The sequence below is a fragment of the Poecilia reticulata genome, chromosome 16 (genome assembly GCF_904066995.2).
Source record: "Poecilia reticulata chromosome 16, P_reticulata-male-v2, whole genome shotgun sequence".
NCBI classification, from domain to species: Eukaryota; Metazoa; Chordata; class Actinopteri; order Cyprinodontiformes; family Poeciliidae; genus Poecilia; species Poecilia reticulata.
The window spans coordinates 9824675-9896763 of NC_088845.1; the positions used below are offsets into that span (position 1 = coordinate 9824675).

The 72089-nt window shown below is 38.9% G+C and overlaps 1 protein-coding gene and 1 long non-coding RNA gene across 4 annotated transcripts; one reads left to right on the forward strand and one right to left on the reverse strand.

Moving 5' to 3' along the window:
* Window positions 1–5332: 5332 nt before the first annotated feature.
* Window positions 5333–8960, reverse strand: pou3f1 (POU class 3 homeobox 1). The gene has a single exon (XM_008431089.3). It carries the CDS (start codon window positions 8599–8601, stop codon window positions 7474–7476), a length of 1128 nt encoding a protein of 375 aa, XP_008429311.1. The 5' UTR covers window positions 8602–8960; the 3' UTR covers window positions 5333–7473.
* An 807-nt stretch (window positions 8961–9767) lies between these two features.
* On the forward strand, window positions 9768–53853 carry LOC108166989 (uncharacterized). 3 transcript variants are annotated; one of them, XR_014083926.1, is made up of 5 exons: window positions 9768–10454; window positions 17426–17558; window positions 46564–49822; window positions 51771–51972; window positions 52072–53853. It is a non-coding gene; the product is annotated as an uncharacterized LOC108166989 (long non-coding RNA). The 3 variants fall into 3 exon arrangements; XR_014083925.1 differs by having other exon boundaries at window positions 46564–51972; window positions 52069–53853; XR_001777390.2 differs by having other exon boundaries at window positions 46564–51972.
* The last annotated feature ends 18236 nt before the right edge of the window (window positions 53854–72089 follow it).

A 72089-nucleotide genomic window follows, 5' to 3' on the forward strand; every position in this document is an offset into this window, starting at 1 on the left:
CCAAAAGTCTTCAAAATATGACTTTCTTTTCATTGTAAGACCACCAACAGTAACATCCATGTGCAGCTGCCTGAAGGCAAGTTCCTGAGATATTAGTTCTCCACTCTCAGAACTGTTAGTCACACTGACAGACACCTGAGGCGATATAAAATGTCCCTCAAAGCCATGAAAGAAGGAGACGGGCTACTTCTCTTCTTTTAAAGCTCTGAGTGAGGAGCAAAGAGATACAGTGAGGAGGGGAGAGTTGCTTTCTAAAGCCGCACCCCCACCACTACTCTCTGCATATGGGGGCCATACCTCTGAGCCAACATGAAGGGGGGAACCCATATAGCTACACGGTCCAGTATCATAAATAACACAAGACTTCTCCTCTCCCTTCTCCGTCTCCTTCACTTCACTGCTGGAGTGTTTCATATGGTAACTAGGTGTTCACTGTGTGGCCACATTGTTGCCCACCTTTCAAGTGACTCAGAGGAGGGAAACCTTGAGGTAGAGGAATAGAAGGAATTTTTGATGAAGAAATGCATTATTCCGTTCTTTTTTTTTTTTTTTTTCCCAATCTCAAGTCCGCTCTTTTCGGTGCCACTTACTGCGGGAGAGGAGTATTTATTACATAAATGGTAAGAAAAGGAGAGTTGAGCTCAGTGGGAGGAAGACGTGGTAATAGAGGCAGAGAAAAAGCTCCTGGTTCTTTTACCTGTAGGATTAATGAATAGATGGTAGAAAGTTTTAAGAAATTCTTACTACATGTAGCAATTTTGGAGCGAAAGAAATTGTGTTAATGTTTATTTAGCAATCAGTGTCATAATCTATCAATATCGATCAGAACTTTCTATTTAAGCAGTCTGCATTTTACATCAAAAGTAAAAAAAAAACAAACAAAAAAAAACAGTGTATTTACAGTCAAGAACCCTTAAGGCACTGAGAGGATCGGGATCTTTGATTTCTCCTGTGTTTTCAGCACCATCCAGCCTTCTGAGGAACGAGCTGGAGTTGTCTGGAGTGCACACCACAAGTCCCAGTGGATACTGGAGTACCTCACTGGCCGTCCCATAGTTTATGAGGACACAGGGCCGTGTCTGCAGTACGTGGGACCCACAGGGAATTGTGCTGACATCTTTCCTCTTTACTGTCAACACCGCACACTTCTCCATCTACTCCTCACACTGCCATCTACAGAAGTATTCTGATGACTCTACATAGTCAACCTCATCAAATGTGAGGACGACACAAAGTACAGACAAGACTTTGTAGACTGGTGCCAGCAGAACAAACTCCTAATCAGTTTAGAAGCTGGTGGTTGACTTCCACCTCACCGAGACCCGTGAACATCCAGAGACAACATTTTTTGTGAATTGATTCTACATGTACATACATGCTGAATTAAAACCCGAGCTAAAGTTTATAATAAGTATGAACTTTACACACAAAAAAGATGAAGGTGACCTGTTGGATTGCAAAGAAAACACAAAACACAGATTGACCCGTATTTAAGTTTTGCTCTTGATGGATTTTGAGGCTCAATCTGAGTTTCTGACCACAGCTTTTTGCAGGAAGTCACAACAAACTAGCATACCAATTAGAAGTGGGTATGGGATAACAAGAGAACTATACCATACTGTAAAACCAATAATAAATACATTATATCCTTTTTCATAAATCACATACTTTAGATGACAGAATGACTGCTGTTACTTCTAAATGTGTCATCAGTCTTTCAGCTTACCCATACAAACTACTGTGACTCAGTATTGAGGCTATTTTGACATGAAACTGTTTGAAACAAGTAACTGTTCCAGTGAATAAAACGCAGGTTTGCATTAAAAGTTATGCATATTGAAAATCAATCATGATTTTTTTTAAATTGAGAATTATTTTAAAACTATTTGTATTTCTAAGTTAAACAAAAATGCAGCCTTCTGCTCTCAGCTTTCATATTAAGAGACAAGACAATAACAACAAACAAGCTTGTGAAAGCCCTCATTGTTTGGAAAGTTGGCTCCATAAAGGTGGGATTGAGAGTTTGTTTCAACTACATCCAGCATCTGATGAATCCATCTATAGTTATCTGAAAACAGAGGTCTTGTAGACAAAAAGTAAATTCTGAACTCTGTGTACACTCTAATAAACGTGGCTCGCTTTCAGGTATAAAATCACAGGTAATTGAAAGAAAGGTGCTAGACAATTACAATGGTAAATTATTTAACTACAAAGCTGAAATATTTCTTCTGGATCGATTATTACTGCCCTCTATTGCATCATCACCCATTTCTACACAATGATGAACAGAAATCCAAGAATCCGCCAAGTACGTTTTTCAGCTGCTTCTATTATTTCCATAATTGCCAGCAATGTAGTGCCGTTTGTAATGTAATTAATAACAAGCGTTGCCTTATAATGCGCTTAATGTTATTTATCTGTTGGCAGATAGCTTGATGCTGCTAATCCTCATTCATTTGCTGTGGATCAATGCAAATCCGCTAGTGTGAGTGAAAATTCCCCCTCCCCCTTTGACAGAGCCGATGGTTCCTAATGTATTTTCCCACCATTAACCAGCCATAATCCCTGCTAATCATCACTAATCCACATTCTTCTGTGTGCGACGATACTTCCCTGATGAAGGAGGCACTGGTGCTCACATGCGTCTGGGCACTGCTGAAGCTGGAGCTCCTCCCGAAGAGCTGCCGAGGGCCCCTTCAGTGCAGAAGAACAGGCTGCAGGGATGAGAGCAGAGGGGAGGATGGACGGTTGTGATTTGTGGGTTGCATTTTTGGGGAGCTTTGCTGTCTTGTGACGGGTTCTGCTCATGTATTATTGATTTAATGGTATAATGGAGCTTGTGTACCTCCACAAAGCAAGGGGAAAAAAAACTGCATATCATCAGAAAATAACAGTTAGTGTGTGCAACAACCACTTCTCTTATCTGGTCCACTGTGGACTCTTTTTGCTTAACCGTTTAGTCCACCCTGTTGGATTCAGAGGCTTGCAATGGATTTTAGCTCATTCCTATCGACTCTTAGGTGGTTTAAGACTTTTTTTTTTTTAAAGTGTCTTAGTAATAAAAAAAAACGGCAAATTTCATGCAAGCTTGTTTGAAATTCAATTTAATTTATTAGTGAGCAGGAAGAAGAAATGCTGTACACTTCCAGGTTTGCAGATGACAACAGATTTCCACTGCTGTGCCTACTGGTGATAAAGAACCATGAATACTTTTTAAATATATCTTGGAAATCAAGAAATGGATAAAAAAAGGAAAGGGAAAAATATCCTGTAGTTTAACCAAAAAAGATAGATCAATCATCGGTCTTGAGAGGCTTTGGAGGAAATGCTAATGTAATAATCAACATTTATAAGGACCTATTGTAGTATTTTTAAGTAAACCTATTTTCTATCACTTCTACTGTAACTACAGCAATTCAATTAAAGGACATTTTAAGAACTGTGTCTCGTCCTTACTCGAATTTTGGTATTTCTGCACTGGGTCCTGTGTCTTTTAGGACTGATTTTATAGTTAATTTACTGGGTTTTAAAAATTTAAATACTCTGAGTCTAAAGCCTTTGTCTGATTTCATTTTGACATATCCACCTCTCATATACCTCAAGTGGACAAATTTTATTTTTAACACTTAGGCAACAACCTGTGGTGAGGTGTCTCTGGATCTATTCGGACTGATAACTGTGGACCATTTAACGTTTTATCTAGACATGTCTCTTTTAGTTTTTCTGACTGTTTTGATTTTTTATTTATTATAAATTTACTTTGATAGCTTTTACCCACTATAGAATTTTTCATTGATTACTTATTCATCTATATTTGATATTTTATTTGAAGTAACTGTTTTACCTCTATTGCACAACACTGACTTAATGTGCAAACATTAAGTGCTAACTAAACGTTTAGTTTGACAAACCAAACTTTTGTTTATTTATTTTTTTTATTTTTTGTCATTCATCTTTTCCTCCACTGTTAAAAATATATATTGTCCACTATTACAGTTAGTATAGCAAATAAAAAAGGCGAATGTTAATCATCTAAAATAATGCAATTTAAAATTAAACACAATTAAAGGTCTAAAAAATTACACAATAGTCAAAGATTGAATAGGTGTCGTGAGTAAATGAAATAAGTTTGCTTGTTCAGAAAAAAAAACACGTTGATATTAAACTATGCTTTCTTGCCTAAATGAGTTTACTTATTAACGTTATTGGTAACTGAGAGAAACTCAGAAACACAATAATCTGTGTGGATGTTCCGGTTGGAATATGATCTTTCGAGAACCTGAGATCCAGGTACCATGTTGAACAACCGCAGTTTAACCAGCAGGTGGAGCTTTTGACTCGTTATTGTTTGGCAAATCGATGTCCACCTAAGCGTGTCTTCCTCCAACAGACTGACCACATCTGTCACTTCAAAATATCCCTTTTTTGACACTCACTTTACAGTCACATAAAATGCAGGTTGCCGTTTTATGTTGTCGCAGTAAATATCAGCTGGTTGTTTCAGGTGCGCAAAAGACGCGCAGAAAACCAGGTTTGAATCCAAACAGTACTGGAGCAAATGAACGAAAAAAAAAAAAAGATTCGCGGACTCAGAGTTCGGTTTCATAGACAGACAAATAACTTACATGTAAATAAAACCAGGATGTGAAAGAAGCTTTGTTGAAAAACTTCAAGCAAACTCTTTGTGACGGTTTCGGTTTGGAATTTGGCAACGAAATAATAATAAAACATGAATCGCGAAGCAAAATCTCCAATAACTTTTTGAAAGAAAAAAATATCAGATGGTTTACAAGCTTATTCGTTGTTTCCCCACATTTTTACGGGTTTTTTCGTGGTGTTGTATTTGAATGATTTTTTTCCAAATTGTGGTGGAAGGAAAAATAAACAAGAAGGCCCTGTAGTTTAATTCAGAATTAGGTGCTGTCTTTGGGGGGGAAGATGACAACATCTGGTCACATCCACTTTGGAATGAAAATTTTGAATTAGAAAGCAATATAGGACTTAAACATCGCGCTCTTGCAACATAAAAGTCATTGATTTACTAAGTAATACATTTAAAAATTCTGCAGATTGTAAATCCTTTTTCGTCCATTTAGCAACTCTTGGGCCTTTATGTGTATTTCTCTCTCTCTCTTTATCTTTAGTTGATTTAGCGCCTCCAGGCATTTTTCTCTGCCAGATCAAAGAGTCGTCACAATTCTCCCTTCAAAGCCTAAAACATGTCATCTGATAGTTTATAGAGGGAGGGAAGCTAAATGAAGAACGCCTATCTTGGCCTTTTCTAAACGAATCAGAGTAACAACATAAGAGCACCACAATAAAAAGACAATAATTTCGCATTAATATTGCACAATTTAATTCTGCGTTTACACAAAGACTTGAAGAGCGTCACAGACTGAAGTTAGCAGGGAATGCCTGAGGTAAAATAACTGTTGTCAGTTCCCTTAAACAGCACATGTACACACAGCTTCTGCTTTCAAACGATGCTTTGTTACATAACCAATCACTGCACCTAAAGAAAAAAAAATAGAAAAAGAGAAAAAAAAACACAGTCTGATCTGCCTCAGCTTCATGTTCATGTTCATCCTGTTTGCCTGCTGATGCTCTACAATAAACGGTAACAAAACAGCGATTGCTTTGGATCCAAATGAAGACACAAGACAATTTCTTGTATATATGTTTTATGTAAGTAATAAAATATTACTATAACATAAATATAAATGTGACTTTGCAGTCTACATTTAGCAATCAACAAACAACCAATGTCATAAATGAAAAAAAAGGAAATCCACAACAAAACCATCGACAGAGCTAAACAAACAAAAAGAGCTCCAAACACTTTTAAGAAATAAATATTTATATATATAAATGGTCAGATTCATAAATGAAATCATATTAAAATATCTTCTTGGAATTAGTAAGTGTACAAAACTGCCCGGAAAGAAAAAAAAAAAAGAAAAAAACAAACAAAAACAATATCTCAGAACAAATACAAGTTTACATATTGGACATATTTACAGATCGGAAATAATCCTGGCAACATTTTCTCTAAAACGTTTCTTTTTATTATTTTTTTTTTTTTCTTGAAAAAAAGAACGTATCCCTCATTAGTGTTGAAAAGCACTGCTGTATTATTTATCTTCATTTTTTATTATCACTATTTTTTTTTACTGATCCAACATTGAGAAATGACACAACGCATGGGATTTTCAGATTTCCTTACAAGTCGAAAGAGAACAAAATAAATAGATTTAAAAGAAAAAAATTCGTTGTTTTTTTTTCTTCTTCTTTTTCTCCCAGTACAGCTTTCTAAAATAATACAGTTTTTCTATGGAAAGAAGGTAATTGGTAGAGATGCAATCAGATTCAAACAGCAAATCATGTACAGGCGTGATATATTCTACAGTTACCTGAGTTATTCTTCGGTTTTATTGTTAGACCAAATGTTTTCTTGAAATGTTTTGAGTTTTAGCAGACTAGCAGACAGTTTCGGTGACGGAATCAACACTTTTATAAACAAACAATAAAATAATAATAACAATAATATTAGCGAAAAAAAAATATAAGTGCTCCATGCAAAGAATATACTTTCTAAAAAGAACAAAAAAAAAAAATGCGATTTAAAAAAAAAAAAACATACATTTTAGCGTCTGATGCTGTTTGCACATTTCGACGTGATCAGTTGGAAAACTTTTTATTATTATTATTATTTATTTATTATTTTTAAGGCATGCCCTCAGAACTTTAAACGTTCTGTTGCATTGGACTTTAACTGTAAATGTATCTGACAGATGTATGATTCACGATTTTCCAACACTTATCCACCATCAAGGAAACAGGAAAAACAGCAAACAATAAACAAAAACAAGCTGCTCCGATGAGCAAATGATGAGCAAAATTCAAAACACGTTTTGTAGGTAAAGACACTTAAGTTAAAGTATTTGCAAAAAGACAGAAAAATAATTATATTATAATGAAAGTGTGCACTCATATTCAGAAATCTGGTTGAGCAGTTTGAGACTGAGAAAAAGCACAAAAAAAGTTGATTCAGTGTGAGCCATTAATCTCCAGTGTTAATCATTTTTCAGACGACCACCTCATTCTAGTGATGTCCAAGAGTTCATGGTGCACCAGGAGGAGGAGATCGAGTCTAACATTTCAGTACAGCCAACTTTTACTTTAGATATATTTTTCCTCTGTTTGATTTGGGTAGATAAAAGATATTTGCTTCAATTTGAATGCGCATGGAATCAGTTTTAGCGATTTTTTTTTTTCTGTTTCCCTATTATGTTCCCCTCTGATTTTTATATCCGATTAACTTAATCTCCGAAAACTAAAAGGAAAAACTGATCTTGTGTGGGGTTTTTTTTTCCCTCCCTTTCGGGAGGACAAAAGTTCAACTTAAATACTGTAAAACTCCACTGTCCCTTTCCCATTTTTCTCTCTAAATGCTCGGATTGTTCATGAAAACAGTCACTGCACAGGACTCTGTAGTGTGCGGTGTAGTGGAGGGGTCTCTGCCTGGGAATATACGTCCTCCATATTCGGGTGCGGGACCCCCACCGGTGTCATTCTTTTCTCTTTTTGTCTTCTGTTGCAAAACCAAACGCGGACCACCTCTTTTTCCAGCTGCAGAGTGCCGGCTAAAGTGCTGATTTCGTGAGCGGATGGCTTTGGGCATTTCAAGAAGTGGTTCTCCAGCGCCCCTTTCACCCCAACCTCAATGGAGGTCCTCTTCTTTCGTTTCCTGCCCTGCGCGGCAATCTTGTCCAAATTGGTGGGGCTCCCCGTGTTCGAGTCTGTCTCCTCCAGCCACTTGTTAAGCAGTGGCTTAAGTTTGCACATGTTCTTGAAGCTGAGCTGCAGCGCCTCGAACCTGCAGATAGTGGTCTGAGAAAAGACGTTTCCGTACAGGGTGCCTAAGGCCAAGCCCACGTCCGCCTGCGTAAAGCCCAGCTTGATCCGCCGCTGCTTGAACTGCTTGGCGAACTGCTCCAGGTCGTCGGAGCTGGGCGCGTCCTCGTCCGAGTGGTCCTGGTGATGACTGAAAGCCTGCTGGGGCGACTCCATCTGGTTATCGTGGCTGCCTGTCTCGTCGTGGAGCGGATCCCGCATGCCGTGGTGCAGGGCGCCCGGCTGTGGACTCAACATCGCGTTGAGGTTTGTGTATCCGGGCTGGGAGTAGACGAGCGACTGGTGGCCGTTGGAAGCCGGGGACAGCGGGGACAGGTGGTGCGTAGATGCGGGCGCCCACGAACCGTGGTGCGCGCTCTGCGTCTGCTGGTGCACCAGGTGAGATCTGTGGTGGAAGCCGGTGGTCAAGTCCTCCCTGCTCGCCTGAACGCCGGCTTTGTGCTCCTGCTGACCGATGTGGGTGCCACTGGACCAGTCGGTGTTGGAGGTGGGCAGCCACTGATGGTGCGTCAGGCTCATCGGATGCCCCGTATTGGTGGCCGCGAGCCCCTGCAGGTACTCGTGGTGCATCATTTTTTGCACTTCTCTGTAGGTCGTCCCCTGGTGCATCCTGTCCGAATCCGGATGCATGAGCGGGTTGGACGGTAAGGAGTTATTCCTCGGGATGTACTGAGCTGTTGTCGCCATGGCTCCAACTTGGAAAACTGACGAGCGCTTCGGAGGTCTCCGGGCTTTAGAGCCAAAAACGCAACAACCTGCTCTGGGAGGTCTTCGGGAAGAGCGAAGACACGCCTCCCCTCGGCTTGTATTGGCTCCTCTCCGACTCAAGCCCACTGGAGAGAAACTCAATAGGCGCACGCTTTCAGAGGACGGCGTGCGCGATGGATGGAGGTCCGGTGTTACATATGTTAGAGAAAAAACATATGTTCTACTTATGAAATGTCTCTTTGAGTTTCTGTGCGCACCTGCTCACAGACTCTGCGTGTCTTCTAAATGTTCTCGGTATAGAAGGTGAGCAGGAGCTGCAGCAGCGGGGTCTGATTGGGTTTCCACAGGTTCGGATCGGTTGTTTTGCAAATAACCACGTGGGGGAGTACGGAGATCTTTTTGAAGGGTTGCCCCCCCCCCCCATCCCCCCTCTCCTCACCCCCTCCGTCTTTATCACACACACATACACATCTGCACACACTCACACACACGTGCACCTTTATAATAGGTCACTGATGATTATAGCGCTCCTCGTTTTAAACAGATTATAAGGCGCGATCCTCTCCAGCTCTGCAGCCTCCCACACGACGAGAGGCGCGCAAATAAGCTGATGTGATGCGTCTGTGAGCGCTTTAGAAAGAAGAAAATGTGTGACAAATTTGAGAGCATTTGCTCTGTTTCAAAAGCCTCCACGTCTGTCATTTATTTGTATTGTCTCCAGTAATTTTCAGTGTTGTAAGACCTCATCATCGCCACCCACTTAGTCATGATAGGCCAAGATGCACGCTCTCTGTTTGGGGCTCTTTTCCCTGACTCTCTGCAGCGTGCAGGTGAAATGTTAAACAGGAAGTATTCACATTATTCGGCTCCAGCCCCCATTAAATTTGATGAGCTTATTTGCGAAATATTTGTTACAATGTACATTTAACAGCATAGAGGATAAGGTTTTATAATGTGTGTTTATTTGTCCTTCCGTCTCTGCAAGTTTTGAATGTCACGCCAACTCTAACCTCTCCAAAAATAGGACAGCAATATAATTAAACTCTTGGAATTGTATTATAGATTTTAGTTTTGGTGTGCCACTCAAGGACTATAAGTCTCCCCCCCCCCCCCCGCAGCACCCCCGGTCCGGCCACCGCTTTAAAACTTTCTACACGTGCCCCCAAATTGTAGGACCTTATTTTTAAATTTAGCTGAAATTATTACTTCATTATCTATAACAAGACAATCTAATTTAATTTCAACATAATTCCTGACAAGATGTTCTACTCAACTCGTGTAATGTTTTTCAAATATCATTTATCGTTTGAAGCATTGCAACTTAAAGAGATAAATCTCTTGTTTTTTTTTTTTTTCCTCCTCCTGGCTTACTCTTCTCTTCCTCACCCGGTTGATCTGATTATTTTTCCCTTCACGTTTTGTCCCAATAGCAAATTACCAATTCTATGAATTGCAAAGCAGCCTCAGAGACGCTGAAGGGGTAGAGAGAGGAGGGGGAGGATGTGGTGGTGGTGGGGATGCAAAGATTGAAAGGGATCTTTGCAAACACAATCACGTTCTTAAATGGAAATGCGGGGCTTTAAACAAATCTTACATCTCTCCCCTTCCATTCGCCCAAAACTCTGCAATCAGGCGCATGTTCCGCTCCTTCTAAAACAGGAGCTGCTTTTTGGGGAAGGTCCCATTTTAATCATTCACCTAAAAGCAATGTGGGTTTTTTCCCCCCGTTTTTATCTCAGCCCCATGCGACTGTTATTCTTTTTTTTTTTCTCTCTTTACAGGAGTTACTCGGCTCTGGTGTTCATTTTAATCCGGGGCTTCATGACTAAACGGTAAGTTGTCTCTTTTCTGCTGTAGATGCGTCCTCGCTGTACCCTTGTCTCCTACGCTAACAGTGTAGTGTGCATGTGTGAAAGTGTGTGTGAGGGGGTGTGCGTTTGTGTGCAAAATGTTGGCCGGGTCACAGGTGCTCGTCATCATCTCCGGAAAGGCGTGGTTTTTGCCCACGCGTCCTTTATATATTTATTGGAATAAGTGGGGGACACTCTTCACGCGTCTCCACGCAATTTATCAATAAGTAAATCCAATCTGTTACCTCGTGGCGTATGAATTAATATATTTTTTTAAAGAGAGAAAGCAGTGATCACTCTGCGACACTCGCAAAACACATTAAAAATGCTTAATTGAATGTGTAAATTGACGGGGGGGTTCATGGAATACTGTTTTCTGCGATGAAATCATAAAATAAGGCTTTTAAAAATGCAATCAGTTGTTTCAGAAGAGTACGGAAATATTATTTAAATGAGAAAGCAATATATTATATTGATATTTCGAGATATTCCAAACAGCAAACTTCTTGGAATTTGTACGTAAACCCCCTGAGAGATCCGGCGTGTCGCTTGCTCTGAGGGACCCGAAGCTCCACGCAGCTCACAGTTAATAAAGACGCGTTTGCCATTCAGTCACTCTTGTCTCCTCCAGTCTATAAAAAGCGCTGGTTTCTGTCACACAGACCCAGGCTTGTGCTTTGCCATGCCAGCGACGAGCTGCTGGAAAAGAGAAAAGCTCCAGATGCTTTGGGCCCTTTTTTGCAGGGGGAAGAATACGGCCTTGTTGTTGCGCTGAGGTGCATTTTTGCCAGGACGCACAAGGTTTCCATGGTGCGCCCGATGAAAGGGGATCACACAGAACTCAGCTGTGAAGGGACGGGCCGCTCAGGGAAAAGACGGCTGCAAATGAGCGCGATATGATGGGTTGAAAAGGGAAAAAAAGTGAATAAAGGATGGAATTACAGAGCGATCCGAGTGTGAACCGCGGAGATGAGTGTTGAGGAAGTTGAGTGACCTCCTTTAGGAAAAATAAGTGTTCTTTGTATCTATATGACATCATGATTTTATAATTTATGCTTCACTTTTTTTTTTGCCAGTTTTCCCTATGATACAGATGTGGGAATGCGTTACAGAAAATGAGAAGCGGAACGAGTTCAGACTTGTAATCCAAACTGCATGTTACGTTTTTATGTCCAAATTATAGTTTCGATATATTTTGCATCAATATTTCATTTAGACACGCAACTATTTTCCAGTTTTTGTAATTTAGGAAATTTAGAAAGCATTTATAGCAATCGTCTCTTAACTTATACCTTATTATAAAGCAGTTATTGTCAGGAGACAGGAAGTTCCTCTCTCATTTCCCGTCTGCTTTGGGATATGCAGAGAAACACGATGAAAGCGTCTGAAGAGTTTCTAAAACTGTCTTTGCATTTTCTGAAATTTTCAGATAGACGATAAAAATAACACAGGAAGGTGTCAATCAATTTTAAAATAAAATGCAGCTTCTGAATTTGCGGCTTTTAAACCGGTTCTGACGCGTAAATCTCTTTTAATTCAGACCAGTGGCGTCTCTAAGGGGGGCCGGATCGGCGGGGGCCGGAAGCTTTGGGGCTACAATCTCTCGTACTAACAAGACGTCTTGTTAGAGAAAATATATTCTTTTTTTTATTGATATCATATTTTGATTCTTTTATTTTTAAAAATTCAAGATTTTACATAATAAGTCTCACTTTTTAAGTAAATCACAATAAACAAAGAAGAACATTTAAACCTATTACTCATAATAACCAATAAGACTAGTTTTTGGCATTTGGATACAACAGAAGTTAAAAAAAGTAGAAAAATAAGTAGACATTCAAAGAAAAAATAGGCAGCTGGTCAGAAACTGTTTGCCAGAATACAACCATATAGGTAGACTTTCTAAGACCATAGGACAAAAGGTAACTATAGCCCCCTGGGAACAGAGTATGTTGAGGGTCTGCCAAGAGGCACACTCTGTTTGGTTCCCTTGAGCTCCAGCAAGTTCTAGGTTGTAGAGATTCACTGCAACATCAGAATAAAACTCCTGAATTTTTCGTATGACTTTCAGTTTTGGTGTGCTACCTCAAGATTATAAGTGCCCCCCCCCACATTCGCCCCCCAGATCTGGTCACCCCTTTTCAAAACTTTCTGAAGGGATCCTTGATTTGTACTCAGCCTCACTGCAGATCAATAATCCTTTTTCATATTTCCAGGGGGAACATTTGGGGCAGCAGCAGGAGCGTGTTTAGATGTTAAAATTCATGCGATGTACCTCCTGCAGACAGTGGAATAATATCCACCAAGTCGTTCAATCAGATAATTGTATTTTGTTTTCACTGTTTTTGACAGACATGCGTAATAGGCACTAAATATGCAATCGCCAAAAGAAAAAGCTGCTTGTAGGCCATCCATTTTGAACACTAAATCGTCCTGTTCTTTTCAGGTAACTTTTTTCCTCTTTCTTTTTTGGCTAATGAACTTGGGCTACTCTGCCAGCATCCCCTTGAGAATGCAGCTAAGGAAGGGGGGTGTGTGTATCTCTTGTGGTAAAAGGTGCGAGTTTCTTCCTCTATCTCCCGGCTAATTAGGCGGGGTCTGAACACGCCAGAATGAATATTCATGAAAACCACCAGTGCGCAATTAGTAGAGGAGAGAGTTCCCAACTTCAATCCCAAAACAACGCATGGCTCGCAGAGGAAGCGGGGTAGAGTTCCCCCCTCCTGCTCCATGTGTCTCTGCTGCCGGAACGCTCTTTGAGCCCTCAACTTGTACTCGCAGAGCTTATCAGCTGGTCTCCTACTCCCCCTCTTCCCCCTCCTTTTCAAAGCAGCCACCATCATAAGTGTTTGGACCACTTCATTTGAATCTCCATGTTGGGAATAACAGATAATCCAATTAGATTTGTCAGGAACCTCTGAGGTGGCCTAAACAGAAAGTTTTTTGTGTGATGAAAGCTTTTGGAGATCTTTGGATTCACCTTTTAACACCTAGAATTTATTTAAAATTATTATTTTTAAAGAACATAAAAACTTTACAACAGATCAGTGATTGTGATCAATAACAAAAGCCAGTCCAGATCCTATCGATACCTTATCATTACGGCATTCTCAAGTGAACCTCAGTCAACAGCTGCATCAGAGAGACTTGGGGACAGAACCATGGCACACTGTAAATAGCATCTTGGAAAAAAAGTTATTAGCTTAAAAAGCAAGATAACAACCTATCCGTAAGTTATGTCAACAAACCACAAACTGGAACCCATAGATGCATGTTGTTAGCAAAAAGTCATACCAAAATAGAAAGGAAGCAAACTAAGACAGGCCTAGTATCTAGCAAACGTTTAAGTATGTATGTACAGGCTGTATGGGAAGTCAGCTAGTTCTCAAAATGTCACCAAAACTAAATCTATGTGAAACTGATAAAATGCTCTGGAAATTTTATTTCACAAAAAGGATAGCATCCTGCATATAACACACATGCATTATGCTTTAGTTACAAAATGTACTTCAATAACTTAAACATAAGTTCTTTTGACAAATCTTCATCATTACAAATAGATCCATCTAAGGCCACTACACATTCACAGTAGCATGTTGGATGTTATTTTTCTATATTGTGGATTTTCAAACAGATAGATTTGAAAAACTTTCCAAAACAATAAATAATTAAATATATCCTACTAAACTGGCTCAATTTTTTTATTATTAAATTATTGATATTTTGTATAACAAAATATTTTTTGTAAGACCTATACTATGAAAAGTAACATACAGATACAAATTGTTGTGGAAAAACAGGATAGAATTGCAGAAAAAAAAGCACAACTAGTTCCGTAGGAATGCTGGTGTAAGCAGCTTATTGAAAACAGGCTAAGTGTCAGCCTGGAGTCTGACACTTAGCCTGACACCAGGCTAAGTGTCAGAGAAATTTCTGGAAACCTGTGAGTTTTACTTCTTTCTTTTTCTTTTTTTAATATATTTTTGTGTTGTTGCACACTAAGTTCAATTTGCTTATTTATTCTGGTGTCCAAAGAAATATACATTGTTTGTTGAGGCATGAAAAAGATAAAGTCAAAGTAAAAAAAACAAAAAAACAAAAGAGTGTCTTATGGTCACAAACAAACAATTGTATTCTCCAAGTTTAATTTTCTTTGCTTATGGGATGTAAAAAGAGGTGGATGAATCAAACTTGTCTTGGTTGATAGCTTTCTCCAGTTTTCTTTGAGGTCTGACCAGTTGATTTAATATTTTTCAAGATTTTTTTTTTTCCCACAGAAGAGAAAATTTGTAATCTTTGGCAAACTGATGTGAGCACATTTATTAGAAAACATTTCCTTCTCACTAGTTGTTCTGGAACTTATTTAGAAATCAGATTTGGACATGCAATCTGAAAGTCCACACTTTAGATGTACACTTTTAGGCACTTTCTGACGACAACATGCCCCTATTTCAAATCCTTTGAATTACCAAAGACGCACACATCTGGACTCAGAGCCTATAAAGCCTCAGTCTACCTGTCTGTGTCATGCCAGTGTGAGCTTCAGCCCATGCGCCTTGCTGCCTGTTCGTCTGCCCACCGAGGACCCCCAATCCTCTGCTTTGAATTCAAGGTGATTCTTATCCCCGACCCCCTCCTGGCCCAGCGCGTTTGCCTCTCGCCTCCATAAAGACGTGTTTATGTATGTATGTATGTGCAGAGAAGAGCACGAGGAGGTTTTTCAAGGGTTGGGAGGGAGATAAGCAGAGGAATTTGAGGCCGGTGAATATGGATGGGGTCCCTGCTTTCAGAGAGCGCTGCTGATAGAGAGGTAAACAGCTCCTGGCCAAGAGAAGGAAGGAGAGGGGTAGGAGGTGGAGGGATATGCTTGATGCATGCACCGGCATACATCTGGGGCTCTAACTCCCTTTCTTTCCTTCCCTGTCATTCATTCTTGATCATCAAGAGCTATCTGTCATTATTTCTTTGTCGTACTTCCTTCTGGGCGATCTTGTGGATTTGGCTGATGGGTTTCCACTATCAATGCGCAGGAAGTTGGAGCTTGTAAATCTGACTTATGGCTCAGAACTTGCAAATTTCACACTGTAAAGAATGTGTTTATCCAGATCAGCAGAATCAGTACTGGTAAAGGTGCCAGTTCAGTTGTTTGGAACGATGTATATTTTATTTCTATATGAATCCAAAGAGAGTCAGTAAATGACCGTATGGGTTCCATATCAGAATTTACTTTGGGAACTCTCAACAAGTTCACCACAACTCAACTAAAAGGTCCTACATAAAATCAAAGTTTGATATTTTGAAATGTTGTGCATTACACATTTAATATAATGAGTATTAAAGCTCACATTAGAAAATAAATCAACAAAAGTAGACTATACATTTATTTAGTTATTTCATTGTGGAACTGACTTGGATTATCTGCAGGCACTTCATGGCAGATACACTTCACCATCTTACAACCTCTTGTTCTCACTTCTTGAACTTTTTCTCAATGCAATGACAACAATATATTGTACTGCATTGAGAGTTTAAGTGACAAATAAATGCAAGTATAGTGAATAATTGTGAAGAGAAAAAAATATAATAATGCATAGTTTTTGATTCAAATTATTGATAAATAAATCTGAAAAATGTTTTGCACAAATGTTTTAATTACCATTTACACTAAAACCACTGAAAAAAATCATTTACAACCAATCGGAAGTTACTCAAATAATAGATAGAAACCACATGTATGCAATAAATTTCAGCACAATTACAGCTGTCAGTAAAGGCCTCACATGATTGCTAGACGTCATTAGTGATCAAACAGCTTCATAATGACCAAGGAACTACAGGTGTAAGAAAATATATAGAATTATGAGCCACAGTTTGAATAATAAAAGAAATCTCAAACTTTGAATATCTCAAAGATCACTGTTCAATCTGTCATGTGAATTGTAAAAGGCACATCTAAATCAAAGTATGAAAGGCTGATTGGAGACTAGGGTGGAGGTTCATTTCTCTGTACGACATGACTATGTGTTGGTCTTGTCTTACAAAAATCACAATAACATTAACGGAAATTTATAGTTGTGACAAAACTGAGAAAGTTTAAGGCACATAAATACCTTATGAGATACTGTCTGTAAATACTTATAGCTCTTAAGAGCAGATAGCTGTTAAAATGTCCAATTAACACTTATTCAATAAGCACATTCAAGATCAGTTTTTGTTAATTCCTAAATATGGACATACATGACTTAATGTTACAGGTCATTTAATCAGTTATCAGTCCTGTAGCAGATGTCAGCCTACATGGATTTCCACCCATGCAGGCTAACATTGAAAACATAATACCAAAGTTAACCAAACAAGAAATAAACATGTGTAATGTTTTTAAAAATGTGTTTAGATCTTTGATATTTTAAATATATTCATGATTCATATATTCATGATGCCAAAATGTTATTTTGTATTGTTTTTCACTGGAGAAATACATCAGAATGCATCAAACTAAATTTGAGTGGTTTTACGGATGCTAAAAGGAGAAATATTTCTACTAATTTTCTTTCTTAAATTTCATATTTTTAAACCAATTAACTATGATCTACATCAATAGAGAACATATAAAATACTCCAGTCCACTCAGTGGTCACTACGCCGATAAAACCCCTGAACTCAGAAAATGTTTGCTTTTGTGTGTGGAACTGTAAGTCCTGTGTTTTTTCATAATTTTTTTAAGTGTACTTCTAAGAAAAACTAAGCATTTAAGGGCTAGAAAGCCATTCCCCTTTGCTGTCACCTTCCCTTCAGAAACAATCGAGACGCCTTTCCCCTTGGTGTCGTATGGGTTTAAGGGCTAAGAATGAGGGGAAAGAGGTGAATTGGATTTAGCGCCTTTTCTCTTCTCCCTTTATCATTAAAGTCCAGGACACTGACTACCTTTTTCTGTCTTCTTGTCTCCCTGACAGGCCCCGCAGTGCTGAGCTGCTTGCCAGCATGGAGGCCACGACCCCAAACGGACACTGTAGGAGTGAGTGAATGTATCTTGCACATACTGCCCCAGTTTTTCACTGTATGTGCAAATATTCAAATGTAAACTGGGTAGGTTCTCATCTTCACTCAATTTAATTTGGCGTTCTTATCTTATCAGCTGTAGTCTGCGGGTTTTCCATCTGCTTGATGTCATGATTTTACGTGTTTGAGTTCTTATCCTCTGAGTCACAGTGGTGCAAGTTTTTCCTAACAGTTCTTGTCCTTTATGCTGCACAATTAAACAGTGACTAAACTTAACTTTATTTGAAGAGGAACATCTTTTTTGAGTGCACTCATGTTCCACATGTAGCCCTCTTTGGCCCCGACTTTCCTCTGGGGCGACCGCTTAGGTTTACTCCACTCGATTGCTCTCTTGGCCACTACTCAAACACAGCTTTGCTTTCTCAAACACACACACACACACACACTCCAAACACACACACTCAGGAGAACTTCCACACTAAGGCCCCACCGCAAAGTTATTAATGAGCTGTTTAATTTTAATTAGATAGTAATTCATGTTAATGCCTGCTTAATGGAGCCAAATAATTCCCCTCGGTCACTCGGGGTCTTTATGCTTCATTTACCAGCCCCTGCAGTTATTCTCTGGCTTTTGTTTTTATTTTACATTTTCAAATCTTTTTTTATTTATTTATTTTTTGAAGCCGTGAGTGAAAGATTAAACAGTCAAAACAGGAAACATATGGGGTGAGTGAAGTGTGTGTCTGCTGAGAGTGAGAACCAGCACCCATATGTTTGTGCTCATTTTACTTTAATGGGTGTGTGTCTGTCAAATGTTGAATTTCTCAGACACACAAAGACACGCACGCACGCACGCACGCATACACACTGACCAACAATCCACTACAGTAAATTGCTTAACATCAGCGCTAAGAAAAGGTCAAAGTCGGTTTTGAAGGCTAAGAAGGGTTAAACCCTCAGTTTGAGGTGCAGTTAACCAAGAGAGGTTGTGACCTTTTGTCCATGCCAGACCTCAAGGTAAATCACTCCTGCCTGCTGTTGTCATGCCCGCTTCTACTCCTGCTTCCCAAACGAAACATCCTCTCCACGGGTTCAAAGACAAGGCTGCAAATAAATGACCATAGTAGCTAAAACTTGTTTGAGTGAAAAGGAGTGGCGAGTTTGTTTATTTTGTGTCCAGTGATTTGTGGAGGATTATTTCCTGAACATTACATCTAATAATTTAGATATAGAGGATATAGAGTGGATATGTAAATTTCTTTGCCATAACAGCTGACATAGGTGAACCATTTTTGCTTCTACATTATTTAAATATCACCAAAAGAGCTAAATTTTTGCAATGCCAATTTAAGAAAAATGACTATAACCCTTAAGTCTTCTAATCAATGTAACATAAACATACAAATTATTTGGTGTATTTATTTTTTTAAAGAATATTTTGGCTCTAGGGGCCTTTATTTCACAGTAGATTGACAAATAAGTGGGTTATGGGAGATGGAGAAGACATGGGGCAAAGGTCAGTGGGCCAGGACTCACAGCCATAGTTTAGATGGCTGTGTTGGGAACTGAGGCCTCCGTGCGTATGTCGCTTCCACCGCTGCATCTTTTAAACCCATCCACTGATCTGTAGTCGCTCCATTTTCTACTTGTGCAACAACTTTTTGCCCAAAGTATTTGAAACTCCACATCTTTGAACTGCTACATTTAAACAATCAGATGGGCCTTCCAGATTCGGTGCTTCATAGCTGACAATCCAATCGTACTTGCATTAGTTTGTGTCAAGTACTTTTGATTGTAGTTAAGACATTTTTTGTTGTTGCACTAATCAACTACCGAAAGAGCTTGTAACATTTATATCCAGGCCAGAACTCAAGGTAGATCTCTCCTACTTCTTGTTGTCACATTTGTTTCCACTCCTGTTTACCCAAAAAAGGGATTATTTTTATGCCTTCCCTACGGAGGTTCAGACATAAGGTTGCGTAGGCGTGATCGCAGCAGCAAGACCCTTTTTGTACGCGTGTGTGTGCGTGTGTGTGAGAAGCAGGGTAGTCCATGCCTCTAAGGCTGTCTCAGTTCTGTCTGAGAGACTTGCTTCTAACAGACCACTAAGCTGAGTGGCTGAATTGAGTTAGTGGCTACAGACAGGCTTTTAATTGTTGATTGACCAGTCTGAGTGCTGCCTGGGCTGGGGTCACTGAGGAGAACAGACAGTGAGGTCCCAAGGCCCCAGCTGTAATTTTAGCCACGTCTCCCCAAAGCGATGTGGAGAGGAGAAAAAAAAAATACAACGGAGAAAAAGAGCAGGGCAGTAAGGCCTCAATGAGAGGAACAAACAAGAAGCTAGTAATTGGTAAGAAATTAGTTCTTTTCTGTTAATTTTTCCTACATAAAGTTTGATCACCAGAGAAAAAGTTGGAGTTGCTGCGAGCAGTGTGGGATCTGAGCTCCACAGAGCAGCATCTTCAGTCCCCACCCTCCCACAATACTTCCCCTCCTTCATCTGTTTGATGATTACAAATTTACTTTGTACCCGTTCCATCCACTTCTTTGCTTCTCCCTCTCTCCCCCCTTCTTCCTTTGACCCTCTTTCCTCTAATTCTGCACGGGGGGCAGCAAAAGCCCATTTTGGTGTTTTAGCGGGTTAGCTCGTCTCTCCACTCCTCCCCTCTCCTCCACGTCTCCTCCTCCACTTCTCAGCTCACAGCAGGTGCTCCTCCTCAGCTAACATTTGTTATCTCTAATCCTGCAGGTTCGGCGCACAAAAAGAGCGTAGTAAACTCTCTCTCAGACCTAATCCCACCACTCCTTTTTTGATGGCACTCCCCCTCGCCCTCCTGTCCTCTTTTTCTCCCTTCACTATCGCTTTTTTAGACTGCTGGAGAGGGTGGGGGGACACTCCACTTCTGTGATTGCCACATAGCTTTTTATCACCACGGCCTTCAATTTTGGGGGGCAGCTGTTGGTAGTGGGGGATTTCTTTTTTTTCCCCAGTTCTTTATACCTCTGATTCCAGCTCTCTTTTTCCTTTCTCTCTCCTTTTGGGCCCCCTTCTCCTTCTCTCTCTGTGTATCATTTACAGTCATTTTCTGGCAATTAAAATGGAGCGCTGCTGCAGGATTTTCGCCTGCAGTGCAACACTACAGTGCTGATGAATAATTCTTCACCCTGCAAACTGGAAAGCTAGCCTTTCTTTCATGTCGCCCCTTTGTTGATTTACCATTAAAACTTACTGCACCGTGCTATGAGCGGAGGACCCAGCTCTGCGGGAGCGGGCAAAAAGTAAAAATGAGGATAAAGCAGATACGAGCACATGTGCTCCAGGGTCTTTTTCCCCAGCCTGGAGTGAGGAAGCCTCTCAGTTACATGAGTGTGTTGTCAGTGTTTGTGTTTATAGTTTAGATTTATGTTGCATGGGCCTTCTTTATTTATGTCCACTGTCTTGTCCTGTACTACTTAGGTTTTATGTTAATTTTTCTTATCGGTGGTTTTCATTATGGGGCCTCGCTGCATTGTGTGAGTGATTAGGCAGTCATTCATCTCTGTTTCTTCCTCAAAACACACACACTCACACGTACTCACGCGCACGCACGCACGCACACACACACACCTGCGCACACACAAACACAGTATGAGCAGTGACTGATGTGTGGATGGAGTGAGTGGGGTGCTCCGGGTGCAGAGGCAGAGTGGTGTTGGCAGTATGTTAAATGATGTGGGTCTCCAGGCCAGCAAAGCTCTGGGCTGTGTTCTGTTCTCAGACTCATCACCGTTTTAAAGATTTATTTATTTTTTTTGAATAACTTTTTTGGCCAGACAAAAAGTATAAACCTGATATTTTTAAATATGTCTCAAAAAGTAAAAAGAAATATCAAGTTTGGTGAGCACATCAAAATAGAAATAACAAAAAAAAAAAAGTAAAAAAAAAAACAGCTGAAAATTGATGGGTTTGATTGTAAATCGGTTTGAATAAACTGATTTACAAGTGTATGTCTTTGTAATTTAACTCACAAGTTACAAATCCCTATTTTTCTCCTATTGCCCCAGCTATCAACTAACTACACACACAGCATTAGTTTTAGCCTTTTTGTCTGTTCACTGACAAAAAGGCTATTCCGTTTTAGATATGAATTACAAACTTCTAGCACTCCACGTTATAATTCCCTGCAACTGCAGCAAGAATGAACAAATGTAATGTGCTGAGGCAGTGTTTTCCTCCCATCACTGGCATTGCACGATTAGTAGTAAGTGTAAAATTATTTTCCTACTTTATGTTAAAAAGTTAATTTCTTCCCCTTTTGGTTACAGAGAAAAAGACTAAAAAATGTTTCATTTGCCATTAACTAAACACTAAACACTAAAATATCTACATGTTGTAAACTGAGTAAAAGCAAAATTTGACAGACTAAAATAAAATGAAACAAAGTTTGTAGAGGCAATCTACACATTCAGAGCAAAAGTTGTTCCTTTAGTAGTTTAATTTTAGAAATCATTATTAATCAAACGGAAATCATTCAAAAAAAACTGCTGCTCAAATGTCTCCTTTTCATCACTGGAGTGCTTTATTCTCAAAATGTCTACATTCTATTTTTTCTATGAAACACAATTACCTTGTGAAATAATAGCAATATACAAATGCATAACTTTCTTTTTTTATGAAACATATTTTAAAATTTAAATTTTTTTTTCTAATTTCAGCCAAACTGTGCCCTCTGGGTTAGAACTTCAGAACTGAAAGATATTTTTGTAGCAGTGAAAGTGAGTTTCAGGTTGTTTAAATTAATTCTATCTTTATTCAAAGTAGAAGATATTATATGATCCCTGAAGCTAAAATACAACATAATTGGCTTCATTTCAAACTATAACTCACTTATTACGACACTATTGGTAACCTAGGTGGCTTTTTGGCATGACGTGCTCCTGGTGGTGAATTTAATGAGACATGATATCGATGTTATGAAATGAATTCATAATCAGATTGACTTAATAGTACTATAATATGACCATTGAGCTTAGTACACAATTTGTCCCACTTCTTTTCACGTAGGCCCCAAAACCTTCGCACCGCTGACTGACAACATGTGGCTGGGCCTCCAGGGTTACTGTTGCTAGCTGTTCTTTACACTACTTTGGTGTGGAGTGTTATAGGTATATACAAATGCATAAACAGTAAAAGCATGAGGTGGAAAGTGATGCTTGTTGTGTAGATTTTTTTGAGTAAAACACACAATCAGAAAGGAAAAGGTCAAATCTGTGCTGGAAAACTTTATTAAAAAAGTAAAGCAGTGTAATAAGAGGAACTGTTGTTGTGGTTTATTATTAGTGCACAGCCTTATTTATCTATTAGGGAGTTACTTTAACCAAAAACTCTTTATATGACCCTTCCATACTCAAAAATGACATAAATTTAAATGTTCATAATTAGGTTTTACATAAACTGTGATTATGTTCTTGAGAATGGAGTGGTTTTAGGTCAGCAGGACTTAGTTGTGTATGTGCTGGGTCTTCCAGGAGTATCCGTTAGTGCCATCCTCTGGATTAATACTAGATGAAGATGCGAGGAGAATCTTCTGCTGTAGGTGTGATGCAAACTGCTTAACACCTGTTAACAGGACTGTACCTTAAAAAGATTATGAACTGTCCTTATGATTTATTGACTTGATTTATTCACTTTTGCAAAAGAGAAGAATATTTTCAAAGTTTTTGAACTTTAATAATGACAAAAAATGAATAAGAAGAAACAAAGTTTAAGTAGCATCAAACCTGACAGGAAGGTTTTTTATTTTATTTTTTTTTCTTCTCTGGAGCCTACATGGGAAGAAGTGTCTTCTTGTCATGTAGTTATCCCCCAGTCAGTTATTAGGATTTCAGCACGCTGACCAGCAAATACGAACACACACTCGGTCACATCCGCTGACACACATGCGAACACGCCAACACACACACAAGCATGCAGCAAGTAAACAAACACTATTTTTTCACACTGTCACACTCACATGGACACAGTCATGCACTGAAGAGATAATGGTGGCCAGAGGCGATCTCGGTGCACTCCCTCTCTCTCCCTCCGTGTCTCAGAGGCAGCGAGTGTGCTCCAGTCCTCACTGTCTGTTAGATTTGATCACCATCACCCAACTGCAACGGACAGCATGCAGCTCAGCTCAGCTGACGGCTCATTGCAACACGCACACATGCACCCAAACAGCCACTGTGCCAGAGGATATTACATGTAGTGTCTGACACCTCTAAATAAGTGTTTACTCTTTCTCTGTGTGTGTCAGTGAGAGTGTGTGTATCTGTGCATGTGTATTTGCCTTTTGCATTTTTTCCCCGTCTATAGTTACCTTCCCATCTAGGACTATGAGTTTGTGTTAGTGTTTGTGAGGGAGGAAACAACACGTCAACGAAATGTACCCAAAATGATCATGAGCTATTTCTGGCCTCTACATGACTTTCTCCCTTATCAGCATATAATTATGTGCAACTTTTCATATCAATCAAAAACATTCTCATTGCATATTCAATCAAGTAAAGAACAATCTATCTGTATAATGATCAAGCAAAAAAAATAAATCAATAAATAAAAAAATTTAATCAAATTTTGTTGTGAATGTGTCATTTGTAGAGATTTGAGGTTAGAGTTTATTGTGAAAACAGTTCACATTTGTACTTTTATATTTTATTCTAAATAACATGCATAACTCCAAACTATGAAATTGCACATAACCGTCATCATGACATATTCAGCTTTGACAGATGAGAAGCATTGAGCTGTTTGTGTGCATTTGTGGGTGTGTTTGTACCCACGTGCACGTATCACAGTCTGTCTGCAAAGAGATTTTAATAAGACAGAAAAGAGGGGGTACAGTAAATCCTACATCTGAGCAAGCCCATCTCTGAGACCCGAGGGTGCCGTGCCATGATTGACAGGCCTCCTTTCACCGGCGCTGTCGGACGCGGGATGGATTAGGGCCGTCTCGCCCTAAAGGGCCATTGTGGCTCCACGTCTCCCAGCTGCTTCACTGCTCACCCCACTCCATGGCTGAGGAGGGGCTCCTGCAAGTGTGTGTATTAGGATGAGATGGTTCACATGGCATCGGCTTGCCTGACCTTCTGCTGCAATTCTCTGAGCTGTTAGAAGCGCACGATATAGAGAACTATTCTAAAGTTCTCCTGCCCCTTGAACTTTTTCACTTTTTGTTACTTTACAACCTCCAACATCAGAGTATTTTATTGGGAGTTTGAATGCTAAACCAACATAAAGCTCAATATAACTGAAAAAGGACCATTGCATGATAGCTATAGTTATATGTTTAGAGTAATTGTCCTGCTTGACAGAGACTCTGTCCGGGTTTAAGAGTTTTTGCTGCTTTCAATAGGTTTGTTTCCCCTAATATTTTCTTGTATAAAGCTCCAGCCATTTCTCCTAAACACTGATCAGTTTCGCTGACCCTGCTAAAGAGAGTATTCCCTCAGCACCATGGTATCTCGGTTTGATGTGCAATACTAGCTTTCGTCCACAAAATGTTTTTTGTGCATACCTGATAAAATTAAATCCTGGTTTCATCCAACCAGAGCACTCTCTTCCACATGTTTGCTGTGTTCCTTACTGAATCCATTGTTGAATTCTACTTTGCATTATATTTTCTCATAAATGACAAAACTTGTACAATGCAATGTGTCACTGCAAAGTGAAGAAGTTAAAAAAGTGTTGGTCAAGCAAAAAGGTGGTTGGACAAGCCACTTTGGTTGGACAAGCAAAAAAGTTTTAATTTCTGCATTTCGACTTATACAATAAAAACCTAGATTTGCAAACTTTAACAAACTTCAGAAAGAAACTTTGTTTTCAGTACTCAGTCTAATATTTTTAAGAAGAATTTAAAGGTACTTTTTTCAGGATTTTTACTTGTAGACTCACACCTACCAGGCGAACATATTTCAAATCATTTTTAAATATCAAGTCTAATATGACAGGTAGTAGTAAAACTGCTGTAAATCCCAGGTGTGTTGCTGTGGGTGCCGGCACCTTTGCCTCCTCTCTGGTGAGGATGAAAGGGGCCATAACTCCAGATGGGCTATGCTTAAATCTTAAACTACTGACGTGATTGCCACAGTGATTAATTGCTCCGGTTAAACTGGTTTTGCTGCCTCTTTAAGTCTTTCCTAGGTCATAAAAAATATTTGCTGTCCACTAAAATTTATTTTGGACGTTGGAGATTTGTCATGTATTCCTCTATGTGACATTTTCAACAACATGAATGCACTTCTAATAAAATGTTAGTGTTGAAAATGTAATAAAATCAAATTATCATTAAAGAAACGAAAAGCTTCTGATTTTGGCGTATCAATTTCTTTATTTTGCAAAAAAAAACAACAGCCACATTTAAAGAATATATATTAGCGTTAAAAATGTAATGCAAACTTATAAAAATGAAGGTCAGTCATATCATATGTCAGGAAGAAATGTGGTTTTGCGTATTCAACTGATAAATCAATTAAATTAAGTACAGATGTACAGCATTGACACTGACAGCTGCAAGAATCTTCTTCTACTACTACTTTATGTGTATTTTGTCTCGTGTTGGTGATCTTCATCAACATGTAATAACATCACTTTTTTAAGCCAACAACTGTCAATTGTAACCACTTACAAAAAACTGGGAGTCACTCTGGATCTCACCTCACTTAGAGTGAGCATGTTCAAAACATGACTGACATTAGGCTGAAACAAAAGTTGTATGTCTACTGAGGAATTGCATGTGTCAGAACAGATTACATTTTAATCCTTTTCTGTAAAAACAAAAGATATAGTTAATTTCAGATCTATTTGTCTCCTGCTGAAATGAGGCAAATTGGACAGTAGGCAGATTAGCAGAGTCTACCCATTGGCTGTGCCTGTTTAATATTGATAAAATTTTGCCAATTGCCACCATATGACCTAATGACTGATTCTACTGTAGCATACCTTAAGCAAGCACATAGCAGCAGTGGAGAGGAACCATTCATTTTTAATATGCATAAACCTCTGACAGAAGCAGGCTCAATATGAGAGTCCATCTTTCCCCCAGTTTAGAACACTGAGAAGAAACGCTGCAGCACTTTCTCACTGCAATGGGTAAAGCACATTTTTGCACAAGTACAAACACTTTTTCTCTACTTCAATCAAATAAAATTTTATTTGTATAGCACATTTCAGCAACAAGGCATTTCAACATGCTTTACATTGTAACAAACACAAAAACACAAAGTCATGCAACAAAGTCATGGCACTTGACTTACATTAAGTCAAGTGCCATCATTAAATCCGTAATTGATTACGTTTCAAATGCAACTCACACCGAGAAGTTGCAAGGTAATAAAGAAAGCATGTTAAAAACTGTCTTTGAAATAAAAAAATCAACACTTGAAACATTTGACATTTGTTGGAAAAAAAAAAAAACAACAGCAACACTAGTGCCCTCTACAATGAAATACATGATCTTGTTAGCAGCAGTCATGATATTATGGAAGGAGGCAGCATCGCAGGCTAACATGCACATCTGTGCAGGCAGCGTTAATGCTGAGCTATACATCCAGATTCTGGCTCAACATATGTTCCCATCCAGATTATGCATTTAGGCAAGCTGTTTCTTATTTGATCAAGACAATAGAAAACCTCAAACAGATTCTGCATGTATTACAACAGCATGACTTGATGCTAAACTGGCCTGCTGGGAATCCAAACCTGTCACAAACTAGAATACAGCACATTTCAAGAGAGAAAATTTGACTTTCAAAATTTCCTTTCTCAGATCAACGCTTTCAAAACATACAGTATGCGCAAAATTGTTTACGCTATTTTAATATTATCACAATTTTCCAGCTCATAACTACAAACGTCAATATATTTATAAGAATTTAACTTGACAGTGCAACAGTAGGTAACAGTAAAAGGACAATGACAGCCTACATGGTTTTAGACATTTTATGCTAATAAAAATCTGACAAATCTGGTGTGCATTTGTCTGTCTGAGTTACTTTTTCCCGAAGGTTGATGTCAAAATATTCACTGTATTCTCATTTATATTCAAAATGATTTCCATATATTAGAGAAAAGAGGGGTCAAAAGGAAAATTAAGTGCACCTAACGTGAGTTTCAGTGTGTGTTTGCATGTTAGAACTTGATATCATCCTTTGAGCAGTTATGTGCCATTGACATGACCTTTGCAACCTCTATGCGTCTTCCCTGGGGTTTCCCATCCGTTTCCAGTGAGGCCTTGCAGGGAGTGCCCATCATGGGGCATTGTTTGGGGTTATAAGGCCTCTGGCGTGGATGCTGATTGGGCAAGGCTCCCGCTTCAGCAGTGCTGGCATTGAGTTTTGGCAGGAACGTGGAAGCCAGAAGCATGCCACATTCCTGCTGAGATTCTCCCAGGCAATTAGGCTGCTACAGTGGTGATCTGCCGTCTAAATGGGAAAGCACTGAGCAGGACGGAGGATTAGCAGAGTCTACCAGTTTGTATTGGCACATGACTGAGCTGCTGGGTGTACGCAGGCAAATTGTTTCTGGTTAAAGAGGGTGCACTGGTAACATGCCCTTCCAGCTTTACTTCTTAGTATTTGCTCTCAAAGGGCACACATAGCGATGAGTCCTTGGAAGAGGAGCCTTGATAGGATTTGTGCAAAGGGTGAAAAAAGTTGCCCTCCTTCCACCCATGTCCCTGTCACCCCAGCGGAAAAAGGAGTGGATCACTTTCACTCCCTGTGTCTCTTTTCCTTTCTCCTCTCTCCATCTTTCTGTCTGATAAAAGAGGAACTATGATCACTTCGACAACAAAGGGCCCGGCTGCTTGTGTTTGGATGAGGCTGTCCTTTCTTCTCTCTTCTCTCTTTCCTCTTCCATCTCTATCTATTCCTTCTAACCCCCTCTGATCTCTCTTACTCTCTCCTTGCCCTCCCCTTTCGCTTTCTCCCTTGCTCATCTATCTCTCACTGCCTGATGCCACTCTACAGCACTGCTGCTCCGTTCTTCGTTAGGGCCTCAGCGATACAATCAGGGTATGGAATTAAAAATCAGAAAGTGTCCTTGTCGAGGAGACACCCGGATGGTGCACTTTGATGTCTCCTCAGAAATTTGAAATTCATATGTTGTCACACTTGATTTTAGTCTCCCTCACTCTCACTCACTCTCTCTCTTTTGCTTTTTCGTCATCTTCCTCCACTTCTCCTCCGTCAAGTGCCATCATGTACTATTCAGTTAGAAAGGGCAAATCAAGGGAAACAGAAGAATGTAAAAGCATTGTAAAAGGATTTCCTGAAGCCCTTTCTTTTATTTTTTATGTTTTTACTTAGTCGAGAAGGCGGGAAGACATAATGAATCATTTAATTTCCTTTTTGATTGTAGGTGCTGGGGTGCGTGGGTTTGGAGGTGGAACATGGGGATTAAGGGACCAAGGGATGGGATTGAGATGAGCTGGTGGACCACTTTGATGCCATTTCAGAGCTCTATGCCAAAGTCAAAGACAGAGTGAGCAAAGTGTAGCGGTTGTACATGCACGTTTTTAGATAGACACATAACATTTCTTCTCTACTCCTTCCAGAAAGATTTTTTCACATGATGACCAGTGTCAGTCAGTGGCCGTCTTAACCGTTGAAATTATAGACAGAAGTGTGGATGTTATCATGCTTTGAAATCAATGACTTCCTATCAATTATGTGGACTCCCAATTAACCCACTTCCCTTCTCCTTAGCACCGTCCTTTTTCTTCTTATTATGTACAGATTTAGACAGAAGTTTAGATGGCGTTAATTTTGAACTTTTAATGATTTCTTCAAACTGTTCTTTCTTCTAACTCGCAAACACAGTAGTGGCAAAAATCATAGTCAACTGTGATTGTGTTTAACTATATGACTGTCAACTACTTCAACAGTTCATAGTCATAATCAACTGTTTTGCTACTAGTAGTACTGGTGCAACCCTGCCTCTCGCCCGGAACATTAGCTGGAGATAGGCACCACCTATCAAATGAAGATCAATACCAAAAATAGCAATGACACAAAAACACAAGGAAGATTTGAAATAGAAAACCCAAACTCAAAAAGCTGACGATCATAACAGAGAAGGGGATATGAAGTGGTGAAGTGTGTGACTTGTTCCAGTGTTGATGTCCTTTCTGATGTAATTTGTTGATATTTTTTCATTCTTGTTGACAATTAAGCTACATTTTTAAATAAGCTGTAAATTACAAAAGGGCATAATATCTGGGTTTATGTACAAAATCAACTGCAATAGTCACAATGAGAGGGGATAACAATTTATATAATAACATAAAATCTGTTGCAGGACTTTGCCTTGGCTCACTGCCTCAGTTGTCTTGGTTTGTTACAACAAACCAATGGTTCTAGAGAAAGATCTGGGATATTTTCAGAGTTTGTTGATCCAAATAAAATAATGTAACTTTGTTTAATTAAATATGTTAATGTGAACTATGCCTTCTCTAAAAGTAATTCAAGGAATGAATTTGGGTAGATGCATTTCTTGCTTTTTTCTTTAAGGAAACAAAGGGGTACATCAGTGAGTCTGAACTGCCCCTCCCAAGACAGTTATGAATGGTTACACAGGTGGGGTTGTGAGGACAGAAGGATGGGGTAGAAGGAGGAAGGGGGTAGAAGGAACGAGAATGGAGACAAGGATGGGTTTTCCCATTGGTCCACTATATCCCAGATTCACCATTAATCACTTGAGCTGAGCCCCTCCAACTCTCTCGCCCCTTCTTGCCACCGTTGTCTCCTGGCTTTGTTGCCCCTTTTTCCATTGTGATAGCAACCTATTCTTGCATACCCCCTTTCCAACAGTGAACACCACCCATAAAACTTATCCATCCTCAAATCAACTATTTATTTCATCTGCCACCTCAAAATTGTCATCCCTGTTTGTCTTACTGCTTATAGCTCTCCTTCCCCTTGCTGCCCCTTTCTCCTATCACTCTACACCCATTGAATACTTTTTTTCTCTCCTTGTTTTCTTTCTCTCTCTCTCTCCATGACAAATGGGTTTTAATAAAAGCTGACAGAGCGATGAAATTAAAGGAGTGCATCCCATGGCCAGCTGTAGCTCCAGCCTTACTGTGGCACTGACATATTTAAAACAGGACCTTAATTCAGTAGCTGGCAAGTGCTTTACCAACCCTAGGACACCTCAGTGTTATCAAAATCATTATTACTGCTTGACACAAAGCTGTTGTACAAAAAAGGAGTTTAACACTACACTTAGCACCAAAGGTGATGAGAATTCATCCGTCACTTTGTGTTTATGCCAAGTATAAACCTAATAGAACAGTTTATTCCATTGACCCTATTAGGATATATTAGGGCCCCGTGTCCCATGTCATCTCATTGTAGTTTTGGACCATAAAGAGAGGGGGTTGGGACAGAGTAAATGGTCAAAGACAGAAAGGGAGCGTGCGTCTATTCCGAGGGAATCCTTCCATAAGGAATAACTGACACAGAGGACTTACCCACGCCTCAAGAGCTCTCGCTAGCGTTAGAAAGCATTGTTTTTTTGGATTACAGGGCTAGGAGGGGAAGCTAATCCCATAATTTTTAATCTCTCCTGATTCTACAGGGATGGATGAGAGCCTGGATAAGGGGAAAGGGGGGGAGGGGGTAGGGGAGTAGGGGGTTCCCTGACACAGTTTGGGTAGGTGGGTTGCAGACAGGAGAGGGTGGAGGAGGGGTGAGGGACAGAAAAGGTTTCTTAACAAAGGGAATAATATATTATTGAAAGAACATGATTTGTTTAGCTTGTCAAAGTGAAAAATCTTCAAATGTTTCAAAAGGAGATATTTTCTTTTCTGTATACATTTGGAGGAATCAAGAAATGACCAAATGCAATACAGTACTACGAAAGTTCCCAAAGTCAACATCCATCCATTTTTTTTAGACTCTTTTGTCCTTGCAGTTTCCAGGGAAGTTGATACCTGTCTCCAGCAGTAATTGGGCAAGCGCACCTTTCTGGTTCATTCATGGATGGATGGATTAAAGGAGAATTGAATAATGGAGGGACAGACAAATGAAAGGATACATTAAAAAATTTAATGGGAAATAAAATCAGTTAAAACATTTTTTTTACATGTATCTATACCCAGAAAACACTGAAATGAAATTCCATACTTCCCAAACCTTCCCAGACTTTGCCCTCTAGAAAAAAGAGCAACTCCAATCCTGTTCGCAAGCAAATTCCAAATCATTCTGTGACAGCGATAACGTATCCTCCTCCCAAAACATTTCTGCTTTGTCATTTCATACCCTTACCACCCCATGTTTGGGTGTGTGGATAATTTCTGAGACAGCTTACAGTGACAGGCTTTGGGTACGGAGGGATAAGTTGTCTGGGAGCTCATCCTTATAATCTGTGAAGGATACACAGGGATACCCCAGGCAGAATACAAGGACTGCTCACCTGCAGGTTGTGCTAAATACGATTAGGAGCTAGACTGGAACCCAAACACTTGCTGTAAGCAAAAATATAAATAAAAATACCCATACACAAATTCACATAGGGGATATGTTTGAAGATGTGAAGGTGAGAATGCAGTTACTATGCTTTTCCTTGTGGTTTAAAATCAAGTTAATGAACAAAATGCAGCAATAGCCAAAGGTGGTACATTGGATCTCCAGAAGGCTTCATCTGAATGCCTTTTCCATACATAAAGTGGGCAACAAGGACACAAACAGGGATGGAGATGGAAGGTGGCCTCAGCAAACACAAGAAGTTTAAAATGATTGTGTCCAATCTGGAAGTAACCTTGGGCAGCTTCTAACACGACTGAGGGAGTGAGCGAATGGGCCTTGGAGCTCAGCCAAGGAGAGCCTTTTGTGCCAGCAGCCGCCACATTCCAATCAACTGCCTTTATTTATACCCCCGGCCTAATTGAAAGGTTGGCTTGTGAACCATCTGTATGCAGCCACACTCCATCTCCCCCTTCAATACACACCAACCCTCTTACACACAGAAACACACGCACATGCACTCCCTGATGCTTTATCGTCCCAAACACAGTCAGCTTTGACCCAAGGCGAGAAGGCCAGGCACGCCACATCTTTGACAGTTAAAAACACAGGAGGCTAATAATGTCAGTGACTTATGGCAAAAGCAAAAGTGGAAAGGTTAAAAATAAAAAGTGTGTTTCTGTGCCGTGATATTTACCTCCTGTACGGAGAGGCAAAGAAAAGAAGCTCACTGAGTTAGCCTCTGGCCTACATAATGGCTAAGAGGGTTTTCCTCTGAGGTGGACAAATGTTTGTTCTACAATCAGTTCTTTGCTGGAGCGATAAAAACAGCAAAAAGCAGTGAGGTGATAAAAGAGATAGAGGAACATTCTGTTTTTTATTATTACAGAAGTACAAATAAATCAAAACACAATCTACACAATTACACTGCAACCTGTAGTTGTGTCTAAATTGAACAAAATGCACAATTATATTCAGTTAACTTAGTTACTTCTGCAATGTACTCCGAGTGCAAAGTTGAAAATGTCTGCGCATCTACACCAAGCGATCAGGTGTGTGAATTGTAGTTTGTCAAAATGACAGAAGGCCATAAGATTTATTCATCATCGTTTTAAAAAAAATGGTCAAAGATGGAAAATATTTGGTGTTTGGCGTCAACATGTAACCTCTAGGGGTCACATGTTGCTATATCTTTGTGATTCTTAATGAAGTAGTCAGTTGAGTCAGACACACAGCTGGATGGTTCTCTTTCTCTTATATCTGTCTCAAAATCTCATAATTAGAAATAGATGCATCACATTAACACATTCATAAACAGATGACCTTTGCCCCACACAAGGTGATGCAACAGGTAGAAAGACCTTCATTAAGTACCAGTGAGACACAAGGAACACCTTTTTGGTGATTTTTATCACACTGCCAAAGAGGCAGTCACAAAAATGTCAGTTTTTTTTTTTTACTTAAAAAAAAAAGCTCAAAGCTGAGACTCATTGGATCTAACTTGGCATCAGAAACACTGATTTGGGTCCAATTAATATGCTCCAAGCAGCAAGGCACTTAAGAATATATTCATGAATTTTCTCCTTCACTAATGTTATTCCAATGCTAACTCCACATTTCACAGTAATGCATCTGGTTTTTTATTTTTTATTTATTTATTTGTTTATTTCTTGCTATAATAACGTACTCCTTCTTCTAGCGTACCAAAGTTGGTATTTTTTACAGCTTTAGGATTTTGGTGGTAGAGTCAGTGCTTTGGCAATGTAACAAAATGACCACAAAACAAAACCAAAAGAAAAAAACAAAAAATTTTTTCCAACAAGTTCTGCAACCGGTTTTGTGGAAAAAGCCCTTAAGGAACCCAGCATTTACTGCCTCAAATATCCGTGTTACATGTTGGAGTTTTATAGGGCTGGAAACCACATACACCCATGTCACTGTTCCTGAGCCCCTAGAAGTCCCTATGTTATAACCCCCAAAAATGTAATGTTAAGACCATCTTGGCAAAACTCTCATTAATCACCCTATGTTGTGCTCAAGTAGAAATCAAACTGTTTTTCTCCATGATTAAACTTGGAAAAACTTTTTCCTGCTGAAACCTCTCTTTTACTCTCAATAAAATACCAATCGCAAAAGTCCCAGAAAGCTTGTGTCCAACTCAGTTAGATCAGATGGCACATAATAGCAAACAGGGAGGAGAGGCATGGGAACTTGACTTTTAATCTAGTCGTAATTTTGACAAAGTGAGCGAACAACCCAGTATTAAGAAATACTGTGCAGCTGAAAGGCTCTGGCAGTTGATAAAAAGACTCAGGCACCGGTGTGAGATAAACGACTGGATGATTGATTATCGCCTCTGGCAGAAAAGTGAGCAAAGCACAAAACCAGTCAGAAGTGTTTGTGTCATGAACATTTTCTCACAGTTTGTTCTTTAAGGTCACTGTTGTATTTCAGGTGAGTTTGCAAATAACATTAAAACTAACCATATTTCAATCTGAAATTGTGCACAGGAAACACAGAAAAAAAATAATTGCATCACTGTAATAAAGCAATGGGTTTGGCTGAAGGAACGACTGGAAAGATAAAACAATAAAAAAAATCATGTCTGTTGACATCAATTAAGGATTCACCTAACCTTCAACTTTCAGATCTGTTTAAAATTAGGCGACTAACCACATTGCTCCAAGTGCACCACGTGCTCTAGGGATCTGGTAACAAACCACAGGGATTAATGAACAGTTAGATCTGTGTTTCATCAGTTAACGGGACAGGCTGATGGAGATTGCAGCAATGCTGAAGAGCGTGTTAAGCTCTCGGCAGGTATCCAGCTGGCCCCGCACTGATCTATGGGACATGTCAGGCTTCTTCTGCCAGCTGGCAGTGAAACACACCACCATGTTCATTCATGACTGGCATCTCCAAAACTTGTGAAAAACCTTGTGGTTTTTGAATGCTCCTTCTTTAAGATGCTTTTAAAAGAGGAAGGGAAAGACGAAAAGAAGGAAGGAAAGAAAAAAAAAACTTTTAGGTGTTTTAAGACAAGGACATTCAGGACAGCTTGGTAGTGCTTCTTTTAAATGTGATACTTTCTGTTGTTTTTTGCATTTGCAGACATTTAGAAGAACTCAATAAAAGGTTTTTTTCACACACACCTATGTATGCTGTTGGAGTAGATTCTTGGGGTGTGTTCTTTAATGCCAATTGTATTCCTTCTTGGAAAATGTTTCATTAAACATGAAAACATAACAGAACAATGCATATGTATTATTTTAAAACTTATTGTGATATAATTTGTCTCAAGTTTCATTTTAGAAAAGTTGGTAAGGCTAAAACTAAAATTTTCACCAAATTTAAATAACTGTACCAAAACTGCCTGCATTGCCTGTTAAAAAATAATTGACAGAAACCTGTAAGGAAATCAATCTTTTATTGATTTAATGTTGTTCTTAAAAAAATCCTTCTGTTGAGGGAAAATCCTACAAATAATTCCTGTTTCAAGGCTCACAATCACTTAAACCAATATCTTTAAATGAAGCTAAAGCATTTTTAATGTCTTTCCTTTTTGAAAGAACCTGTTAATGTCAATTAGTGATTTCCTATTCTCACTGGCTATATATTACATGATAAAGAAGAGCAATTCTCTGAACATACAATTGTCCAAAAATATTTTTGTTGACTGAAACATTAGGAGTTCATTTCACTGAAACTAAGGATTCAAACCCAAACGTTGAAAAGGAGCCAAAAGCCATAACCTTCTCTTCACCAAACTTTGGATTTGACAGGATTGAGTCAGAAAAGTATTGTTCCTCTTTCCACTGCCAAGCCCAGACTGGTCTCGTAAATTACAAGACAGGGAAGTATAATTCATCTCTCCAGAGATCACTGCCACTACTGTTCATTGTCAGTATACCTCGCAGCATTGCATTTGGCATTTTACATTGCGTAAGGTCATTTCCTGAATCTGTCTAGATTGTTTTGGCACTAATCTGCAGATCACATGAAGTTTTTTGAGAACTGTAGCTTAACTCTATGCTATTCACTATTTCCCACTATTCATATTTGCTCTCTCGCTATGATACTACGTGTTGAATGTGATGTGGAAATTTAATGAAAAAACTTATTGCACAGGTGGCGCCCTATTACGCTGTGAATTCACTAAGCTACTTCAAGACACTGTTTCTTTTACAGCTGTTATGAAGAAGGAGTTTCATGTCAAAGTGCTGGATTTTATGCACCTCTGACCACAGAGGTGACAGAAATCCTTATATTCAAGGATTTTAAATGGAGACCCCACATTTTAGGAAACATAATTAATGGAACGTTACATAGTTAATACTCTTTTAAAACACACATTTTCTGTAGTCCCATAGCTTTGTGTGCTCATCTGTAATCCGTACACAGACAAAGTACAATGGCACAAGACCTTATGTTAATTAATGTCTGATATATATCACAGGCTTGAGTGCGATTTGATCTAGACAATACTATGCATATTTCTGTAATCTTCAATTGGTCTTTTTTTTTTTTGGAAAGCAGTCAGACTCTTTTAAAATGTGTCAAAGTGGATCTTTAGACACCTTCTAGTTTAACAAAAACCTTTTCAAATGCCATAGAAGAATAGGTCTGGCAATGTTTGGATTATAACATCTGGTTCAGTTAAAGTTAATCTTTCCAGTTATTTATTTTAACCCAATTTAACCTAATCAAAGATCTACCAGACTTCTTAGTGAATCTTCCTTAACTTAAACATGTATTATTGTGTTGCTAGTTTAAAGTTTCATGTGTGTAATAGCATTCTTCAAATTATTAAACATGCATTGCTTTATCAAACCTCAATAGACTTCATATGCAAAATTACAAGTTCAATTTTACTGTAGAATAAAATAGACAGCCTCTGAAATGTCAACAGGAGAGGCAGACAGAAAAACACAAGGGGGATTTTACACATTTTCTCTTTTTATTTTGGGCATGAACGTTACAATCAGCATGTACCATGTAAACTAACATATACACCATTTAGAGGCCCCATTAATGAACTGGAACATAGTGATCCAGCATGTAGACGTTGCTGGCAGCCTTACTGAAACACTGAAATTAGGCATTTTGCATGGAAACAGAATCATCAGCATGCTGCTTGGGGAATGGGGACAGTCAGCCAAATGCAAAATCATCCTCTGTTCTTCTGTGGCTCGTGCGGGTGATAAATCAAACCGCCGAACAACAATTAGCACTCCGTTGACACTCCTTTCACATCCAACAGTTTACACAGGAAGTCGGCCAAGTGATGTAAAAAAAACGGCGCATTGTCTTGCCAAGTGCATCTGCTATTATCGGCAGTGGAAATCCATCCACTTGTTGTACAAGCTTGTGAAAACAGGTCCATGGGTCTCAGTTAAAAGCAGTAAAAACCATCCTGTATAATAAACTAAAGGCATCTCAAATTTGCACTACATACATGCTGCAGGAAAGCACAAGAGACAATTAATCCCCCGACTGCCTCTGTAGCTTCCAAGAAAATGAACTTTTTACATATGCCTTACAGGTCAAACATACAGGAGTGTCGTCCCCTTCTTTACATTCAATGGAAAATTGTTTGCTGAAAGCAATCACACAGACTTCAATAACAACTGAGATAAACAACACACATCCGGTCTAATCTCTCTGCAGACCATCCAGCTCAATTAATTACCTAGGCTCTGTATTTGACTTCAGGGCATTAGCAATCATCTTTAAATATTAATTGTCTTTGTCCAGGGACTGATCCAGGGTCCTTGTTGTTTAGTTGTCGAGTTCCTACAGAGTGAAACTGGATAGAAAAAGGCTTAGATATGCTATTTGTTCCAAAAAGGGACAAGAGTTTCTAGGAACAGTTGCCTGTTTTGTATGAGACTTTTTGTCTAGAATATGATCAGTGAAGTTCTATCGTGTATTTATAAATATTTCGAACCCTTGCGTAGTATTCATACCCCTTGTTTTCCTGCTTAACCATAAAACAACCACAAACCAAGGTGATTGTTGTAGGATTTTATAACCAAGACAAAGTAGAGCAACATTTTGAATCTGAAGGAAAATTAAACATGTTTTTATTGTGATTTTTTTTTATAAATGGAAATCTATAAAATATAATGTGCATTTGTTTTCAGCTATGATCCTATTTTTATGTTTATAAATGGAATGCCTTTGTTTTGCAAGGCACCCTAGGATGACATTTGCTTTGAACTGACACCACATAAGTACATTGAATTGGACTTGTTTGAGCTGATACAACAAAATAAAATCCAGGGCACAAACTACCTCAATTTACTGTTTATCAGTAAATAAAGTCCATCTGTGAGCAATTTATTCCCAGGATAAATGCAGCTTTTCTCTCTAACAGGCTTGTTAGAGAACATATGTGAATGAACAATAACATGAAGTCCACAAAACGAAAACAGTATATAATCTTTTGAACATTGCATTGTTCATCTGAAACTGGACAGATTATGGCACAACTGCAAACCCACCAAGAAAAGACCAAAGGTTACAGACTTTCAAAACAAGCATTATAAACTTTGACTTCAGCCTAACTTGGGTTACATAAACCAATGTTGAAGAACCAAACGTGAATCTCCATATTTGTTGTTTTATAACAATTTGGTATTTATGGAAGTGTGGTAAGAACAAAGTTACAATGGAAAGAAAGCCATACAAAGTCACTTTCACAGTTTGAAACATGTGAATGAAGACAGTCTGACTCAATGGGCATTAAATGAAACTTTCTGCCCAATGCAAAGTGTTTTCACTGTGTGGCAGAAAACAAACACCAAATCATCTTAGATACATGACTGTCATTGTGAAAGATGGTGATGGCAGCATCATGATTGCCTTTCTTTAGCAAGGACATGGAAGCTAGTCAGAGTAGAAGCATATTAATGTGTTAAAAGGGACCAGTCAAAGTCAAACTGCAAATATGAGGCAATACTGATCTTGGACTCACCTATTAGCAAACAAGAATGGTATAAAAAAATCTCAATCTCTAGATGGACTGAGTTTGAGTCCATCAAACACGTTTTTGTGTTTGAGAAACACAAAAACATGTTTTTTGAGGGTTTTTTTTGTTTGCAGGACAGAGGGTAAAAGAAAAACTGAGCCAGCATTATCTGCACATGACTTGTCTGAGTTGACAGAAGAAAGATATAAAGATTTATAGCATATGTCTCCTGACCACCAGCAGGGCAAACAAACAAACAACAACATCCTGAGTTAAGATGAAGCATCTGGAACGAACATGCCTTCAGAGGATGATATCTGTCTTCATTTAGGCTGTCTTTAATAATTAACCCAATGCATTTATTTATTACTCTTCACCAAAGAGATACCCAGGTGAGTTAAGCTTCTCTCGGGATAAATGCTCAGGAGAGAAAATAGAAGATTCTTCTTCTTTTTTTCTTCTTTCCTCTCATGCTTTGCATGAGTGTTTGTAGCCCAGAGCAGAGGAAGCCAAGAAAAAAAATCCTATTTGGCCTCTGTCCACCTTTACCTGCACAATTTCCTATATCAGCATATTTTCTAGTGTACCATGGGGCCAAAAAGCAAAGAACGGGGGAGCTGAAAACGGAGAGACAGGGGAGCTAATTGGCCTGTGTATTCCAAACTACCGAGATGTATTTTCTTTTAAATCTAACATAACATCTACAATAAAAAAAAAAGAAAATGCATTTCTGGTACGTAGCTTTGTTGTTAGATCAAGTCACTACATTCAATGTGTTTAGGAAACAGAAACATTTGTGCAGAATTACACCTGTTCCAAAGAATACATTACAGTAAATAATAGTCATAATAATGTATGTCTAAAAACTATGCCTTACAGATATGTGGTCATATGAAATTTTACTTTTATTTCCCCAAAATCACCTCTTGATCAGATTTTTACTAAAATGAATTTTGCTTTTAAAAAAAACTCTATACCTCTTGAACTTTTTCAAATTTTGTAACATCAGAACCATAAAAGCTATGTATTTTATTGGAATTTTAAAATGATTCTTGACAATACATACAAAAAAGGGTGGCATGCATTCATAGTCAGTGCACTTTACTTTGACACCCAAAGCTAAAAAATAAATAAATAAATAAAACGACGCGTTAAAAATACCATCCCTAGAAATAGGGGATGAACACATGAAAATGTGTTTAAATGATCCAGTCAAAGTCCAAACCTTTGTCCAACTGAAAGAGTGAGGTAAGACCCTGAAATTGATGTTCACAGATACTTTTCATCCAATTTGACAGAGCTGGACCTATTTTCCAAGAAATAGGGCAATAAATTCACTCTCTGAATGCCCATATACCCCACAGGACATGCAGCTGTAACTACAAAAGGTATTTCTATACTTTTATTACTGCATTGGTGAAACCCCTTAAAGCCCGTCTTTTTCCTTCCACTTCACAAATATGCCCTATTTTTAGGTGTCCTACCACAAATCCAAATAAAATCCAAAGCAGTTTGTAATAGTGAAGGGCAAAAGCTTCAAACAGTATGAATACTTTTGCAATGCACCATATTTAAATTTCTGTGTTTTAGGAATATCTGTTGCTCATCTTTAGTTCTGACCACAACTTGACAGCATGCCAAGTCAGGGGCGAAACTTGTGCATATAGGGAGCAGCTTAACAAATTGCCACTCTGCTGCCAAGTCCTGGGAGGGAAGAAATAGCTTAAAGAAGGTGCTAAAATCCTTGCTAAAGAGACCAAGAAACCCCACAGGGTGAAGGGTGAGGGGGAAGAACGAAAGAAAAGTGAAGGTGGGTAGAAGCACATAAAGAGATGAAGCCGAGGGAAGAGAAACATGCAAGATAAAGAGGCAGAGGGAGAAGGGAAGAGTGAGAGGCAGAGCAGGGAGAGGACAAAAATGAGGGAACAGTAGAGGCTTGATATGATTTCAATGGAATGTTTGTTGACAGTGCTCCGTGGCCCCGGGCTCTGGGATAAATGATTGAACACTGCGCCTGTCAAAGCCAGAGGATTTCTGTGGGCATGCGTTTCTCTCCCTGCTCTTTTGCTGGAGGGAAGGTAGCAGTCAACTAATTGACACAGAATTAAGCATGAAATGCACTAAAGCACAGCCCTCTGCTGCCGTGGCTGGCCTCTTCTCCAAAGAAGCAGCTTCCCGCCAGTTAAAAGCTGCAGATAAGACACACATGCTCCTATGTTGAGATTAAATCTCACACTTGCAAATATACAAATGTAAACAGATCTTTAAAGACAAAAAAAAAAATCCAAGCAGATGGCTCACTTCAACATTTGAACACCCCCACAAAAAGCAAGTACATACATGTACATCAATAGAAGCAAAGAGGGATAGGATAGAGGATCTTCACAGAGTAAATGAGTCAACAGTATAGACTTTTTCTGTAACATATTGCTCCACGAGAAAGTTATCCTCTAAGTGTCATTCTCTGCTACACCTGTCATATTATGCTCAGGGGCCGTGATCTCAGGTGCTGAATTCTTGGAAATGGCTTATCAGTGCACTAACTACTTTTACTTTGCTCTGAAAGCAAACAGAAAAAAAAGGATAAAGTGAGAGCTTTTGGAAAAATTGACAAAAAAATAAATAAATAACGAAAATGGAATTAAAACTAAGAAAAATATGAACAGATGATTGTCTTTTAATTTTCCTTCCTTTTATCCATTCATCCATCAAGTCAGATCAAGTTTATTTGTATTGGACATTTCAGCCGCAAGGCACTTCAAAGAGCTTTACGCCATCAAAACATAATTCAGTAACCAATTATGAAACAAGCAAGAAACATTACGTTTTGCCAAATGCTATCATCAAATTTATCAAGCAAATTATTATGAAATACGTTGATTTAGGTTCCAGTTATTAATCAGAGGCATCTCTAAGCATTTGGGTTTTTAGCCTTGATTAAACAAGGTGTGACAAGTTCGTGTTCTATTCGCAAAATTTCACGTGGCCACTAGCCGGTCCTAAAAAACCCTTTTGAAAGAGCTTTAGACAGGATGAGATGTGCTAAAGAAAATGAGGGAGTCTGTGGGTCAAAGAACCAACCTCATCTCTCTGACTACCAGTTGGTCACGTGGTAGCTTTTCCTGTCTTGGATGTAACGGGGAGAATGGGGAAAGCAAGGGGAAAGGAAGGGAGGGTGGGTGTATTGCAAGGCGGATCCCCAGGGTCAATTACCCACAAGAAGGAGGTACTGCAGCCAACACTCTGCATCTCATTTGCAAGGCAGCAGCAAAGGTGCACCTGAGCTCCTCTAGTGAGCATCCTGCCACAGCTCCGAGCCAATTAATGTCTCCTTCTCAGCGACATGTGCTTCTCAGTGTGACAACCAGTGTGGCTGGGCAGCTGTGGGCCGGGCCTGCTGGCTGAGGGAGAAGGCCTCGGCAATGCCGCTTGTCTTCCCACAGAGACTAATTTCAGACAGAGCCTCACCTGTGTTTTTACAACAGCCTGAGTCAGAGGACTTCAGATTCAGGCCCAAATACACATGCACTCATAAATTCAGATAAGCAAGGACATAAAAACGTCCAATATACAACAGCAGAAATGACCAGATAAGCACATTAAGAGAAGATCCAATTCTTTGCCAACAGATGAAACACAAACACCAACGACCATCAGCTGCACATAAAAACATAAAAAATGAGCAACAATAATGGAATGATTTAATACTTTCTGGTTTGTAAAAATTGAATTTAAGAAAAGCTGCCTTTCAGGGAGGTTAATGAGAATAGATATATCCCAAAGTGTTATGTCTCAGTAGATGGATATGTCACACAGTAAAAAAAAAGCTCCAGCAGAATGGGGAAAAAATTTGATGCACAAAGCAAAATTAAAAACTTTCTCAGTTTTGGCCTGAGGCGACACTTGGAGATATACGAGTGACCTGAACAGAGGGAGATTATTTGCCAGAAAGCAAGCTTATGGACAGTCAATATCATGCATATTCCTTATGAAGAGGTGGAATATTTGGTCTAAATGTTGTATATGAAGAAAGGTCAAGCAAAGGTCACTAAACACAATGAGGAGTTATCCCCCTAACAGATAGTTCTATGGCCAAGTGTTGTGGGATATGTAGATGAGAATCAATGAAGGAAAACACACATTTTTTAAAGAATTTATACAACTTTATATCAAAATCATGGTAAAAAAATATTTTCCTTTTTATTTAATAAAAAGTTATGTTTTTATTTTCATGTTGCTTCATGTTCACAGTTGAGAATTCATACAAAGTTATAAAGCATGCAAAAAAACAGCAAAAAATCAAAATGGGGAAATTCAATAAACAGGTTTTAATTTAATTAAAACTGTATTTGAATTGTGATTCAATCACCAATAAACCTGTCAGAAAATAAATAATTTTTTTAAATAATTTTTTTAAACTCTGCTGTAGATCTTGAAACCTAAAGAAACATTTAAAATACAGAGTTGGAAAAACTCACAGTAAAAATATAGAATACAGTAGTGGTTCTTACATGAATGGCTCCCTAGGAGAGGAAATTTATTTTGCATTCTCCTAACCACAAAACAAACACGCTACAACTACGTGGAAGGTTTTTGCAAAAAGTGGAAAACATTTATAATACATCAGGAATATTCTGAAATAAAATCTGATTAAATGCCTTGTGTTTTACAATTCATGTACACACAGTTGCATAACAGTATGCGCACCTGTGGTGCATTTAGATTTAAATAAATATTTTTAATGTCTTAAGATGTTTCCTGTTTGTGCAAGTAATATTGCATTTTTGAAGTGGTACCGCCAGTGTCATGAATTAAATCTATGGACGGAGCTCAAGACTAGGATGACTGCAAGAATTTCTTTAAAACGTCAAAGACTTGAAGATGATTTTACACACAAAATAAATAAAATGGATTTGCATTTACAAGTTGTTCAGATCTTTGACCTTATCGAGACATCGCATCTCTACTTTTACATTAATTTGTGAAACCATGGGCTAATATAAATGTATGGAAAGTTAGTCTAGATGAAAGGAAATCATGAATTTCTTTCTCAAAATGCGGGAATGTGTCCAAATGGCTGACAAGAGTTCAAGTGTCATTGAAAAAGTAACTTTACATTAAAGTCAGCAAAAACTTCACATAATTAATTTGTGCTGCTGTGCAAAACTTGCCTCAGAATAACAACATTTTGGAAGTAGTGTCTTATACTTGCTTCTTGATTAAAAACACAAAATGACGACTATTGAAACAATAGATTATTAATGGTTTCCACGTTATGTATGTATTTTAGTGTATTAACTGATTAACACCTGAGATTTACAAGTAAATGTACAATTGAAAATTAGTGCAAAAAATAATAAAAAACTACAGATACTTAAAAAATTAGCCACGTTGAGGAATTACTGATAAAAATGTGTTCATCTTTACTCTTAGAAAAAATCTGATTTTTTTGGACTGAGAAGTACATAAAATCCAAGGAAAATTGGAGCGTGTGTTACTTATACACACTGGTCAGCGAGTGTGTTACCATGTAATCGACTCACAACCTTGCATGTGACCTCGTTGCCGCAGGGCATTGCAGCCAGCAAGGCTAACGCAAGGCTAATGAGTGTCATTCATTGTACTTGGGTGCAGAGGAACATGCGAGTGCAGGAACACACTTATTTAACAGATCCATCCTTCCGATCACTGCTCCCCGTAGCCCTGGAGCTCACAATGAAAGCCAGTGTCTCCCTCAGCGGGAAGTCTGCGCTCTCCTCCCTGACCATCCCCGCTCATCCGAGACAGAAATAGACATTGCTTTGCCTCTGTGCTCATTCTCATAGTCAACTCATGCTTGACACACGCTGGATGAATGACTCCTTCCTCCTGCTCCCCTCAGCCGACTACCGAGGTAGTTCCGAGTTGTCGAGCTTGCCACTGAAGAACACGGGAAGTTGGATTCGGCTTGCGAGGCAGAAGTGGGGAGCATGTGTGAAACTTCCAGCAGACGGCCTTCTGAACACACACACACACACACAGAGCAAAGCAAGCTGGCTTTTGACAGTGGCAGAATTATTACGGTGAGGTGGATATTACCCCTGTGGGACTTCATTTACCTCCAGCATATTCACTGAGTTGCTCTGTGTTTTACTGCTCCTCATAATCCGAGCCAAGCGCACACACACACACACACCCCCGCGTATATACTGCCGCTCACTCATATCGCCATATCACACACTATTTTTATGTCAGGGTTATTATTGAGATCATTATGGGATGTGGATAGCAGTCAGATGCCCACCTCCAACCACATCCTTTTTGCTGCCCTCCCAATTTCCTTCCATGAAAGGTTGCCAAAGATTTCCTATTTATCAGGAAAGCAAACATGCAAAGACACAAACAGGCACACACACATTCAAAAGCCGGTTTTGTATTATTGCAGTTATTCTCCTAGCATTTAGCTTGTAAAGGTCACTGATGGACTTCTTTTGTTGGGCTTTTTGAGATCTCCTTTGCCCATTGTGTCATCAAATCATTAAAAATTGAGGGGAGAAAGGCAGGGCAGGAGACATTGCATATGTTTGGAGGCATTATTATTATTAAATAATCATGTTTGTCTCCTAAATTGAGAGTGACTCATGCCACAATATCAGTAATTAGATAAATTATTGATGGACTAGCGGGTGGGTACAGGGAGAGTTGGTGGTAGAAATGGAATTGCCAAACCCAATTAATGTCTTTTTCCTAGAGTGGCCCCATTAGGGTTGTCACTTATACTGCCAAATGGTGACACTAATAAAACCACAACTAGCACTTAACTGCTTAATTAATAGTAAAATGATCAATATTTTAATTAGCTTAGATTAAATACAGTGGAGGCTAAGAGAGAGGAGTAAAAAGAGGTTGACGCTGTGTGCCCTTGCTGATTTAAAATGTCAGACAGCGTTTTACTGGAAGCTTTTTCACATTGACAGCCATTTCAGTAGAGAAGCTTGTCAAAACAGATGTAAAATTTACAAAGTACCTATCACACCCATTGACACTGACACTGAAGATAGAGAAAGTCTTAAAGCAAATTTCTGTTTTAAAGTGTAATATCATACTGAAAAATATATTTAAAAAATTATTAGAGATACTAAGAACTTTTAATCTTAGCTTCTCTTTCAAAAGTGAAAGACAAAAGAAAATGTTATTCAAGAGCAGCAGATCATTAGAATCTCAAGAAAACTTCTACTGATATAAACTGTCCTATATCTACAGTGAGAGCAATAATTAAAATGTTTAAAGCCGCATACATTTTAACACATGAGGTTGGAAGTGGATCCAATTTATCTTGTTACTGCTCTCCATTGAATATTATGCATACACAAACTCAGTGCCACACCCCAATTTCTGTCCAAGTGTACGTTCTATAACGCAGCGAGGGAAAGGCCATTGTTTCCGATTGCAACACTGCACAAAAGAAGAGCACCAGTGGAAAGAAGAGAAACCTTCTGACCGTTTGTTTGTCTGGGGAACAGGAAGATATCGACACGGCATCCCTGTTCCACACAGTCTTTATGATAGCTGCTCATACATTGCTTTCTGAGGTTGAAAAAAGGGGTTTTCTCCTCGTCCCTGATGACACAACATTTTGTCTTCTCTGTTCTTCAGTTTACCTGGAGCCTCGGCACTGGGCACAAACGAGTGAGAGATGAAGAGTGTCCTCGCCTGCAGTAATGCCAGTCCAAGATTTATACGCTGCACGACTTCACTGCCCTGCACCACTGAACACACAATTAAACCATTAGCTAAAAAATGACAAAAACAGTCAAATTTACAGAAATTAAAATAGACTGAAGTTATAATATATAATTTAAAACCAAGTTAATAAAAAAATTCTACAACCTAAGCATCACTGACAAACTGCTAATCAGACATCACTCTTTATATTTTTGTTTTCTGTAAAGAACAACAAAAAAAATAAACATTTGCATTGTTCTAAGCTGAAGTAAAAACCTGTTGCCTGTTGCACTGAGGATCAGACCTTCCTCGAGGAAACCTGCAAGCCCAGTATAAAGGGACTATCCTTCTTCCACTAATACCCATCAACCCCCTCTCTCAGGGGGACGCAGTGTCTCCAATCCCCAACATGAATAAAACAAGTTGTTATTCTTTTCTAGACAAACACCCTCCGAATGCCCCCAGATAAAAAAAAAGGGGAAACCATGCCAAGCCTGGGTTTTCCTGCAGCAATGTCAGTAGAGATGGGCTCCCCAGACACTTGGTTGGCTGGGCTCTGTAAAGTGTGTCCTGCACCATGCAAAGTGTCTGCTTTGCCAGGGGGCACCGCATGGAAACTTTAAGCACAAACAAAATAAACAAAATACCTACCGATGTTTGTTCATGGCTATAACAAAGCAAATTATTCATCCACTTTATTAAGTCCTTATGTACATGGCGTTATTAATCGAATTCCCCTGTGACATTTGAGCTGCTGTTTGTTCATTTGAGTCTACAGAAAGACTGTGCTGGTAAGTGAATCATTAGGAGGCATCACTTTGGCCCAGATTTGACAAAGAGGCTGGGAAGGTGTGCATTAGCCGATGGAAAAGGTTAAGCATGGTAAAATGAGAAAGGAAATGTGGCGGACAAATTGGGAAATTAGCAGTGGGCTGGTGGGGAAAGTCTCGGAGGACCCAGTGGTGAGGCGAGGACCTATTATGGCACATGGCACCAGGCAGCTGGGTGGTAATTATCCTTACGTGTTTAGCAAGACACTCTTATGCAGGGCAGCATATATGACTTCTGCCTTAACCACTTAGTTGGCCCATTTAGCTCTGTGCTGAGGTGTGTTAGCGTGAGTAGGGGGGGGTGAGGGAGGGTTTGCAGTTGCACACCTCTTTAGAAGAGCGTTGCATTCACCTCTGTTCGGCTGCAGGTGCTCTAAAGTCAGCCATAGATTGCCCCTTTGGACTCTCGTGCAGGTGTGTGACCCCTAGAATGGAGCCCGGGTGCAACTTCATGTCTTTGGGGAAGGTGACAGAACGACCCCATGAAGACCCAGCTGGGAGCCCCGGGGAGCTGATGGTCTAAATGTGAATGAGTGTGTGTGAGAGTCTTTTAGTGTTTCAATGTGTGCCCACTGCCAGCTTTGTCGAAAACAGCTGGTTGAAACCATCTGCTACTCCTCTTCATTGGCACCACCAGAATGTGAAAGTACTTTATGTGTGATTTTAATGTGCTCATGATCCTTCTTTCTTTCTGCATCATCCACAATGAAGCACATAACGCATAAATGTAACATCAAACTGATTTAAGGAGTTGTGTTGTATATCAAAGCATGCTTTGTAGACACAAAGAAGTCTAATGCTTTCATTTTTTTTTGTTTACTTTGGTTGCAATATTTCTGCACTAGATTAATAAACCACATTGCACAAAATATGTGCAGACACATATTTAAACTCAACAGATCAGAGCAATTTGCAGTCTATGTTCTGTCAGGTTGCAGTTGTACTCTGACACCGAAGTGAAAGAGACAAACAGTAAGGTTTTTACTTTCATAATATTAATTAAATTAGAAGAGAACCCCAGGTACTGAAGAAAGGAAGCATTCATTAATACATCTGACCAGAGCATTCCACCCTTTTAAAACCCTTTCAATTGGATCATTGAATTGATGTTAATATGTGTCAAAATCTATATCTTCAGCATGCAGTCTCTAAAACTACTGTATTAGACTGAAAAAAAACCACAAAACAGTTTAGTTAAGAGTATAAACTCTTGCTTTGGCTGTGATTGATAGAAACATAAAGATTTCACTGCAAGCCTAATACACTCTTTGCATCAATGTACAGAGATGCTCTTTGGTGAAGTGATTTTTTTTGGGGAAGATAATCTCCATCTGGGTTCAGAACAAACAAGGCCAATTTTGCATACATGTTGGACCCACAATATGTTCATAAATTTGCCTCTGTGGTTCCTTGCAAACAGAAAAATGTGGGGTTCTGTCAGTTATTTTGCCACAAAGACAGTTGGTGTGAATTGCATTAAAAGCCGCGCTGTGTTTATGTATGTTGGCTTTTCCCTTTGGTTCTTAATCATTTGCTCCGAGCAAGTCTACTCTTTCAAACACATTTAAGGGAAAATAGAAGGACTGGGATATTAAGAGGTGAGAGGGGGGTTAGCATGGTAAAGCTCTACCCAAAACAAGACACATGAGACATGAGGGTGTAGTGTTAATTAGGGAGCCAATATTAAAAGATAAATCAGAGACGGAGGGAAGGTTTGAGGGAAAAGATGAGGGAGGAGGGACAGAGAAGAAGGAGGAGGAAAAAAAGACTGAAAATAAGAGAAGAGAGTGAGGGCAGAGTGTTGATTTGAGAAGGGCCTGAGGGCAACCTAGAGGGCAGAAAGGGGAATGATAGGCTGGCTAACCAGGAGTTGATCCGGGATGTGCAGTTCTCTTCCCTTTCATCAGTCGTAAAAACTTAAGCAACACAACAAAAACTGTTGTCTGCTCACTCACTTGCTCACTTGCTCGTGTTGTTTGTTTTTTTTTGCAGAGATTAAAAACATTCTTTTTAGTTTTGGTACTCAACAATGACACTTGAAAACATGTGTGCTTGCAGATGTGCTTGCATATTGCCCAGCAAGTAAGCTGCTCAGCGAAGACAGCGATGAAAAATTATGTTTTTTTTCACCTCCCCAAATTTGAAAAGTAGCAGTGGTGGCGAAAGGCATTCAATCTGTAATCGGAGCAACGTGGAGGAGCGTGGTGCCGCCTAATGTGAGTAGACCCTGCTGTTTTCCAAGGAAGACGGTGCTGGAGGGGAGGAAAAAGCCGAAGGAACGGAGAGGCAGAAGGGATAAGCAAGCGGAAGAACCCACACGGAGGCAGTTGGGGGATCGCTTGCTCCAAACATAGCAGAAGGTATGGAGCAAGGCACACTGTGTGGGCCCCATTATTTTCATTCCCCATTCTCTTTTACCCCATCTCTCCTTTTGAAGACGGCGGGATTTTTCTCCTCCTCCCTGACATAAAAGTAAACAACGTTGCCTGCAGGCACAATTTTCCCCAGCAACACAATAAAATGTGCAGTGAATTTATGATGGTCATCCATTAGCTCTTACCAAGGAAACATCACCCGTATCTGTCGTCCATCATTATAATAGAGGGTTAATGCACCAAATTTACATAAAAAAGTCATATTGTCTGCATGAATTATTTACACCCTCAGCTGTTTTTTCCAATTTCTCTTTCTTTTTTTCTGTCTTCGTCCTCTCGATTGTGGCAGAGGGGATTTGGGTCCGGATTCTCATGGAGAAAATCCGGCAGTAAATTCTCCTGTGAGGTGCCCCTGTCATTGCCACCTCTGTGTCCTAATAATCTATATCAGCGTTGAACTCATTTGTTTATTCCTCCCACATTTGAATTTGCTGGGGAGTTAGAACTGAGGACACAGGGACACATGAGTTTCTGGCCTCTTGATTGGTACTGAAAGAGTTAATGAAATACATTTTAGTATTTATTTTTTAAGTGACTGAAAGTTTCTGGCGCACATTATATGGGAGTAAGAACATAAAACAGAGTTTTGCAAATATTTATACATTTACAATTTGTCACATTACAATTACAATTTTTTTTTGTATTTTATTGGGATTTTATTAAAAGATCACTGTGATAATTGTGAAGGGGGAAAAATTTTTTTTAGTGAGAACAAGAGCAGCCGCTTTCTGGATCAGCTGCAACTGCCTGATAGATTTTTTAGGGAAACCTGCGACGACACTGATCATTGAGAAATGTGAAAGGCCTCCTTGTCTCAATACATGTGTTGTGGTATGTCCATGACAGTTTAGCACATCTAGATATAAACACTATTGTCTATCAGATCTCTGGATGCTTCTAATGCTTCAAGGATTGCACCATCATCTCGGTCCCAATGAAGCACACTGTAACAGGATTACATCAGTGGTCATGAAATCCTTTTGGTCAAATCAAGACAAGCCAAGTTTATCTAAATAGTGCATTTCAGCAACAAAGACGTTCATGATCAAAACGCAACACAGCCAAACCAAACATGAAGCAAGCAATGAACATTACATTTTGTCAAATGCCAACATCAAACATGAAATGGCAACAAGTATATAATGTCTTTTGGCGCTACGCTCTTCAGTGATTTATAAACTAACAGAAGTTTTATTTTCTGTGCTGCAAGGAGTCAGCTTAGTACTTTAGAACTGGGGTGATGTGCTCTATCTTCTTGGTTTTAGTGAGAATGAGAGCAGCTGATTTATTTTTTTTAGACAGACCTGTGAAGATACAGTTACAGTAATCAATGCAACTAAGGATAAACGCATGTATGAGTTTCTCTAGAACTTGATGGGACATCACCCATTTAATCCTAAAAATGTACTTCAGGAGATAGAAGGCTGATTTTGTAATAATCTTTATGTGAATTTGAAGGTTCAGATCCTAGCCCATCACTACATTAAGATTTCAGGCCTGATCACTGGTTCCTAGCTCGTTCATTGTTTTTAGAGAATTGTGTTGACGTATCTGGGACATCACGAGCTTGACTTTTTACACCGTCGACCCAGACATCCTCCACCAGAAAATCACAATGCTGGCCTCTACCTGTGAGAGGATCTCCAGCTTTCTGATTGAACTGACTGGCAGCAGCAGGTGAGGATGGGGAGCGTCTTGTTCTGCAAAAGGGCCATCAGCACTAGCACCTCCTAGGGCTGTGGTCTCTCCGCACTCCTCTCTCTGTACACAAATGAATGCACCTCCACAGACTGCTCTGTGAAACTCCAGAAGTTTGCAGATCACACAAATTCATTGATCTAATTCATTCCTCTTTGTCCACTTGTGTGGTCAGAACCACCTGGAGCTTAGCAAGACTGTGGAGATGACGGTGAACTGCCAGAGAACACCATCCACACCGCCTTCATTCACTGTCCTCAGCAACACTTTGTCTACTGTGGATCACCTCTGGTTCTTAGGAATAACCATTTCTCAGAGCCTGAGATGGTTCTCACACACAGACTGCAGAAGCTGCACTTCCTGCAGCAACTCAAGAGGTACAGCCCTGCACAGCGACTGCTGGTCAATTTCTACATTGTCATTCACTCTGTCCTGTGCTCGTTCATCACTCTGTGGTTTTCTCATCTACAAAGCAGAACTGGACCAGAATGGAATGAACAATTAGGTCTGCAGAGAGGATCATCAGGACTGAACCGCCCCGCCATCGAGAACGTGTGCATGCCTGGGATCAGGAAAAGGCAGCTAAGATATCTGCAGACCCCACACATCCTGGTCACAAACTGTTTAGATTTGTAACTTTAAGTCAGCACTAGAGTGTTATTTGCACACACAAAAAAACAGTCACCACAGAGCCAGTTTCTTTTCACAGGTCATCTTTCTGATGCCCCAGCAACTTACAAGTATTCTACTTCTGCAGGCAATTAGTTGCATTAGATTTTATTTAGGAGTATCAGACTAAAGGGTTTTAAATATACATGAATAAAACAATTTGTATGCATTTTTTTAAATGTACAAAGAAAAACTATTATTTTCCATTTCTTTGTTGTTTTTGTCTGTCCATAAAAATAGAAGATATATTAAAACTTGGGTGTAACATCAAAAGGTTCAAGGTCTATGGGTACTTTCTGAAGGTGCTTTAGGAAACTGACTCTGGTTCAATCTTCTTACAAAGTCTATGTTTATGCTGGTCAAATCAATATCATAAATAATGTTACAGTTAAATGATCCCATTTTTTCTGGCCTAATTCAGTGACACACAAAATGCTCAAAGTGTCAGTCGTCCTGCTGTAAGTGAATTAGCCCGGTATCACAACCCTGTAATGAAGGCTTGTACGGCAGCGAACAGTTGCCTCTCAGACCCCGGGGAAAGGCTCAGTGATTGAGCAATTATGACAAGCTCAATTACTGTCATCATATTATCATAGCTAATCCAGCCCCACCATGCTGCGCCTTCCACTGCTCTGATCACAGCCTTTTTCACTGTCACTGAGGTGAGAAAGTGCCGCCACTGACACTGCTTGTGCTCCCATGAACACGCTCAAGTGAATATGTGGCAAATATGTCAATCTACCGCTGCCTGTTTCTGTTTCTATCTTCCTACATGGTGTCCCTGGGATGGATGTCTTAATTTTTTTCTAATTCTGTCTGACAGTGCCACAGGCGCTCTGGCTGAGCTAAATTTGTGACACGCCTTGACAGACTGCAGGTTTTGTGAGTTATCTGCTTCGCTGAAATGGCTAGCACACTTCTAAGAAACTATCACAGCGGCAGGCAGAGTCGAACTGCTGATGCAGTTCATCCAGCTGTGCAGTGAAGCAGGCAGAGGCTGAGAGTAGGCTGAAGGAATTTGCGTAAAGTAAAAGTCATCTTTTACTTCCTTACCTATAGAAATCAATAACCTTATAGCTAAACAGATAATCCTCAGGCAGTGGAAATGACAAAGATGTATATGAAGGGCTCAGTGCTAAAGAGAGTTGGAAATCCAGGACAAGTATTTTGCCAAACAGCTGGAGTTTTTTGATTGTGCACTGCCTTTCCTATGAATATTTGTTGATTCATTTAACGGGTGTATTTGCCCTACAGGGCTAATCTCTGCTTGCCTCAAGGTCCAGTTCCCAGTCAGAGGCCTGGCCACCTTCTAATACACTGATAGTTGCTGACAGGTTTCAGATGATGCTCTATGCCAGGGATGACATGTTGATGTGTGATTGTTGGTTTGTGACCTTGCCTTTCTCATGTTGTCTTTTCTTACCTTTGATGTTTCTGATATCTAACAGAAATACAATGGTTTGAGTCTAAAAAAATTTATTTTAAGAAAAAGTTTGACCTTGAACATAACTTTCAATGACAATTTTATTCTCTGTATCGCCGTATCATGTTTGAACTGTTTTACTGGGATTAAATAGGAGATCTCTAAAGGTGTTGCAGTGTTTTTTTTAACAGATAAACTCAAAACATTGCAGGATAGTCCATGGGAACAACAGACAATGGGAACTGAGAACCAGGAAGCAATGGAAGAATCCAGCAAAGAATGACCGAGTAAGAGGGGGTTTTACACTGAGGAGCTTGATTACTGACAAGGAAGCAGACTGAAGGAGGGAGAGAGATGACACAAGCTGTGTTTCCATTGACCTTATAATTGCACAAATTCAATTATGAAAAAAAAATCTAAATGAATACACACGCAAAAACATTTTTTTATGTTTTTGCACTAGGATAAGTTGATTTTTTAGCTGTTTAAAAATTTGTGTTTTCCACAAAACTGCTATGGAAACACTTTTTTTCGCATCACACGAGTCATGTGATCAACAACCAGATAATACTACTAGCAGAGAAGATGAAGAAGCTGACATGAAGTGGCTGGAGAATGAAGGCACTGCATGATTTTTAATGACGTATTGCATGAACAAAATTATTCCCATCTGATTGAAGAAACACTGCAATTGCAAAACTGTGTTTTCTCAACATTAACAGAATATTTACAAAGTTTTGTTAACATTTCTTATGGAAACACAACTATAGAGAAGCAAAAGCAAGTAACAAATAGGTAAAACAGAATTCGAATGGAATTTCATCATTATTTATCCTTCGATTCAGTCCAAGTTGTCGAAATGAGTCTTATTTGTTTGGCCTGACTCACGTCAGTGGCTCTCCGCAGTGTTCAAACGTAAACTGACATTTCGTCATTTTAAGGTTTTTTACACCTTAATACCTGAGGAATAAATAACGTAAAATAAGAACAGACTGATCTTTTACTGAAAGTAAAACATAAATGAGGCCAATTTAATCAAAATAAGAATAACTAAAGCCAAATACAGTAAACAAATAATCAAAATTGTAAACCCAGAAACAAACCAAAAGTAACAATATTCTGACAATATACTGAATGTGGAAATTAGGTTGTTTTGAAGTTTTATATGCAATACAGAATATGTTGCTAAGATATAAAATGTATACCAAACCATCTTACCTGCAAAGTAAACTAATCTGCTACTTCTAAGCAAATTATAATGACGCTCAAAAGTGTTGAGAAGAACACAAGCAGGTCAGCTTACTGTACAAATAGGGTGGCAAACAAATTTGCATGTCAAAATTAAAAATCAATGTGTTTCACCTCCCCTAATGACCAATCTCCCTGCTGCTGCTGCTTCTGCATTCTGATTAACATTCTGGGAGGTTCAGGAGAAAATGTTAAAGCAAAGCATTAATCTCTCTCAGCAAAAAAAGCTTGTATCCTCTGACAGGTGGGTCAAAGTTGCCGTTTAATCTAGCCCATAATTTCTGAAATGTGCTGACAGAGTGTATTTTGATACATTAAAACGTGGCTGTGTGTTAGAAAGTCCAAAGTGCGACACTTCAGCAGGAAGTCGGTATCACAGGCTTCTAGGTACAGTGTGTCTTATAAATAAAGGGGTGAATCAGAAAAGAACAAGAGTAAGAGTGGTTCTCCAAGCTTGGATTGAAAATCCCAGTCAAGTAAATACCAACTTTTTAAATTCCCTGCATTTTAGCAGACCTTTTGAAACAGTTTCCCAACAAGCCGAAGATCTTTTCAACTCGCTGTCTTATGTCATTTAAAAAACTCAAATGCACATTACAACAATGTCTTTTATTTTCAGTAGATGTACAATAGTAAATATTAATTCAAGGACATGTTGTAAAAATGCATTTGTTTTTTACTAAACTTTAGCATTTGCCAAGTTTGAAGTGGGAAGAATAAACAGATATTTTCTTAAAATTGGGAATTCCAAATAGGAAATTTGGTTGTTCTCAACCTTCACAATGAAATATGCTAACCTTGCATAAAACTAAGGTATAGATCCAATAAAAAAATTGTTTATTTGCACTTCTGATATCTAAATCTTAATAAAACTTCCACACATGCAGCTCTACAACTCCTTGTACAACTGCTTAGGTGGACATGTTACTGCAGTGTGCTGCCTGATATATTATCAGATCAAATTTCTAGCTTTGGGGTTCAAATGAACTCCCTCTAAGAAACTCCCACCAGCTTTGCTCCTGATATACATTCAATTCAGTTTTGAGAAGTTTCTGATAAAGCAGAGATCAGTTTCTTCAAACAATTAATCTTTAAGGCATATTATCCAAGGTATTAACCATGATACTTGTACAACTGCATGTCTCTAACAGTTGCTGTGTGTGATGAATATTATTTTACAACAACTTGAACTCTGACATATTTTAAACATGCCTTCAATTTTATCAAGCCCTCAAAGGCCCTAAACCTGACAAAACTATTTATTTGCTCAATGGCCTGCACTTGACTTTATTGGCCATTGGCACAGAGGTGCCTTGAGAGGTGTCCTGCTTGCCCATTGAAAAATGTGCATCTTACCTCTGGCCCAGCTTAGTGGAAATAATATCACTCACACTGAGGGATCATGGTGTCAGGGTCAATTGTCCTGCAAAAGATGGAGGAGATGGGAGACATGTATTGATTTTTCATTTTGTAGGGGTAAGCAAGCATGTTGCGGCTGGGCGCGGGTGCAATGAGGCGGACAGAATGTGCCAGACTGCTATTCAAGCTTGTCATCTATGAGCTGTGACTTACAGACGCCTTGGAAAAAAGGTTATCAAAAAGCTATGAAACCATTTTTTTTTATCTCTTTAAATTAAAAAGTGATATAATTCCAAGACATAAATGAGAGGGGTAATAACCCATCTGATCACATTATTCAAGGGAGAACGAGCTAATGGGGGAAAATTTGGCTGAGGATCTACCGATGAAACTCTGCCAGCATCACCACAGATAGGGATGAGCATGAACTAGCTGGAGCGGGCATTCATAAACCGTGTCCGGCCTTGCAGTGCGGAAATGCTTTCCAAACGTATTACATTATGCCACAGGTCACAGGCTCATCACAGCTTCCAAGTTCATGCCTAACAGCAACAAGCAATGAATGAATGCCAAAAATCTTACAGCCTCTGTGAACCCTGAAAAATGTGTTCATCTAAAAACATCTGAAGTCGTTCATCACTGCACAGACGATGTGGCTTGATAAAGAATGTAAGTGATTCCTATCAGCTCCTCTGTTTTCTAGCCCTCTCTGACTTTGAAGCTCATCTCAGTTTGGGTCATAACCCTCAATATGTCCTTCTAAAAATCCTGCTGCATCAAAACACAATATGCCCAAATCTTATTCTTGAACATGGCAGAGTCTGAAAGCCCTTCAAACCAGTTCACCCGTGACTTTATGTATTCTGTTTAAAGGGCCTTGTAGACAACTTCATCCACATGTTCTCACTGTCACAGCTCTTGCATTATTTTTGTCACCTGCGTGCCCCTTTTCTTGTTTTTTTTTTTTTTTTTTACAAAGCTACGGTCACAGCAGTGGTTTCCAAGCGTGACAGAAAAGTAGGGTGGAGAGCATAGCAACCATTTAATGGCCTCTCTGTGCTTCAGTCACCTTGATGACCAATGCACACCAAATTTACAGCTCCCAATCATACATATATACTTCAGGTCAGAGTTGAATGGTCATAAAATGAGCTCATAAGTATACCAAAACCACATTCTGTTTGGGTGAAGAAAAAGTCGTGAACAGTGATACAATACAACAATTTTACTAGACATGAAATAAAGGTTTCAGAAAAGTGTGACAAAATGTAAAATTATTCGATCTTCAGAGGCTATATACACAGAAAATAAACCACACAGTGAATGGATTTTATGTGTAGGATCTCAATAGGCCTTTTACAGTTATAATCTGTTTTTTGTTGTTGTTGTTTTCATTTGTCTGTGTTTTGATCATTTCCCTGTTGATCGTTTGTGTTGCTTACCACATTCAGATAATTTCTCCGTATTCATAGTTGTTGGCAAAGTGTTGCCACACTAATTCATTCCTTTGATTCCATTCATCTGTGCTTGGTTTCTTCATTAATAAAGAAACCCCTGCTCTGCCACATTCAGTCTCCACACTCAAATCCTTGAAAAACCACAACAGGACATTTATATTTAATCTTCTATCTTGTACAGCAATACACAAACTAAATATTGCATTTGCTTTCACAGAAATGTAACAAAAAGGTTTTCTTGTTATTTTGACAAGCTGCAATTATTATTATTATTATTATTATTATTATTATTTATTATTATTTATTATTATTATTATTATTATTATATTTTTTTCATTCCAGTCACCATGTTAAAGCATTACTTTTGGGTGGTAAAAAATACTTAGGAAATTCATGAACTTATATTTGAAAACCTTAGCTTGCATGTCCTAATTTTACAAAGACACACAAAGGGAACTCTCCTCTTAGTTTAGCTCTATCCAGACAATAAAGTCTTTGTACTGTTGGCGTTGGCCCACTATAAACGAATTTGGAAAAAAAATATGTGCATCTATGTTTATGTAAAATATAGTCAGAGCAAAAGTCATCGCAAATCTAACTGCATTGAAGGAAAATACCATCTGCTGGAAGCTCATGTTAACTCTGATGCAGGGGAAACAAAAAACAAAAAAACAACCTCCTGCACTGGTGACTAACCAGAAAATCAAGTATGGTATTTTATAGAGTAGACATTTTCTCTCTCCTTTTATAAGGTGTGTCTGGCATTTTTAAACTATCGTCTAATCAAATTAATTGTTGAATGTATGGTTGAAATATTTTTAAACACAGAACACAAACTTCATGATTAAGGAATGTTCCAACAAATGGTTCTCTTGTTCTTTATTATTCTTATGTAATTACATTAGCTATTCTCTTAACCACATTGTAAAACCTTTACAAACTGATACGTTTAAGACATAAATTAGCTTTTTTTTTTTAAATGTCATCAGTTATAGATTCGATTCATTCACATACGCACACACATGCACACACCCACACACACATCCAAATGTACATCTTCAAAACGGCAGAAGATCATACCAACATAGATGCATGTTTCATTATGCAACTTGTCAACTTTGATGCCAGGGGCAACCCTGGTTTAATAAAGTTAAACATGCAATTTGGATGCCATTCCCAGATATCCTTTTTGTAGAGCAGAAAATGCCCTCGCACATTTAGCCAACCAGTTGCTCTATATATGTTTGGAATGCAGAGGCAGGACACTAATAAGAAAAGATTTGATTGATTTTTTGTCAATTAAAATAATAATAAGGTTGAAAACTTGTCTTTTAACACTTTAGTATCTGTTGTTTCTGTGAGAAGTAGACTATTGGAATCCACAGCAATTAAAGGTGCACTTCCTGATGGACATAATGTGTCTAAATGTATTTAATTAAATTTGCTTTGTGAAGCCAGTGAAAAATTAAATACTCGGCACAAGAAAACTTCAGAAATGCTGTGTTCTGTTTGAAAGTGCCCATTAGTAGAATCTTGAAGCCAAAAGGGAGAACATTTACATTTTTGATTTAGTAAGATATGTCCAGAAAGTACAAGCATATGTTCCAACAACTTGCTTCTTTAACTTGGTTCATTAACAGCACACTCAAAAACAATGCAGACTTGGAAATAAAGATAGTTTTATTGATAGTTTGCAATCCATGCTTCATGACCAGGGAGCAGGTAATAATGATTTTCTTACCTGCTCCCTAAATGCTTTAAGCCTAAAATAATGATAGATGAGAAGGCAACACAGGTGGTGAGAAGGGACTTTTTCATTTTACGATTTTTTTTCAAAGACATTACTTCCTGCTGATATAAAACCAACCAATCTAGCAATAAATCAAATTCCAATCACAGCGTATCAAACTTTGAAAGGTCTCCAAGATCAGAAGAGCCTCTTTACACACCTGCTAGGCATGTCAGTGTTTGGGTGAGGCAGGGTATGTTATCGTTGCACACACATGCACACACACACACACACACACGCACTCACGTACACCTGTGGTACTTCCTGCCTTCAACGCTGTAAGTGTTCCAGTTTCTTCCAGACAGAAGGGGTGAGGAAGGTGAGAGGGAGGGCGACCCAGCAGCTGCTTACCTTGGCTGACTCCTACACCTGTTAAAGGAAGAAGCGCATATTACCTTATACTGCAGCATTAAAAGAGCTGCAGTAAATGGCTGATGCAAGCAGGCAGTAACGGGCAATAGACCCTTGGTTTCCAATGCATTTATTCTTTTATTCCAGGAATATTAATTCATCCTTCAATCCAAAGGCAAATGAGACAAAAGAACTGATTTCTCACAAGCGTGTAATACTTGTTCACATCGAGAGCAAATATTCTCCCATAGCAGCAAAAAGGAAAAAAAAATAGTTAAGATTAAGTGTTCAATGAATCAAGGCCTTAGGGCTTTACTTGTATCTATACAATCTGGAGTGGCCAAGACAGAGCCTTGACTGGAGTCTGACATAGAATCTGCAGAGGGAACTAAAGATTAGGTGATGGCAATCAGACTTTCCTATCTCAAAGAGTTAGAGCTCATCAACAAAGATCCTTTCCAAAATGCCTTTGGAAAGGATTTGATAGATTTAACTTTTTTTCATTGATTATTTAGGAATTCTTTTTATATATATAAACAAAAATCAGTACAACTAAACTATTATTGAAGTATTTTTATACTAATACTAATTTTAGGTTAGGTATTTTGAGAAATGCTGCTCATTTTATCAGAAAATAGCTTGTCCAATGAATTTTTAAAGTTTAAATCAGTTGGACAGGTTATACTATATATTTACATGTTATTTAGTAATCTCTTCACATCTTTGTGTTTTGTCTTTTATTTAGTGTGGCATAAAAAGGAGGATGAATAGACACATAAGTCACACTTCAAAAAAGAAATTGAGAAGCAAGCATCCCTTTCTTTCTATTTCTGTATTTATGCTGGGTTTTGGAAAATGTTAACATACAGGGAAGCGGTTTTTGATTGCTGCGTCACAGAATTAGAAAAGTAAAAGATGTGTTAATACTTGAGCAGGGTGCTGTAAATTTCCACTGTATGAAGGAAAAAATCTGCATTTTGCTGCGCATGAAATCACATGAACCAGTAGGTTGAGCCATAATTTGTGCACAGATGTTTGATTAGTGTACCTCAAAAACAGCAATGTGTGCTTTCTGTTAGCGTCAGAGTCAATGACCACAGAATATTGTCCACATTTTTTGTCTGCATGAATTTCTGAATAAGTTCTAATTGTGTCTGCCCTCTGTCACCAGGTCAGTAATGTTAACAAATACTGCAGCGTGTGTGCGTCTGTGTGTAAGTGCGTCTGTGTGTAGGTGCATGTGTGTACCTGTTCGGCCAGGCCCTGCTGTGTGCCCCAGTTTGTGTGTGTGTGTGTGTGCGCGTGTGCACGTGTGTGTATGGTACTCCTTGTGTTTAATAATGCATGGCCCCAAGCCCAGGACGGGTCCTTTGATAAAGTACAGCACCGCGGCACATGCATAAGCAGCTCCAGCCATATGCAGAAAGCGGAAATTGATGGTGGAGATAAAGTCTATGCTGCGGCTGCTGCAAAGTGTGTGTGTGTACGCGTGAGTTTTTGAGCGTGAGTGTCTAACAGAGAAGGAGAATGAGCCACAGAAAGATTTATGGATTGTATCAATGTCTTTATGCAAGTGTTTGATCAGGTGGCAATCCGGGACTTTTAGGATGAGTCTTTGTGCTGTGTGAACACGTTTGAAGATTGGTACTTCTTGCAATGTCTGATTAGCTGATACTGTACAAGCAAGCAGATATGGAAAGCTTTGGTGTACATAACTGAGATTTAAAGACATGAAAGTGTGTGAGGAATATGTAGAGGAAGCGTTTGAATTTCAGGAAAAGTATCATGATCAGATTTGAATATTCTCTGAGAGGGTTGAAAAACTCTTAACTGTCAGTCAAAGTGGTCAGGAGTTAGTGTTGGGGGTCCAAGGTCGGCGGCGACGTGATGTTTTTAAACAGACAGAAGTGTAAAATGATAAAACATTTGCATGCAAACTTCCAAGCTCTACATCTACATGCCAATAAGCCTGTGTTATTTTATTCTCTTGTATATGTGACCCCATGACCTTTAAGTGTGATCTTGTTCTAACCTCTTTCATTTTCCATGCGTATAGTAACAAATTTGTTTCTTTACTGTTTGTTTGAAACCCTTTAATTATTCTAATTCAAATCTGTGTTCTGAAGGAGCAACACAAATCTCTCCACGCTCCTTTATGTGCCACCCACCTATTTCACCTTATCCCTTTCTCTAATCATCCGCCCACTATTTTTTTTTCCTTCTTTATACCACCCTCCATCACCCCCACCCAATCATAAAGAACAGACAGTCAGATATACAGAAAAAGAAAGAAAAACCCCATCTCTTTTTGTTGCAGCTTTAATTTACTTTATACATTAATATTTCAGGGCCCACTGCAGGCACGGCGCAGAAACCAGTGGGAGCTACAATGTGTGTCGATATCAAGTGTGTGCGTGTGTGTGTGTGACACGTTCAAGCTGTGGGAGGGGAGAGGATTAATATTTTAGTGGACCTTATTGGAGAACCCTATGCCAACTCCAAACCACCATGGCATGGGTGTGTGATGGTACTGTGGCTCACCTAGGTGCTCCACCCTTTGTACTTTTCTGCGACTAATTTTAATCTATATTTATATATTAATTTATCAAATGAACAGTTTTGGCTATCTGATGATTTCATGTGTCAAAAATATTCATTTTTGTTTTGAAATGTTAAAAAAACCAATGTGAAAGTGCCGTTACATCAATATACAACTATCCTGCTAAGCAATCAAAACTTTACAGCCTGTATTGAGAAAAAAAAACAATGCCAAATTTTTTTTTACAGAGAGTACAAAATATATCTAGATTTCAACATATCTTAAGTAACTTTAGTTACTTGAGTAGAAAACAAACAAATGAGTCATAATCATTTGGTTTGTAACTGTGTGACAATAAATTATGGTTGCTTAAAAGCATGTCTGGGTAATGGCTGGTTTTCTCAATGAGAAAATGACTTTTAGGGAAAATGTCTGTATCATTACCAAAAGACGAAAAGCAACACGGAACAAGAGCAAAAACTTTTTAAAAATCTACTACATTTTCTCAAAGATAATGATCCACAGCAGGGACCACAAAATATATTTTAAATGGGTCTGGCCCATCAATCGCCAATGGATGTGTTGTGTTTAGCCGAGGTTCCCTGTCGTGAAGTATTTCTTCACCAGCTGTGCTTTCACACAGCTTTTTATGGTCATTTTAACTACAAGGTGCATTTTAGTTTTACACTAGATTATTCTTATTGAAGTCAGTCCAAAACTAATAAATTTGCTACTTTTTAATGTCAGTAAAGGTCTTATTGGGCACCACTGATGTCATGATCCATGTTTCTGTGTGTTTATTTTGAGATTTTCTGTGTTTAGTCCTGTTTCCCTGTGAGTCTCTGTCCTGTCCTCCCTGTTGATTGATCCCAGCTGTGTCTCGTTCCTGTAATTACCCTCCCACTGTATTTAGTCTCACCTGTTGCCTGTGCTCCTGGTCGGATTCTTGTCGTTGTCAGTCTTTTGTTTTGAGTCAGTTGCTACCGGTGCTGAGCCTTTGTGTTTTCCGCTCTGCCGTGCTGCCTGCTTGTTTGGACTGTCGAGCTATCATTAAATTCTCCATTATCATCACAACCTGGGTCTCAGCTTCTCTCCACACCTACAACCACATCACCGTATGACAACTGAGAAGAAATAATTTCACTTTCAACTGATAATAAAATATCACCAAAACAATGGTGATTATTTGAAAAGTTACGATGTTAATGACAATCAGAAAATCTCAACACTGTTTTAATCTAAGCCTCAGCTGAAACAAAGTTTAAAGCAAAGCATTATGTTTCCACTGGTGTAACTATTACTGCTATTGAATATAATTTAACTATATTGTTATCACTGGAAATCAAATCATTCAAAACATTTAAGGGACGTTTTGATTTCCTTCTAATGTTAAACACAATATATTTCCAGTAAATGGCGTTTCAAAATTTGCCAATTTGGTTATAAAGATTAAGTGTACCCAGTATAGAGGCTCACTGTTCATACTGAACATCAAGCTCTCAAATAAACTTTTGTGCAGACAATCTGTTCAAATTGGTCCTTAAGAGTGCCATCTTAATGTTTATGTGGAATTTGTGACATTTTTAATGTAAATTTGTTTATTTCTGTAATATTTTGCAGAACTGTTTTGGCGTTGCTCTTTTTGGGTTAAATAGTAGCTATTGGGCGACTGTGGCTTAAAGGGTAGAGTAGTTGTCTTGTAATTGGAAGGTTGTAGGTTTGATTCCAGCTTCCTCCTGTCACATGTTGATGTGGCTCTACAAAACACACTTAACCTCACGTTGCCTACCAATCTGCATATTGTATAAATGTGTGAGCATTTGTGAATGTGGCTGTAGTGTAAAGCACTTTGAGTGGTCAAAATGACTCAAAAATCTACTTTCATGACATGAAAACTGTGAGCAATATCATAGTGATTTAGGCTAAACAGTTTCAGGAAGCTGACCAGTGAAGTGATAATTATTTTATCAAAGTTGGCTCTTAGTATTAAGCCTTATCTTTCATAGCAATGAAATTGGTCATTTACATGACTACTTTAATGATAAAGTTTCCATTCCAGATGGATAAGTACACTTCAGATGAGACATTACTTCAAACAAATATCCTAAAGAAGTGCAAGAAGCTGCTGTTTACAAGTAGAAAATAGAGTAGTAAGCAATTTGGAGTAGCTGGAATTGGATTTTAAATTTGGAAGAGGATGAGGAGGATGCAGTGGCAGCTTTTATCACAGATCAGTGGGTCTCCAAGTGCAGGGTCTTCCACTCGCTGCATCAGGGAAACCCGGCAGGAAGCCACATTGAAATGAGGTGCCTTCCCCCAGGCTCTTAGCCACCCATGACATTTGGGCTTACGTGTGTGTGATTGTGCGTGGAGTGTTTAGGGTGAAGGGTGGGGGGCTTGAGTTTCCGCTCAGAGACCCAATTGCCTCCGCTCCCCTGGATCTTCTTTCCCTTACTCATACTCCTACCCACCCTCCTTCAGTTGGACCCCGATTCTCATTTGCCTATTCATTTAAAAGCACAAAATACCTACTGAGATCCAATATGGGGTTGAGGCAGGGGAGCATGAGTGGGCCCTCAGCAGGGGTGGAAAACACAGCAACAACATGATGTAGAAAAGAAAGTGGCGGAGAGGGAAGGAGAGAGGTGGTAGATGCTCAGACCTCCAACAGGAGATGACTTCAAATGGGATCCTGCCTCCTTCTGTTCATTCTCTCTATTCTCTTTTTTGTTCCTCCTCCAGTTTTCTCAGTTTTTCCTCTCTGATGCTCTGCTCATTGGGCCGGTACTGAGACTGGGAAGTGCAGCCCACTTGACCCAGCCATTTTGCCGAGGTAGGGGTTCAAAGCAGATACAGTACGTAAGTGTGTGTTTTTGTTGAAAGAAAGTTTAAAGAAACACTTTCTTGCACATTCACCCTTTCAGCCAAGCTGTAATCAAACTTCTAAAGGTTCATTCATTAAATCTGAAACTTTAATATGCCATAGATTGTATTAAAGAGTTTAAATATCAGCTACAAATGACATATAACCTCTGTAAGTCTCTTAGAGAGTCTGGTAGTTTCATATCAATAAACTAGGCAAGGTTTCTAAAGGTGAAAGGTAGAATAATCGAGGGTGGCAGAAGAAAAATAAATGGAGAAGTCGCTCTTTGAAAGCTAACAATGGTGCAATTTAGCTGAAAAAAATAAACACTCTCCAAATCCTAGACTTGAAATATTTTGTATCTGTCTAAAGCAGAGGTTTTTAACCTGGGTTCGGTCTCAGGGGTTCGGCGGAGCCTCTGTCGCGGAGGTAAAGACACGCTTGTGTAAAGTCGTGATGACGCGCCCCGCTTTGCCATCACTTGCTGCAGATGATCATGTTACAGTGCTTAGCCAATCAGGGCTGCGGAGGAGCACTGATTGAAGGAGCTCCACTCTCAGCATGGATTTGAACTTGTGACTTTAATTAATTACTTCAGCAAAGCTCACAGTTTTTACCAAATTCTGTAGCTTTCGGTGTACTTCTAAATCTGCTCCTTAGTCGCATCTTTTCGGGGTTGGTACTGCCTCTAGTGGCGTGGGGTGGTAACACAACTAATATAATTACATTACTAATACCGCAAAGTCTTTATTATGTATTATTAATTTTTCATTCTCTTAAGAATATAGAGCTAATTAAATGATCTAAACAAGACCTTAAAGTGGTTCCAGTTTCTCTCGATGGCCAACCTGTTGAAACTGTGGCAAATTTTAAATATGTTGGGTCGTTCCTGGACAGTCAGCTCAACTTTGCTGAAAACACTGACTATATTTTGAAGAACTGTTCTCAGAGACTCTACCTTTTAAGAAGACTTAGTGATCTTGGGGTGACCCAACTAGACTCTAGGTGGGTAACCCATATGTCTTGAATTTGGGGGAAAAAGATCATATTTTATTTATCACTACAGAAGGGTTCAGTGAATCCGCATATGAAACTGGTGGGTTTGGTACCTCAAAAAAGGTTAAGAACCACTGATCTAAAGTTTTTGCGATGTGCTTAGTTTACGCCAAACTTTTTCATTTTGGATTGCTCTTTGTTTCATGAATAACATGGTGGGATATTTTAGGTTTAAAGAAAACACCAGACTACAACAATAAACCTCACCTCGAATGAAAGAAAGCTTGACCCTTCTGGTGGTCTGTTACTGGTGATTGAGTGGGTGTAACAAGGCGGCCGTTTTGCGGTTGGATTTTACGATGATGAAGACTTCAGGAGGCAGATTCAGGTGGTAACAGCAGTGGGTTTATTCTCCTCACAGCATCAATACACAGACAATCATTCCACAGGTGAAAACTGAAGGCTTAAATAGTCTCAGCTGTGTTGGACTCAACCACTTCCACTTCACAGTGGGATCTCCCTTAACAAATCTCCACCTATTTAAATAAAATACACTTTAATAAATAAACATTTAAATTTACTTTTTATAAATATTTCATATTTTATCCTACACCAAATGAAACACCACAAAAACCCATAAACGATTATCTCCCCACACTCCTCAATGGCCTCTCCCAGAACCTATAAATGGTGTCTGGACCCCCGGGGTAGTATTTGCCCAAACACCCTGGAGAGGACACAGAAAAGGCAGGTGAGTCACTCAATATCAGCACTCCACACTTCACAGATTATGCACACATATTTGTTCAGTTTTACCCACCAGTAGCTCATTGCTCTGAGTAACAATTATCCTCCCTCCACAGGCAACCAGCTCACTTGTCAATGAGGAGCAGCTGTGCAGAGCCCAGAACAAAAGGCTACATGCTAATTACTAAAACCCTCAATAAATACAATTAAAACTTCTCATGTACAAATTGTTATTTATGTGCAAATCTCTGCTTAAAGTGCAGTGCTAAATAAAGTGCTTGTTAATAAAGTGCAAAAAGTGCATTTAAAGTGCTATACAGCGATTTAAGTAAAAGTAGACCCAGTAATGAAGCTGTCTTCATTACAGTGGGGCTCAAATCACCAGGATTTGAAAAAAAATTATATTCAAGGATCCAAATATGATTTCTCATATTTGTCATTTGTCGAAAAAACAAAATTTTGTTGAATATTTTATTATAATTAACAAGCACGATAAAATGTCCCCTACGCTTTTTTGTTTGAGACCATAAAACTGTTTTAATTTTTGAAAGTAAAGAGAAAATCAACACTTTGATTAGAAATATTAACTTTTACTTGACCAGTTTAACTATTTCTTAGGTGAAATCTACAGATCCCCAAATATAGTCATAATATGCACTGGGCCTTAAATTAGTTATGAAAAGATGGTCTTTCTCTGAAACTAGTCTTTTTTTCTTAGACTTGAACATAAATGAGTTCAGTGACGTATCGTATCATCTGATTGATAACTAACAAAAACAAATATGAAAATTCAATAAAGAATGTTGGGACGCTTTGTGTGGACTCAGTCTGGATGTACTTGACATTTGGTCCAGATCCAGACCAAATCCAGAGATCTAGAGAAGTCAGCCTTACAATTAAAAATATTTCTGTTATCAATAAAGTTTGTTGTTGGACCTGTTATTTGACAAACTGAAGCAAGAAAGGGAGAATGGTAATCATCATTATTATATCTGCTTAGTTAGCAGTACTCGACACTTTCTTCTCTGCTTCCTCGCCTTTTTTTCATCTGTTTGAACTCCCATTTAAACACAGACTCACACCTTACACCACGCTAATTGTGAAGGCGATGCAATTTTCTGGAACATAAACAAAATCAAAGGGAGCAGGGCTTTCTCCTTTCCTCTGAGTGAGCCTCTTTAATGCGATTCAGTCAATGAATTTGGGTCTTCCTCATCTTCTCGCTCGCTGTAAAACACCACATTGTTCTCTTTTGCCAGGGGGAGCCGTAATGAAAGCTGGTAAAAACAAAATTGCCATTAACCAGATTTCTTTTAAATTGCAGCTCTTCTAAAGATACAGAGCAGCACACAACCTAAAAGCTGTACTTTAAATGGCAATCTAATTGCTCACTAAATCATATCCATTTCAAAAGTAAAAGTTTTCCTCAGCCTTTTAGTTCTTCCCCTTGTCCCCTACAATATGTGGATGCTTTTTAAAGCTCCCATTGATGGGATCCCTGGTGTTTATATCTCATGTGAATATTCAAAAGCATCAAAGTTGTCAAAATGCTGCATTTGGAATTACACTGTCCCAAACACTGCAATCAGAAGATGTGTCACAAATGGAAGATTTGAAGACACAAGTGGACCCCCTGTACTTTTATGTTGAATACATTACGGCTGTTGTTAAATGAGAGCAATGAATGCCCACTCATTCTCCCAGCATCACAGCATCCAGTATGAAAAACAGCAATTCAACTCCATTACTTTTTTTAATGACAACTCTGTGAGCAGAACACCAAGCCTTCCCAAAACACCAAAACATGTCTCCACCCTAAAACAAACCAACATGCAACACTTATTTCATACCTACACCTTGACCTCCACAGAGTAACTCCATGATAATCCTGAATGATAAAAAGTTCCCATGCAGAATCCCTAGAAGCAAAGAAAGACAGGACCAAGAAGGACACCTAGCCCCCTTTTAAGCCCTCCTTATTGGCGAGAAGTGACCCTGGACGTGGGGCTATTGTCTAGGCTCCTTATCATAATGTAGGCTGTGTTGTCTTCTCCATTACACCTCGGCCATTCAATTAGCCCCCATTACCATAGTAATAGAGAGCTGCGTCACTGAGGTCAGGACTGACAAGGGGAGGAGGAGAGCGGTCAAAGGGAGCGAGATGTAGACTGAAAAAAAAAAAAAAAGATGTCAGGTACCTGATGCAAGAACAATAACATAATTATAACAAAAAAATGAGAGGCAATGGAAGGTAATGATTAGGTGAATCCGACAAGAAAAAGCTTGGTAACATAATTTATAAAATGGCATTTATAATTTCTGCTAAGCAGTTGTGGCTAAAATAATTTCCAATGTCACCTTGGAATTTAAATGCACTGGGGTATCAAAGAATATAAAAATTAGGACAGATAGCAAATTTGATGTGATGATTTTCCAAAATGTCAAAAATGACTCACAACAACAGGTGCTAACTGTTACTGACTACCAATAATATCGTAGATAATGGGACACTGGGTAGGTTAATTTTCATAGGGGGAAGTAGAGGAAAAAGCAAAGCTAAATTAGAGAAACCTTTCAAAGTTATTCTCTGATTCTTATTGTATTGTATTAATGTTATATTGCAATGGAATGTAGCTGAGCTTTTATCAGGTGTTGCTTGTCCCCTTCAACATTTTTTAGCTAACAACTAAAATATAAAAAAAAAATAAGAAAAAGAACAATAACAATGCTGTTGATAATGGGTTACATACTGAGATAGTGATTTGTAAGATTCTTTTTTTTCCACAGCATAACTAAAACCTCTTATCATCATCATCATTTTTCATCTCTTAATCTTCTTCCCACAACTTGTGTTTTGCATAAACTTGTCTCCCCCAATTTCCTGTTTTCTTTTTATCTTCTGTGACATCCCTGAAAGCAGGCCTTTCTTTTCCCTTTGCCTCATTGTCAGTACTCATACCAGGGCACGTGCCAAGTGACCAGTGCTTCCCTCCTGTCTCTGTCTGCATGTTGCCCTGTTGTCGCTGCCACTTTCTGGCACAAAAACCATCTGATGGAGAGAGAGAGAGAAAGCGAGACAGTGAGAGCAAGCGAGCTTTGGGAAAAAAGGCGAGGGGCAAAAGAAGAAAGACAAGGAAACAAGGGAACGCATGCAGATGTAGGACCCATCTCGTTTACAAATATGCAAATGCTGTTGGCTTTGTGATATGCAAATGAGAGATTACAGAGTGCTAATTAGGGTCAAAAGAACTGTTCATGTCAATTAGGGGAGAATGAAAAAACGATCCCTGCTCTCGTTGGCCTCCAGCCCCCTGCGCCTGCCATGGATATCTTCTGCTTTTGTCTTTAAAAAATTGAGACATGAAAAAGACAAATAAAACAGACACATACAAGGACCTGGGCACAAGTATTTGGATAAGCAGCTTTCACTGTTAAAAGGTTGGAAGTCAAAGTTTGTGTTAATAGAGGAATGCAAGTAATTTTTTAACACAAACAACTGATTCCGATCAAAAAAATGCAGTTTCTTACATCTCCCTCTAAATTTATTTTTTAAAAAATAGTCTCTTACTAGTATAGTAATTATTTTAAAAGCCTGGCTGTTCTGATGGTACTAGCTATCACGATAAATACTAAACATTCAGAAATTTACATTAGCTAAAAACTTAAGGGGTATTTTTAATATATTTAACCAAGAGAGTTAAAGTATAACAAAAGTTAGGGAGACATATTTTTTAAATGTCATTTGAGTAAGAGAAGAAATCAAATACGCTGTTTTTCATAGGTTTTGCTTTGGAAAACCATTTGTACTGCAACATTGAGATTATATATAATGTAGAAACACAAAGTAGTATAGTACATAATTGTGATGTGACAAGGAACCGTGAAATGTGTTATGAATTTGCACTGCATCCTAATCCTCTAAAATAAAATCGAGTCCAACACATTTCCAATTTCATAAAACCAATCTTCTAAGAAGGAATGGAGGTTTGTCAGAAACAAAGTACAACAAGTATCTTGAAACCCAAGCAACATACCAGACATAATAAAGTTGTGGAGAAGTTTAAAGCAGAGTTAGATTTGGAAATTAACGCATCGTCAGATATACAGGTCAGGAAAACCTGTTAATACAACTCCACATGTAGCCTATATAGTACAGTCAGAATACAGTGATGGGAGAAAAAGCATTGCTGAAGGACTAAAAAGCAGAGGGACTTAAAAGCTTGATACAGGGCATGTAGGAGACACTGCAAACATGTGTAAGAAGGAGCTTTGGTTGTACGAAACATCAAAAATGGCTTTTGTGGGAACAATTTTCTTCAGCAGCAACAGGATAGACCATCGAGCCAGATTCTCAATTGTAGAACAGTACATCTTTGACTCTGAGTCAGACACAGAAGCAGAAGGAATTAAGTTTCTTGTGTAATCACCAAACAAGTGGTTTCTGAAGAAAACACAAACTTTTTTCCAGCAGCCATTGTATAGTGTGTCCTGCAGTAAAACCAGCTGACCAAATGTCCTCAAGCTCTGCTTGGATTGCTAGGTGAAGGGCTGGTCTTGGCTGGGTGGAGTCCCTGCCAATCGTGACTTAACACTTGTGAGGTTTTTGAATTGGCCCACTTTCCTTTTTTACACTTTAACTTACTGCCAGAAAATGGCTGGGTAATTTTTTTAAACGCTTGGAATGTTTCTAGAAACAGTCCAAACTGAAGAAAACTGTCACCACAAATTGTTGTCCTAGAAACACTCCAAGGATAACAATATGCAAAACTTGAGCTTTACATTGCGGGTCCCCTTTAAAGAAAAATGTATGTATTTTGTAAAGCAAATAGTTGTCAGCAGGATAAATCAAGGTGGTCAGAGCATGAATGACAGATTGAAGCAGACATAATTTTTCTGCTTCTACTGTTCGTCTTTCATCTCTCCCACCTTGTCAATGGGTTTGTCTAGCATTTGCTTCAGGAATATTGTTATATTTGCATCCTAATGACCCCTCCAGTGGCCCCCGAGGCCGGGCCCTCTACATTACCCAGAGATCAATTAGGGCCAGAGCTTG

What these genes read in the sequence shown, in the direction of transcription:
- pou3f1 (XM_008431089.3), bottom strand. Translation starts at nt 8,601, where the DNA reads ATGGCGACAACAGCTCAGTACATCCCGAGGAATAACTCCTTACCGTCC.